The sequence below is a fragment of the Magnolia sinica genome, chromosome 15, assembly GCF_029962835.1.
Source record: "Magnolia sinica isolate HGM2019 chromosome 15, MsV1, whole genome shotgun sequence".
In the NCBI taxonomy this organism is placed as follows: Eukaryota; Viridiplantae; Streptophyta; class Magnoliopsida; order Magnoliales; family Magnoliaceae; genus Magnolia; species Magnolia sinica.
In genome coordinates, this window is record NC_080587.1 from 72,772,692 (window position 1) to 72,836,578 (window position 63,887).

The following is a 63,887-nucleotide window of genomic DNA, read 5'->3' on the forward strand; positions in this document are numbered from 1 at the left end:
ATGACCATGTAGAGCCTCAAATACAATCCACTAATGAGGAAATAGAAAACCCAATTTAGAATAATGGCCTTTAAGACGATCACATAGAGAGAGAAGATCTGCGATTCCAGACGATTACATCGTCTATCTGTAGGAGCATGACTTTGACATTGGGGCTGAAAAGGATCCCGTATCTTTTTCGCAAGTCAAACATAGTGCTAATTCTTCTCAATGGTTTGATGCCATGAAGGATGAATTGAAATCCATGAAGGACAACAAGGTCTGGGACCTTGTTGAATTGCCTAAAGGGATTAGGCCGATTGGTTGTAAGTGGGTTTTCAAAACCAAACGAGACTCTAAGGGCAATATTGAAAGGTATAAAGCCAGACTAGTAGCAAAGGGTTTCAGTCAGGGTGAGGGCATTGACTTTAAGGAAACTTTCTTACCTGTATCCAAAAGGACTCCTTTAGGATCATTATGGCTCTTGTGGCTCATATGGATTTAGAGCTACATCAAATGGACATGAAAATAGTGTTTCTCAATGGAGACTTAAGTAAGAACGTATATATGTTGCAACCATAAAGTTTCAAAGCCAAAGGCTTAGAACATTTGGTCTGTAAGCTTAAGAAGTCTATTTATGGGTTGAAACAGGCATCATGACAGTAGTATCTAAAGTTTCAAGAAATTGTTTCTTCATATGGTTTCATTGAAAACACTGCGGATGACTATCTATACATGAAAATCAGTGGGAGTAAGTTTATTATTTTAGTCTTGTATGTTGACAACATTTTGTTGTGCAGTAGTAATATTGGATTGTTGCGTGAGACTAAAAAATTTCTGTCTCAAAACTTTGAGATAAAAAATCTTGGTGATGCACCATTTGTCATCGGCATTTAGATTAGTCGGGACAGATCTCGTGGGCTGTTTGGCTTGTCGCAGAGGGCCTATATCGATAGGGTTCTCGAAAGGTTTAACATACAAGGTTGTGCTCTAGGCCAAGCACTTATTGTAAAAGGTGACAGGTTTGGCCAATTTCTGTGTCCGAAGAACGACCTAGAGAAGGACAAGATGAAAGATATTCCGTATGCGTCAGCAGTAGGGAGCATCATGTATGCTCAAGTCTGTACGCGCCCGGATATTACTTTTGTGGTTGGAATGTTGAGTAGGTACCTTAGCAATCCAAGGATGAACTATTGGATAGTTGTTAAGCAAGTATTGCGCTATCTGCAAAGGACAAAGGACTTCGCACTCACGTATAGGAGATCCGACCATTTGGCGTTGGTTGGATATACAAATGCAGATTTTGCAAGTTGTGTCGACAGCAAGAAATCCACCTTGGCCTATGTATTCATGATGGGTGGTGGAGCCGTATCATAGAAGAACGTAAAACAATCGATTACAGCATCTTCCACCATGGAAGCAGAGTATGTAGCTTGTCATGAAGCCACGAGTCAAGCGATCTGGCTTTAAAGTTTTTTCTCTGGTTTACGGATTGTGCAGATGATCCTGAAACCATTGAAAATCTATTGTGACAGTTCAGCTGTAATTAACTTCTCCAACAACAACAAGCATTCGTCGAGGTCAAAGCATATTGACATTAAGTATCTTGCTGTGAAAGGGAGAGTTCAAAATCATCAGGTGTCTGTAGAACTCATCAGCATGAGGTAGATGATAGCGGATCCTCTTACTAAAGGTCTTCCTATTATGCTCTTTAAGGAACATGTGACGTATATGGGAGTTGTAGATCCCAAGGATGTATTTCAGTAGTGGGAGTTTTTCAGTTTTTGATCCTATTATGTTCAGACATTTCAGAGATATCTTTTATATGCATTGATGATTCTGTTATTCAGTTTATATCTTGCTTCTCCTTCAGTGTGCACTTTCAGTTTTGAGTAAGCAAGAATTTAGTTTGTGTCTTGGTGACACGTTGAGATGGACCACTTGAAGATAGGCACGTGCAATCACATTAGATGTGCAATCTTCATACCACACCTCATATCTTTGATCCATGTCGTTGCAGCTATTGGTATGCGTGACCGTAATTCGTCGCACTTCGAAATGTATAAATGTTATGTTGACTACCACGATTCAATATCTGTAGTCTTGATGGACCGGATCTGACAAGCATTGCTCATGATTATCTAACGGTATTGTTTTGAAATTCAGTAGGGCGCCCATTAGGAACTTTCAAATTCAAATTTGTTTTTACAATTAACATAAAATATTTTGTTTTCTTTCAAAGATCAGTGTAGCCCAAGTGGGAGAATGTAAGAATCCTATCAGGTAGGCTACACATGATCATTAAATCTGACCATTGAATTATTCAGATTGAGCAATTCAGTGAGCCCCACTACAGTTGTGATCATTATAAATAAGTTTGGGGCAGGACACTTGAACCGCGGCCCCTATACTTGGTTATTAAGTCAGATATGGAAACCTAGGATGTGGAGACCCTAGAGGGAGAAGTGTGATGGATAAGCTTCTAGCCCTCTTTCTTATATATAGACGTCTTGGTCCCCTCACCAACACAAGCGAGAAAACCCTAGTCCCATTGAAGGTTCTCCCAAAGGTGTACGGTGCGGAAGATCAAGATTCCTATTGGCAGAATGTCTTCTCAATCAAGTACGCTTTCGGTTTATGGTTTTGAATCTCCATTGTTAATGCATAGACGATCCGTCAATTCCGCAATACAGATATATCAGACTTGCATATCTAAGTAGATCCGTAAGATATGCTGGAAGGGCCTGTATTAGAATTGGAATATGTTCCCAAATATTCCTTCGATTATGCTTCGATTGACGTGATTTTTTGTTAAGACATCATTATACAATTCTTCTCATATATGGCACGAAATTCTTTCCGGATGTTTCTTTTCCAAGCTCAAGGTCGACATCCGAAGTCAAGGTTGACATCATAATACAAGGTCGAGATCGGCATCTGGGGTCGCGGTCAGTTGATAAGCCTCATCTGAGAATCGGGTTAACTAATTCAGCTCAGTCATTTAGTTTTCTTGCTTAGCTCATCTTCTCTCGCTATAAGCATTTCGGTAGTTCAAAGAGTCTTCCCTGGTGATCTTTTTACCATGTGTCTCGTGCATTAAGTCAATTAGATTTCTACCTATAATAAAAAGTACTCGCTATATGTTAGATTCAAACTAGACTAGAGATGAACGGTTAAAGTCGATCAATCTAATATATATATATATGGTTAAATAATTAATGCTACACAGGCCCATGTACGCATCTAAAATCACGTGTCATTACACACATATTGGTACAAGTGACCCTACGATGGGCAATAATTTCTTTCAACATGCATCCAAGCCTTTTCAATAATTTTTAAATTTTACTGTAAGTGAAAATGTAAATTTCATCCAAACCTCATGTGAGCAATGTAGTTCTCCCTGTTACTTGTACCAAATTCAGTTGAACCTGATTCGAGTTTGTTTTCTGAGTCGGGACGGGATCACCCATTTGAGTGTTCTTCAAGCCCAATAAGATTGAGTTGATTTGACTGAGCAAGTCAGGACAAGTCTTTTTGTACAGTTTTTAAACTATGGTCCACAATGGAACAAGTTCAGAGACATACAGCAGCGGTCGAAAATGAAGCTACCTCGGTGGGGACCATTGAGTGGTCCGGATCTCCAATCCCTGAGGCCCAGTTCCATGGACTGATACGCCAGTACACCAGTACAACGTACTCATCTCCATCCGTCAGGAGTACCTTTCATGTTTTATTGTTTTTTTAACACACGCACACACACCGACACACACTCACGTCGTAGTGGGCTTTCACCACCACCAATGGGTACTCAAGCTCTTAACCTGGTGTTGAAACTCCTTAGAGCCTACCACGGGAGCAAGAGCAAGGACCCTTCATTTCATTTATTTACTTTTTATTTTTTTTTGGGATGCTCAAGGTAATGTTGGACCCTTTAGTTTAGGAGGACCATTCAGCCTCTGTCTTCAGCTCAGCTGGTGGAGCCCACAAATGACTACTAGTCTGCTCAAAATACACTGAATGTCTGGTGTATGCACTATAGAACTGTTGACTGGCCATTATAAAGGGGGCCAATTAGGTGAGACCCCAACCTCACCCAAGATGATGCGACTCTTACCGTGGGACCCACCTTGATGCATGTATCTTGTATCTATTATGGCCATCTTTTTTTCTTCTTTTTTTCCCATATCATTTTATGACATTATACTAATTAAGAAAGAAATGTATCTATTTATGTGGTAGACCAGACCATAGGAAGTAGTGGTGATTGAATGTACTAAAGAGGTGTACAAGAACCGAGTTAGCTTGGTTAGCTTGCTCAACTCGACTCAAAGAAGCTCGATTTGACTCAGTTTGAAGTTGACTTCGAGCTGAGTTGAGCTAAGGCTAGCTTGACTCCATTCGACTCGATGTATACCCCTAAATGTACTATCATTAAAAACTTCTTAGGACATACCTTAATGTTTCTGCTATATTTATTTTCCATCCAATTTAATGATAAGGTCACATAAGCCTAGATGAACCGAAAATACAAATATAAGCTTGCTCTATCACCACTTATTCATATGTTATGGTCTACCTAATAATTGGATATGCTTCCTTTTTTAAAATAATATCCTAAAATGATCTGGTAAAAAAATGAATGGACTGCATAAATACATGATATATACAACAAGGAGGGCCGCAATGTCAAGTCTCACCTAATCCATTGACATGTTGATCTTCTTTTTAAGGTGGAGGCATGAGTAAAGCTATTGAATTATTCTCCCGAAAAAATGAGGTGCTTGGACTAGATAATTGTAAGATATTTATTTCTTCTTTTTTTAATTAGTGTTTTCTCATCATGTGGCTTAGCTGAGACCCATTAATAAAATTAAAAATTCTATTACTATTTTGTCTTTTTAATATAAGTTTCATGTTTCAAGCTGGCATGAATACAATTTTTTTTTTTTCATTCATGATATATTATTACTTCAAATTTTTCATGCTTCCCATGAAAATTAAAAATAATAATAAATAAATAAATAAAACTCCAGAGTGATACATTGGGTCTATATCTTTTAAACATAATGATCTTCCAATGATCCAAACCATTTATACAAATGTCACCATAACCCATGCATAATTAAAAGGTTTAAATATTCAGTATAAGAGTTTTTCTTCTTTGTTTTTTACTGAATCTCTTATACAAGTGAAGTGCTATCAAATAAACAGTTAAAGTCCTTTAAAAATCCCAAATCCAACTGCTGGTGTCCTGATGTATCTTGTTACAATTAATTGGCATGCATTCAAGCAAACGTCGTGGTGAAGGTTGCCCAGTGGAGTTTTATTTCAGATGGTGTGATTAGACACAAGCATCTCTACACACGTGCCAATATCTTGTGTGGAAAATACGGAAACGGATTGGCTACTCCCCCGCCACCAGCCCCGTGGCTGCTGGTCGTTGCTCTGTGGGCCCCATCATGATGTATTTGTTTCATCCATTTTTAAAGATCATTTTATGTATGACCCCAAAAATGAGAGGGATATAAATCTCAGGTGGACCACACCACAGGAAAACAATAGTGATTGGATATCCACCATTAAAATCCTCCTAAGGCCCACTGTACTGTTTATTTGACATCCAATCTGTTGATTTGGTAATACAGATCCAGATGAAGGGAAAAAGCAAAGATAAGCTTGATCCAAAACTTTTATGGCAACCAAAAAGTTTTTAATGGTTGACTTTCATTCAACACTGTTTCCTGTCACGTGGGCCACTTGAGATTGGGATATAACTCATTTTTTGTCTCTTAACATAAAATGATCTATAAAAATAGATGGACGGCATGGATGAAACACAGACATTATGTTGGGGCCCACAGAGCACCGACCATCAGCCATTGGCTGGTGGCAGGGAGAGTAGCCTATCCGTTTCCGGGAAATACCAGAGGTGTCAGATGGAATAATCCAAGACAATATAATCGCTGGCAATATCTGTCAGGAAAGGTTTCATTCGTTTTAGAAATGGTGGACCACTTCATCTGTACTCTGGAATAGTTTCCCTTGAGCTCTTCATCTGTACTCCGTGCAACTTTAGACGGCGATCTAGGCCATTCAAGTATCTCATGGAGCATAACCCAAAAATGGACTGATTGGATTTTAGTAATCATCTGATTTTTCCCTTTGGAATTTTGGACCACTCACTTTTTACTTTTAACCGTCCATTGATAGCCATGATCAATTGGAAGGCTAGTATTGCTTGAAGAATGTGATTTTAGACACATGCTCCATCAACGATGTGCCCCACAATCTCGACAACATGGATCGCCGTACTTGAGTACTCATTGTGAATATGATAATGGTGAAGTTTCAAATGAATCTATCCCAAGATATTTTAGTTCGTTTGGGTGCACAAAATCTGACGCGGGGATGAACGTGATGAGGATAACTACTCCCAATCCACGGAGCTTCTCTGGACTCTTCATAGAGACTTCTCGAATCCACGAGGAAAAAAAAGCAAAAAATAGAAATAAATTTTAAAAAATTCGAAATTAATGAATTAATGAATAAAAACGAGTTCACAACCCTTTAAATAGGAGTACTAAGCAATGGGAAAGAAATCAGAATCAAACTACAACTCAAACTCCTAGAATCCGCGACTTACTATAAATAGTAAACTTACTATTTATAAACGGTCGTGATGTCTAATAGTGCGCAAGGTTTTCAGCCAAAAATAGTAAGTGTCCTATTTGACTTCACCAAACCGTTCTCCTAATTATTCTAAGCTCTTTTCACATTGAGCGCAACTCCTAAAGCCCGACGGATGAAGAGTTATATTCAAACTAAAACTTACTATTTATAGTAAAAATGAAATTAAAACAGGAAAACGACCGTCAATCCAGGAATTTTTCGTATTTCAAGCTGCGCAACTCGGCATAGCCGGGTTGGTTGGCTAAAGTAGCTCGTTATACCTCAAAATCATATATTTTACGTTAAGTAACTCATTCTGGATTGCGAGATACGCTTGATCTACGGTCCGACGGTCCGGATCACTTCTGTCGTCGACCGGGCCTTTTTTGATCCATCTTGGCCATGAAACTGTCCGCGACCCGCTCTACATCAAAATCTAACATGTTTCAATATTATTTATGTTGGGATCTCTAATTCAAATTGCAATGAGGTTACTTTGAAATTGAACCTATTAAGGCCTGTTTAGAATGTGAGATTAGATGGCACTGAATTCCGTTTGGTGGATGTGAACGCCCTGCGCCAGGGGACACACTTGGCTAACCGTGACTTCCTCCTATTTTTTACTTTCAGCGATGGTTTATGAATTATGATCGCTTTATTTTCTTAGTCGTGCATTGGTAGGGTATGTTTTGAATTTGGATAATTTGACTGGAGTTGACACTAGCTAAATATATTCTAGAATCTACGATCAACTAGAAATTATAGAATTACTCGTGAATCAGAGATCCTTGTATAGTATAAGTTATGTGTTCTCACATACCCTATGACTGAAAAGTATGGGGTGTTACACATAGCCACCAACACCACGACACATGCTTAATTTCACCTCGCATTTGTCATAATCCTTGTATAAATAAGTGGTCATACAAGTACCACACATGATCATGTAGTTGGGTGCCCACCAATGCCACTAATCTCATATGGTTAAGTGGCCTCATACTCATCTTACGATCATATAGGGGAAATGACCTTATGAGCATTTGGGCTACTCTATGAACGATTTGGATTGCATATAAACATCATCATGGAGCCTAGAAAGATTTGAATGGTAGGCAACCCATTTCCACAGTTTCCAGTCGTGTAGTCCACTTGAGTTTCATATCCGTCTAAAATTTGATCTCATATCTTAACATGATCTTCCAAAACGAATGGATGGAGTGGATTTCCCACAAACATCATGATGGGCCCAACATAACTTCCAATGGCAGCAACTTATAAAAAGGCTTTTACTCGAAACCTGTGTAAGGTGATGGGACGTGACATGACCTAGCTAGAGACAAATCGTCATGTGGAGCCCACTATGATGTATATATTTTATCCACATCGTCCATCCATTTTGAAAGATCATTTTAGGGCATGAGCCTAAAAATAAGACATATCAAAGGCTTAAGTAGACCACACTACATAAAGCAGTGAGATTGAAAACCTACCATTAAAAACTTCTTGGGGGCCATATAATTTTTTGATGTAATTCATTCTTTGGCACATGATGTTAAATTAAATTCTGAATCCAATGGACGAAGTAGATTCAACACATCCCACAATGGGCCTCACAACCCTTAACACATGACAATTTCGACCCTTGAGTCATGACAAGCATGACCCATACCATTAACACATAACAATCTCAACCCTTAATACATGACAACCACAAGCCAGACTTTTAACACATTACAAGATATTTTTATTATCTTCTACAGCAATACATTATAAAATCTAAATTTTACATCATTTATTGTCTTCTACTTTATAACCACAATTATCCATTTCCATTTCAAATCCCTTCCAACAATCAGTTATTTGCATGATAACAACTACGACCATCCCTCTCTATCCATAATATAAAAACAAAATAGCTTATATCTCTAAGAAAATGATATTTTACAATAAAAATAAAATAAAAAATTCATTCTAGATATCTTTCACCTATGAGCGGCATTCATCTCTAAAAAATGTGGTGGTTTTAAAAAAAAAACAACACTCATTTTTAAAGCCGTATAAGTTGTTGGTGGTGCCCATACATCGTAGAAGTCAATGATGGTGACCATATGTCGGAAAATGCGGTCAGGAGTAGTCATGTGGCTCCCAGAAGACATGATTGAAAAGAAAGAAAAAAAAAGTCCGGTAAAAACGACAAAGGAAGAAAAAGGTCGGTAGAGGCACTAGGCTCTTAATCAAGAGCAATTTTGTCTTAAATTTAAAAAAATATATATATATCAAGTAACATCTTTAAATATCCTAATTTTTGGAGCGTTTGGCTATAACAAGAGGTTACTTTGGTTAAATTCTCTCACTAAGGCAAAATGAATGCATGGTGTATAAAAATCATACATCGTGGTGGCACTTAGAGTCGTTGCCTGTGCGGAGCGGGCATAAATTGGTCTATCCATGCCGTCCATCCATTTTTCCATCTAATTTAAGGGGTTGAGCCCAAAATCAAAGCATATCCAAAGATCGAGTGGATCGTAACACAAGAAACTGTGGGGATAATGATTTCTACCGTTGAAACCTTGCTAGGCCCCACAGTGATGTTTATTTTTCATCCAACATGTTCATAATTTCATATAGACATGGATGAACAGAAAACAAAAATATAAGCTTGATCCAAAACTTCTTTGGCCTCCAAGAATTTTTCAATAGTATAAGTTCAATTCAACTGTCTCATATGGTGTGGTCCATTTGAGCACTATATATGCTTTATTTTTTTTTTGCTCAAGCCCTAATTGAAGCATATCCAAAGATCAAGTGGATCATAAAACAAGAAACAGTGGGGATAATGATTTCCACAGTTGAAACCTTGCTGGCCCCACAGTGATGTTTATTTGTCATCCTAACCTGTTCATAATATCATACAAACATGGATGAAGCGAAAACAAAAATATAAGCTTTTTCCAAAACTCATGCGGCCAAGAATTTTTCAACGGCAGACTATTTCCTATGGAGTTGACCGTGAAATGCATTGAATTGACCATGAAGTAAAGGGAATTGACCGTGAATTGCATGGAATTGACCGTGAAGTGAAGGGGAATCGTCGGAATTGTTCGTGAAATGCATGGAATTGACCGTGAAATGAAGGGAATTGACCGTGAAATGCATTGAATTGATCGTGAAGTAAAGGGAATTGACCGTGAAATGCATGGAATTGACCGTGAAGTGAAGGGGAATCGCCGGAATTGACCGTGAAATGCATGGAATTGACCGTGAAGTAAAGGGAATTGACCGTGAAATGCATGGAATTGACCGTGAAGTGAAAGGGAATCGCCAGAATTGACCGTGAAATGCTTGGAATTGACCGTGAAATGAAGGGAATTGACCGTGAAATCCATTGAATTGACCGTGAAGTAAAGGGAATTGACCGTGAAATGCATGGAATTGACTGTGAAGTTAAGGGAAATCGCTGTAATAGACCATGAAATGCATGGAATTGACCGTGAAATGAAGGGAATTGACCGTGAAATGCACGGAATTGACTGTGAAGTGAAGGGAATTGACCGTGAAATGCATGGAATTGACCGTGAAGTGAAGGGGAATCGTCGGGATTGATCGTGAAATACATGGAAACGATCACGAAGTAAATGAAATGAATGAAATTGACCGCGAACTGATTGAAATTGATCGCGAAGTGAATGAAATGGATTTTCGACCATCAACCTGATGGAATCTTTAAAAATAACTAGGTTGGTTATCTAAAGTAGCTTCTCCTACCCCAAAATCATATATGGTACGTCAAGTTACTAATTTTGGTTTATAAGATATTCTTGTTAAATGAATAAAGAACGAAATGAAAAAAAAAAAATTTATATGCTTATATATACATATTTATATAAATATATATTAAAGAAAAATGTAAGTAGAATAAAATTCTCCATGTAAAAAAAAAATGCACAGACTGCAACGGACTATAGTTGTGGCTACGGTTATAATCCGTAGCTATAGGGAAAAATACCTTCGATACATATTGAATACTCTTCGATATGTATCAAAAATTGCAGGATTTTTGAGGTAAACTTGCTGGACAGTTCTGGACTTTTTTTTATTATATCGAAAGACTTTCGATACATATCAAAGGAAATGTTGAAAAAGCAGGGGCTGTTTCTATGGCTACGGTTATAATCCGTAGCCATAGAAAATCCCGTAGCTATAGATTCCTAGCTCTTTTTTTTTTGCTGTTGTAATCCCCACTGCTTTTTGTGAGTCCTATTACGAGGTATGTGTTATATCCAAACTGTCCATCTATTTGACAAACTCATATTAAGGCTTGAGACAAAAAATAAGACAGATCTAGCTATCAAGTGGACCACATTGTAAAAGGCAGCGGAGGATTGAATGTCTACCATTGAAACCCTTTTAGGGGTCCCAGAAGTTTTGGATCATTATGAAATTGGTTTTTCCTCTTCATCCAGGTCTTTGTGACCTTATGAATAGATTGGATAGAAAATAAATGTTATGGTGGGCCCTACAAAATTTTTAACGATGAAAATCAAATTTCCTGCTGCTCTTTGTGGTGTGGTCCAGTTGATCTTTGTATATGGTTTTTTTCTTTTTTTTGATAATGCTCCGAAATGTTCTCGAAATATGAATGAACGTTGTGGTATAATAAATACATAACTGTAGAGCACATGTAACTTTAATCTCTTTTGAACCATTCGTACAACTCGGAGTTCGAGGAGCGCCCGCGCTCGTCTTCGAGCACCAGGCGATCCGCCTCCGAAGGAAAGCGGGGGCATTTTCGACCTGAGAAATGGGGCCGTACAGCTGGGCTTCTTCTTGGAAGGTAAAAGGCAAGTGGGCTTAAAGAGATTGGTGGGCCATGTATAGGTCGTACAGTTGGAAATCACCTTTTTTTTTTTCCCTCAACCCTCGAAATTATCGGAAAAATGTAGACCTCGCAGTGTCTACTCAGTACAGTAAGTGCAATGAGGGAAGCGGTTTTATGTACTGAGTAACACCTATGGGGCCTATCGTGATTGATGCATTTTATCCACTCTGTTCATCTATTTTAACAAATAACTTTATTGCATGATCTCAAAATTGAAACATATAAAAACTTAAAGTAGACCACATCATAGGAAATAGTATGAATTGAACATCTACCATTGAAAAAATCTTAAAGGCCAAAGAAGTTTTGGATCAAGCTGATATCATCCATGTCTTTTTTTATCTTATGAACAGATTGGATCACCTTAGGCCATATATAGGAAGGTTTCAAAGGTGAAAATCATTATTCCCACTGTTTCTCGTGATATAGTTCACTTGAGATTTGGACATGCTTCAATTTTGGGTTACTAAAATGATTTGGAAAAACTGATGGGAGGCGCGGATAAATCAAATGCATTCATGGTGGGCCCAACTGAGTTTACTCGGTGAGATAAGAGCGTGCCGAGTAACTCAATGCGCAAACCGACTTTCCCGATGAGTTACGGACGCCGATTTCCTGCTAAAGCCTTTTGCACCAAGTTCCTGCGCAAGGATGCTGGGTGAGGCACACAGAGATGTTTATGATAAATCCACCCTGTCCATCCATTTTGAGTGCTCATTTTAGTAAATTTGACTAAAAATGATGTGTATCCAAAACTCAAGTGGGTCACACGAGAGGGAAAATTGGGGAAAGAAATTCCTACTGTTGAAACCTTCTTGGGCTCCACCTTGTTGTTTATATTCCATCCAAACCGTTTATAAGGTCATTAATACCATGATTAAGTCAAAATACCAAAAAAAATTCTTGACACAAAAATTTTATGGCCCCAAAAATGTTTCAACTATTCACACTGAATTCCCACTGTTTCCTCTCGTGTGACCCATATAAGTTTTAGATACACATCATTTTTGGTCACATGTCCTAAAATAAGCTCTCAGAACAGATGAATGGGGTGGATATCTCAGAAATATATCCTTGCCCCACCCATCATCCTTACGCAAGAACTTTATGCGAAAGGCTTCCGTAGGAAATCCGCGTCCGTGAATTACTGGAAACGGATTGGCTACTCCCCCTGCCACCAGCCCCGTGGCTGATAGTCGGTGCTCTATGGGCCCTGATGTATGTGTTTCATCCATTCCGTTCCTCCATTTTTACAGATTATTTTATAGTTTTATGCAAAAAATTAGAGGGATATACATCTTAGGTGGACCACACCACAGGAAAACAATGGCGATTGGATATCCACAATTAAAATCCTCCTAAGGCCCACTGTACTGTTTATTTGACATCTAATCTGTTAATTAGGTCATACAGGACTAGATGAAGGGAAAAACCAAAAATCAGCTTGATCCAAAACTTTTATTGTCCCCAAAAGGTTTTTAATGGTCCACGCTCATTCAACATTGTTTCCTGTAATGTGGTCCATTTGAGATTGGGATATACCTCATTTTTGGTCTTCTACCATAAAATTATCTGGAAAAATAGATGGACAGAATGGATGAAACACGTACATCATGGTGGGGTCCATAGAGCACCGACCATCAGCCATTGGCTGGTGGCAATGTGAGTAGCCAATCCGTTTCCTGAATTACTACGCAATCCGCTTCTATTGGGTATTACCCCACTGAGACCTAGAAAGATGGCCCTAAGTAGAGGTGTACACGAACCGAGCTAGCCCGGTTAGCTTACTCGACTTGGTTCGAAACAGAGTTTGAGCCGAGTCAAGTTGATTTTTTTAGTTCGAAAATGAGTTCAAGCCGAGTTTGAAATTGCCCCGGCTCGACTCGACTCGGATCGAACCCAGCTCGAATCCAACTTGGATCAAACCACTTTGGTGACTTGGTTACTTCGATGTTGATGTTGCTCACCAAGTGTTTGATGAAATGACTCAACGAAGTGTGGTGGGTGGCAAGGAAGGAATGTATATGAAACCATCACTCTTTTTTTCTTGATTATTATGTTGCTGAGAAGGTGTTTGATAAAATACCTGTAAAACCATTGTTGCTGTCCCAAATACAATAAGATTTTGAAAGTGTAGTCCAAATGTCCGTGAAAATGTTGCAAGGGCAAACTCAACTCAATCTTGGCTCGAACTAGCCTAAGCAGCTGACTGAACTGAGCCTAGCTAACCAATCAGACTCCGAGCTGAGTTTAAGCTGATGTCAGCAAGTGGCTGAGCCAAGTCGAGCTGAGGCCAGCCCGACTGGGTTCGACTCAATGTACACCCCTGGTCCTAAGAGAGACTCTATATGGCCTACCCTAATGTATATGTTGTATCCACGCCGTACATCAATTTTGAAAAGAAAAATCATTGTAGGATGTGAACTCGAGGAGGCAGATTGAAGGCCAAAGTGGACCACACCTCAGGAAGTAGTTGGGATTGAAAGCTGATGGTTGAAAGCTTATTGGGGACACAAAAGTTCTGGATCAAGCTGATATTTATGATTCCCTTCGTACAGGTCTATGTGACCTCATGAACAGGTTGGATGGTAAATAAACATCACGCTGGGCCTTAGAAAGTTTTCAACGGTGGGAATTCAATCCCCACTGCTTCGTGGTGTGGTCCACTTGAACCTTAATTCTGCCATATTTTTTGCTTCATGCCATAAAATGATCTTTCAAAATCGATGTACGGTGTGGATAAAAACATATAAATCACACTGGGCCCCACGGATCCCCTAACAGGACCGGTCCCTCCCTAGGTTGGTATTGGTGGGGGAGGCGGATTGCGTCCTACCCCCGCCGGTCACTGGCCCCGAATGGGCAGTTCTGTGGGCGGTACCACCGTGATGTATCTGTTTATCCAAGCCGTCTATCTCTTTTCTCGTATCATTTTTAAGTCATTAGCACAAAAATGAGGCAGATCCAAAGCTCAAATGGATCACACCAAAGATGAGTCTTTGATTTAATGCAACTTGGTTTGTGCATTTAATGCAACCAAGCTTATTAGTTGGTGTGGTTCACTTGAGCGTTGGATCTAACTCATTTTCGCGTTTTGCCTTAAAATAATCTGAAAAAAGGGATGGACGGCTTAGATAAACAGATACATCACGGTGGGCCCGCCCACAGCACTGCCCGTTCGGGGCTACAGAGGGGGTAGTTCCCAATTCGCGCGGCCGTGCGGAGCTGCGAAAAGGCACCGCCTCTCTCTCAGAAGATACTCGATACCAGTCCATTCAAATGAGAATTGGGTATTTGATTTTGGTGGTTTGAAGTGAGACTCGATCCTTGAATCCAACATCTGATTCTCTGTTTCAGACATGGCCACCAGTAAAAAACCCACTGTGTCAGACCCGAAGAAACGTGCTTTTGAGGCCTTGGAACGAAGATTTGCTGCTGCAAAAGCGGACCTCCACCAACAGCAACAAAAGAACAAGAAGCGAACTCATGGAGAAGAAGAAGAAGCTCCAAACAAGCACTCATCTTCAATTTCTTCTCCCAAACCTAACATCTCCTCTCCAATGCCCTCCTCCAACAAAGGTCTCTTTTTCAACACACACACACACACACACACACACACACACACACACACACACACTTCTTATTCACACAAACCCTTGTTTGTACAGTGAAACCTATTGATATTGGTGATTTGACAAGGTCGTATGTGGCTCTAGACCATGATGTAGATTTAGATGAGCATGCTTTCTGTTGCATTTAGTCTATTTTTATTTTTATTTTTATGTTATTATCCTGAAAAAGGAGCCTTGTTAATTCAATCTTCTTGCCAATTTTCAGGACATTTTGCATCCCAAGATCGCATATCATCACAGAAAGCTTCTGGAGTCGCAGGTAACTTTACTTGGATGTGCTTGTGTTGTGTACATGAGAAGACAATTTGGTGATTTGTGATATCTTAATCTTACACAGACGTGGAAGCATCCAGTCCTGCATATTTTCTGCTGTCTCAACCTGTACATGATAATCTGCTAATGACTGGCACAGAGGTACTTGTTTGTTATCAAAAGGTGTGTTTGGACACTTAGTTGAACTGAATTGCCATTATTTGATCAAATATGAAGAAAATGACTGAGGTGATCAAATAATTTTAAATCATGGTGATGACAAACTCCTAATTGCATTTCCTTGCATTTCAAGTTTGCCTTGAAACAACTGAATTGCTATTTGGGTTTTGGCGTGATGTTTTAAAAACCAAACTGGATGCCCTACCTTCAAGCCAAACTGGTTCAGTCAGATTAGCATTAAGTGGGTCAGCCAGACCAGTTCAGCAATTTCCTGGAGTCCATCTTAATTTAATTAACATATGGTTGAGGAGTCAATGCATGATGTGTGCAATTTGCTACCGTTTTGTACATGGTATGTACTGTTGATTGGCGCACATTGCATTCTATCCGCACCGTCCAATAAGCCAGCCAAATATGGGATGAATAATAGTAATAAAAGATGCCAATTGGAAGTTCATAATTATGTAAGCCATCATCCTTTTAAGGATTGTCTGTATGGTAGGCTTGGTAGCCCCACTTAGAATGGGCTATGACCAAAAACTTAAAATAAAATTAAAAAATCCCACTCTTCCAGCCATTCTATCCAATCAACGGTCTACTTTTTATGAATGAAGACCACCGAAAATCTTTTTCTCTGTGTCACACTGCCATATGCATTTTTTATCTTTTAAAGTGTAAGTAAAATTTGATATAACTAAAGTAAGCGTGACAATTATTATAAAAGCAGCAGTAAGGCTTTAATGACTACTACCTTGTTTATTTTGAGGTTTGACTAAGTATTGTGTCACATGGAGATCAAAAGTTTGCATAATGATGATTGTGAACTGCCAGATTCCAGGAATCCAGATGGAATGAGAAGTATTTATCAGAACCGGTCGATTTGATGGGTTCATTAACAAAAGGCCATAGAAACAGCTCGGTGGGTATTATGGACCATGTTTACTGCCAGTCCTGGCCCAACCTGGTCAAACTGGGCTGCTCATTCTGGTTTTTAAAACATTGGCTTTTGGGACTAGTCCCGCATTATGACTGTGATGGAGCCAGTTTCACTTTGGGCATTTTCTCTTTATAGAGTTTAATGTTGCAATTCAATTCAATTGAGCATCCAAATTCCAAACGGCCTTAATTCCACCTGCCACTGTGTTTGTTTGTGCTAATGCATCCTTAGCTTTTTTCCTCTCTCTCTCTCTCTCTCTCTCTCTCTCTCTCTCTCTCTCTCTCTCTCTCTCTTTTCCCCTTCGGGATGCAAATGCAATTGTGCAGCTTTCAAGGAGAAGAGGGAGCATAGGTGACAAAATGGTCCACGAGCTTCTCCAAAAAGGTGACTCTGCTCAGAAGTATATGCAGGGATCAAGAGGCATGAAAATTGACAATTGGCTTCTTCTCGATAGTTTTGTGCAAGGGCGTGGTGCATCAATGGGTGCTTGTTTGAGATCTATAAATAGTCGCTCAAAACGCTCTAAAAGACACATGTCCATGCAACAACATCGAAAATGTGGCTCATTAGATTTGCCTCACGAATTCCATAAGTAAGTTATTTGGTCTTCTAGGCATTACAATGTTACAATCTGTTTTCCTCTAGGCTTGCACTGTTTATCATCACAGTCTGTTATCCACACCCACACACACACACATAATGCATCTATAATTATTTGCTAGTTACTTGTATACATTTATATTGGTCTCAGTAACCCGTTACTTTTCAAAATGATTTCTTTTCTATGCCTTGTCAAGGGATCTATTTCTTATGGTAAAAATAACATTCTATTCATTTTCTATTCTCAACATATTGCACTTCCATCTTTTGTAGACTTTTTAGATTTTACGCTTAGTTGCATGACTAATGAAATCTAGATTCTCCATCTGGTGGGCCTACAAAGGATGGCCCACTGTTGGTGAAGCACATCAATTGGAAAATCATAGCTATCAATTAGTAAAATCTTCCCCTTTGAATGTAGATTGTTCCCATTTTTTATTGACACTTGCAGGCCATAAGTTTAACGGCTATAGGGCATATTTTGTGCTTTTGTACCATGGAAACTATGATAGGCTGATAGGATACACCGTGGAGGAGTGCATTTGAACATATAATGCTCCCCCAAGGGTTGTCATATTTCGGTTGGCTTGTTGGGAGGAACAAAGCCCTTGGCATCAGTAATCTAGGGAACAGAAAGATGGATTTTACTGTGTATTGTGTAAATTTTGGGATGTTGAATTGGTGGATCATTCATTTGTGCACCTAGACTTTGTGCAAGACATTTGGGTGAGGTTTGTCAAGCTACTCCATTCTTGTTGGGTTATGACTTTATTAATTGGTTCTTTTCTAGTAGGGGTGAAATGGGCGAAGCTAGGACTTGGCCGAAGTTGGTCCTGGCCCGACCCTAGAGCCCTAAGCCTTGGCCCGGCCCAGTCCAAGCCTTAACGAGCTAAAGAGGTTGTAGCCCTAGCCCTTTCCATTGCCCTTGCCCTAGAGGGATAAGCCAAGGCTAGGATAGGGCCAGCCGGATCAGGGTCAGGCCAAGGCCAGCCCTACAAGTTAGAGATAATTTTTACATATATGCTACTTGTACGACTGGATTTGGTTTACAATTGGCGTGTGTGCATTCATGAATCATCATGCTCGTCTAAAGTATCGAAGTTTTCCTCTGCCACACCTATGTCAAATAAGATCATTCATCAACCAAGCGTATGCCCTACCCAATTATGCACCATGTGCATGGACTTAAATGAATGCATCACGTACTATCCACTAATCAAAATTGAGGTCCACAATTTAGACAATTTATAAGTGCTTGCGTAATCATCCACCATACTCTACCTCAGTACCAAAGTTCTTTATATATAATTATATATACACTAGTGTACAACTCTAAAGCCTACATTACTAATACCGTACCATAGAGTATACGGCAGGGCAACATGCCAAGCTGAGGGTCTGGGCTATTCATCATTGGCCCTGGCCTAGCCTGGCCCAAACACCGGTTCTAGATTTCAAGCCCAAGCCCAGCCCTCAGGCCAAGTTTAGTGGCCCAAGCCTTAGCCCTTTAGGGCCGCATCACCTGAGCTGAGCTGGGCAGCCCAGCCCATTGCCACCCCTACTTTTTGGTCTTGCATGAGGATGTTGTAAAGCCAAGAGGGTTTGTGTTATCCAAGGTATTCCATAATGGTAACGAACTTCCACCACCATTACCATTACGATACAGGTGATAATGGTCGTTACGGCCTTTTTTGTTTTCAAATGGAATTGTTATGCATCATTTTTGCTATAATGGCCGTTTCAGCCCCTTAATGTGCAACAGCTACCACTATTAACCGTTTTGCATACCATGGTGGCATGTTTTGCATTTGCCGGGTTTATGGTCTTATGGGTAGAGCGAAATAACAGAAAATTTTTGCAATCGCTCAAGCAGCCCCAAAGAGGTGTTTAGGAGAGCAAAATTGAGTATGGTTGCATGGGATAAATCCTTCAACTCCTTTGATTTTAATTATTTGTAGTTTCGTACTTCTTTATGCTACAATAGCTTAGCCATTTGTATTGGGGCGATGATCCCTCATCATCGCTCATTCTTTTTTCTCCATCTTTCTTTCCTGGTAAATTTATTGTTCACTAAAAAAATAAAAGCAAGTGCACATTTTCTTTTTTTTTTTTAAATGGCTTCATCAAGCAGGTGTATGAAAGTCATTTTAAAAACCAAGTTTAGTTGATTTACTCAAACATATATAGATGCATAATAATAAAAATCAAATTAATGAAGATGTACAATTGTAGTTTTCCCATTTTATAAACGAAGGGAAAAAAAGGTACAAAAGAACTGCAAGCGGACAAAAAGGCCATTCTGTGGTGCTTGTTCACCACAATTTAGAAGAACAGGCTAAACTTTGCACATGCTGCTCACCCCATCTACTCAATTGTGGCAAGTCATGCACCATGCATGTTGCACACATGCAAATCAATCTGGACCATTCAAATCGGGGTATTCAATAATGGAACGGTAGCCATAATAGCCACCGCCATTACTGTTACAATATGGACCGTAACGGCTGTTACGCCCTTTCTTTTTGTTTGAAAAAAAGAAAACATTTATCGGCCCCGTAAGGCATTACAGTTCTTGTAACTGTTTTTAAAACCTCGATTCAAATTTTGTGCCACATTTTGGATTATTCATAACCCAAAAGTAAATTGATACCTTTACCGTCTGATTTTGACCCTTGTATTCTGACTACTCACGATCTTCTTTTTATCCATCCATTGTGTTCTCCAATTGCACGTTCAGGATCATCTACTCAGTCCAGTTTGAGCATTTGCTATCAGTAAGGCCCCTGTTTGATGCTCTCAACTGAGATATATCTATGCCACGTCTGTGCTGGATAGTGAGCTCATGATACACTTTTGTCACTTTTGTAAATCGCTGTCCCATAAGTTTGTTTCCATGTATGATGTTTAGAGTTTATAGTATGTATCTCTGCATGAGTTTTAATATCTTGTGCTGGAAGATTTTGTTGTAGATATACAAATTTTCTCCCTTAATAGCTATCGGTGCCTTGAAACTATTAAAGAGGACAATATTTAAGTCATATCTTTGTGGTGGTTTGTGCAGCTTCAATCTGTTCAAGCCAATGCACGAAATGTGGAAAGACTATACGATCCAACTTCTTAAAAACAATGGGTAAAGATTCTCATGCCTCCACTGAGAATTAATGTGGAAAGGCATTTCAGTGTGTTTTCTTTCTTGATTCAGCCATCTTGACATCATTGATACTTGGAGCATGCATCTGTTATCCATTTTCATCATCTATAACATTTTTCTGTGTATGCTGCTCTTTGAATCCTTCCATCCGGATCTAATATTCCAGGAAAGGCCAATTAGCTCAATGTCTTCTCAATGCAGATTTACATGGTGCAATTCTTCAAGGTGATCCAATTTGCATATGGTATATTATTTTATATAGATTTCCTTTTTGGAGGTTTTTTTTAATGCACAAGAAAAAAAGAATTCTTTCCTAATCATTCTGTAGTGGATAACAGCTTCTATTCTTGTATTGGCAGTTGTTGAATGTAAAATGCCTGCCTTCACTGGAGTTAGCGGCATTATGATTCGAGAAACTACAGAAACATTTGGAATAATCATGCAAGATAATAAATTTCAAGGTAGTACATCAAAATGTCGACTTGATCTAATTCTCCGTATATTTATGAAAGTCAGAAAATCACATTAAATCACACACTCACCTCTGCAAGCAGCCACATGACACATGTATGAGACATCCAAGCCATGTATCAGGGAGACTCACTATGTAGACCATTCAGCCAAAAAGTTGAGCTGTTGAACTCTCAAATGGACTGTAGGCCACACATGTATCAAAAACAGTGACAGTCTATTAGGTCCTTTGTTGCTTCAGAACATATGTTGCCTACCTGATGGTTGAACAGCCTAATTTTTGGCCCTGGTGGGTCCCACCTATTACATGACCTCGCCTTCTACAGACTTGCCATGTTGGAACATTTGACTATTCATGTGGAGGGGTGCATGTTAGGCTAGCATTCCTCACATGGTAATTCATATTCACACCCACCCTGATTGATTTGCTGTACCCATTTCCGTGTTTGGAACTGAAAAGTGCATTATTTCAATTCAAGAAATGGAGACTAGGTCAATGCATGTAAATCAGGATGAGAGTAAATATCAGTTCCTTTTTTTTCTCTCTCCTTGACAGCATCTTGCATCTTCATTCCCATCTTTTCACTGATCTCATGAAAATCAGGCTCATGAACTGTATATGTGTGCGTGCGCGCATGTTTTGGATTTCCCAGTCACATCTAATCCATAGATCATGCCTCATTACTAGCTCATAATTTTCTTAATCCATGGATTTGACTTCGTTTCTTATGTCCAAGGTTTTTTTGCATCTTTGTATGTATCGCACCCCTTGGATATGGAAACACGTGTCAATATTGTCTATAATATCATGGATACTAGGAAATGTATCCCTATCTGAGAGAAACATTGGGGAAACATTAGGAAAATAGTGGAATGTTTCAATGATACTTCAAGAGATTTTAGAACTCAACATATTATATATATATATATATATATATATATATATATATATATATATATATATGCATAGCTGCGCAAAACATGCATTGTCAAACAACCAATGCAATGATATCCAAAATGAGTTCATATTATTCAAATATCATGCAATATGTTAATGAATGTGATATGGGCCTCCTACATAGGGCCACTGAGAATCTGAGATGGGTTATTTTGGTCTAGGAAATGCAAGGACTGTTCCAATGCCGGCCCCCATTTGTTTCAATTGTCCTACAATCATGAAAAGAACAAATAAATAAATAAACAAAGGAGAGTGATATGATGCAACTCTAACCATAGGAGGATGTAGGCTGGCCCTGATTGGTTGGAAGTGTCTAATGGATGTGCTTTTCAAGCACTCAATGGTTCTAGACCAATGAAGATGCGGTTACCGGAGTAATAATTTGTATCTGGGGGCCTATCATGTGAATGTCCGAATTGACAAGCAAACTTTCCAGACATTCAATACTTGGGCTTGACATCACAGCATCATGCACCCTACTATTTTGTGGCCAACTACTTAAGCATGTCCATTCCACTTTTGACCTAATGGTGGTACATTTGTATACCTCAACATTTAAAAAAAGGTTTGAAGATAAGGTTTTGGGAGGACATATGGGTGGGGGAGCAGAAATTGGGTGAGGTATTCCCTCATCTAGCAGGGCTCTCGGTAGAGGCAATGTTCTGGTTGCAAGCTGCTTCAGTATGCAAGGGGAGGAGATTATTTGGGCCCCGTCATATAGAAGAAATTTAGATGACTCTGAGGTTGAGGAATTGGTCAATTTGTTGAAGCTTCTCTCCAAGGTGAATCTTGTGCTATCAGAATCGGATTCGTTGCTTTGGCTTTCAGAGAAATCTAGGAAATTCTTAGCTAAATCTTTTATCAAGATTCTTAGTGGCAAAGGGTACAGTGTCGGGATCAATTAGTCTATTACTTATGTTTGGCATTGTAGTGCTCCTCATAAGGTTACTGATTTTTCTTGGCTCGTGGGTTGCAATAAGGTGTTAATGGTCGATAATAATCACAAGAGGAAGGTGATTCTTCCGAATGTTTGTTTTATGTGTTATCAGGATTCAGGATGAGGAATCGGTGGACCATCTATTTATTAATTGTTGGTTCACAAGAAGGATGTAGGAATGTTTCTTCAAATTGTTCCAAATTACATCAGTTTGGCCGAGATTCATTGGACATATCTTTATATATTTTTTTTTTTAAGAACTATATTTTTCTGAAGAGACACTAACTTCAATAATGAGACCCCCCTGTACAAGGAAGCCTCTTTAGTCCATCTACCTCCTGCCCCAACTCCGTATTTTCTACCCACTACTTCTCGCCACAAGCTTCCTTTACACTGAATCTCCAAACCCACTTTCCCAACAATGCTTTGTTCATTAACTCAAGATTATGCACACCAGCACCACCCCAAGACATTGGTTTGCAGAGTTCTTCCCAATTTAGCAAATGGAATTTACGATTATCTTCGGTTTCTTTCCATAAAAAATTCTGCCTAATCTTGTCAAGTCTAGCCAACACTGATTTTGGACACTTAAATGTGGACATAATATAAACTGGAAGATTGGTCATTGTCGAGTTAATTAGTGCAAGCCCACCCCCCGAGGAGAGATGTCTGCCCCTCCAAGATGAAAGTTTTTGAACAAATCTTTCAATAATTGAGCCCCACATGTGCTTGGCCGACTTGCCAATGCATAAGGGAAGCCCCGGATATGAAGGTGGGAAGGAACTAGACCTACAACCAAACCGAAATGTAAATCCATTAATCTCCTCCATTGAGATACCCACCCCCAACATTTCGCTTTTGGCAAAATTGTCTTTTAATCCTGAAACAGCCTCAAAGCAGTGAATTATTTTCCGTAGGTTATCTCCTTTTCTTGTCCGCCTCACATAAGAGTAGTGTATCATCCACATATTGCAAGTGAGAGATTTGGAAATCTGTGTTATCCACCCGGAAGCCTTCCACTAAACCCGCTAACTCCCTTTGGTCTACCATTCTCCCAAGAGCCTCCATCACCACTACAAATAAGTAGGAGATAAGGGATCGCCTTGTCACGGACCTCTAGAAGATGAAAAATAACCTTTCGGAGCTCCATTAACTAGAATCTAGAATTTTACCGATCAAATACATACTTGCACCCACTTCAAATACATACTTGCACCCACTTCCTCCATTTGTCACCGCACCCCATCCGCATTAACATATAGTCAAAAAACTCCCAATCCACATTATCATACGCCTTCTCTATGTCCAACTTGCAAATGATGCCATTCTTTACTTTCCTCTTGCAGGATTTGATACATTCATGAGCTATAAGAGCACTATCCGATATTTGTCTACCTTTCACAAACACCTCTTGAGCCTTGGAAATTACTTAGCTTAAAACCAAACTGAATCTGGAAGGCAAGATCTTATACGGACCCCCAAGAAGACTAATAGGCCGATAATCCTTTAATGTTTCTGCCCCTTCTTTTTTAGGAATTAGAACGATAAAAGTCACCCCAAATTCTGTAGATAAATGGCCCATTTTGAAGAATTTGTGGATAAAGTTGCCCAAATCATGTTTGATCGTGCTCCAAAACATATGAAAGAATGCAATTGGAAAACCATCCTTACCTATCTCTGAAAGTGCTTTTTTTTATTTCATCCTCCGAAATTGGGCCTTCCAACAAATCCTCCAACTCCGAAGATATAGAGGGGAGAGGAAGATTGTCCAAGGAGGGTATGACCCATGCTTCCTTTGAAAGCAACTCTTTATAAAAGTTGACAACGGCTGCACATGTTTTTTTTCCTTACCTTCAACTCCTCTCCCCTTCCACCACTAGGCTAGATATTTTGTTAACCGGAGCCCGAGCACTTGCCATAGCATGAAAAAATTCCGTTTTCTTATCACCCTCTTTCAACCACACTGCCCGAGAGTGTTGCCTCCATTTGATTTCCTCCTCTCTAAGCCTCATATTATATTTCGCCTTGCATATCTCCGTCCAACCGCACTTCTTCTTTGACAGTTCCCCCACCTCTTCCTTAGAATCAAGGGCCTGGATATCCCGAAGAAATTTCACAGTTTCCTCCTCGCGAAGCTTCCATACTTCTTCCACTCCAATAATTTCTTTTTCAATAGTTTTAGCTTGTGGAAAAACCAGAATCCTGCATACCTTCCACATGGAAAGAAGACCACCATTCTCTAACGTACTCCGCAAAACCTTCAATTGATAACCATGCGAGCTCAAACCTGAACGGGCGAGGGCCCCAATCCTCCTCTTCCACTTCTAACATAATAGGACAAATGGTCGGATACCAGTTTCGGCAAACCTCTTTGGTGGGCAAGAGGGTATTTTTCTATCCAATTGGGAGATACAAGGAATCTATCCATTTTTTGATTTGGAGGCATTAATCTGGCCATTTGACCATGTGAATTTCATCCCACCCATCAGTAAATCCACCATTTCATTCCTAGCTACCAATTCTGAGAAGTCTTTCATGCTACGAGTAATTCAGGCCGCATTAGATTTTTCATGCAAGAGTCTAACCACATTGAAGTCACCTCCCACACACCACGGTAGACTCCACTTATTCTGGCAAACTTCCAGCTCATCCCATAGAAGTGACCTATTCCTCGGGGTCAATGGACCATAAACGGACATAAACACCCACCAACAATGTTACAGAACTTCAAAACGTTGTGTTATTTCCTTATACTAATGGTCGCCCATTCATTAACTGTTTTTGTCAGATGGTATGAAGCATTTCTTATTGCAGATGAGATTTTCCTTCTCTGTATTCGTGTTCTGATTTACATTTACCATAAATCACTCATTAGCTTGTGTTTGGTGGAATCCATATACCCAGATGTGGAACACCTTTATTGACTGTGTGTGTGTACTGAATTTTGTAGTTGTGCCCAAAAAGGGTTCCGTCTTTATATTTCAAGCCGGGTGTTGGAAGATTACTCTCCATGGTGACAAACTTTCTTTGAGAAATGCGGGCCCTTGATCTGATTTGAGTGCACCACCCTTGGTAATTATTCATTCGTTATGATTTGGTTTTGAACGTCTTTTCTACCTCTATAAAATCGTCCATGTGACATTACAAATTTACAAACATGTCAGCGTGCTCAGCTTGCTTGGGTTGCAATGGCTGACGAGGATGACTGTGATGCATTTTTGAGAGTTGGAAACTGGCCTGGAGTTCTCTTATGCTGGCCAATAGCCAGGGGCCCCACCCGATTGACCCAAGGAACAACCGGCATGTATGGAACACACATGGCGGCAGGTCCATATGATCCAAGCACTCCATCTCACGGGAACTATCATGGATGACTGAACATTTTTGTCCATGAATGTTCCAAGCACTCAATTGGTTGAATGTCTGCCAGTCGGATGTGATTGGCATGACTTTTGGATAGCCCCAGTGCCACCAGATGGACAGTTCGGGTCATCCATGCATGCATCCTCGTGATCCCTGGCGACCAATGTAATATCTTCTGCTAGTATGGAGGTTCAACGATTTAATAAGCACCAAACCTGCTATGGGTTCATATTGGCCATTGCTCATAACTTCCAAACCAATCCTCTCTCCTTTCTCTCTTCTTTTTCTTGGTACGTATGCTGAGATCGATGTTATCTGACATTAGGGAGGCTATTTGCATTTACAGTGAAACCTGGAAATGCTGTCATCAAGTTTCTTAAACCAATGACAGATGGCATTGCAGCAACAGTCTTACCAAGGCTTCTGACAGATCGGTCTGAATGTACCATTACAACCAATCAAATCATACTAGCCATGTGCTTGCATTTCAATGGTTGGGTTTCTTCAGATGTGGACTTAGCAAAGTGACGAAGGTGGATATGATATGGTTGTTTGTTCAGGAAAGTGCAAGGGTTGTTTTGATACTGTTTTAGGAGGCCCAGTTTCTTCAAGAGGGAACATCCCTGTTGTGCATTGAGTTTGTACATGTGAGACGGGTGGTTGGTTTATCCAAGCCCTAATCCGATGGCCCCCATCATCGATGTGCCATGCCCGAAAACCCCCCAAATTGTAAGATCCTAAACATCAAATCTTTTCTCCATTGGATGTGGACAGTTAGTGCATTTCTTCGTAACCATGTATTTACATTGCAACAATGGAAATGTTAAGAGTTGACCAATTGAAGAGATTTTTTGGTCATGTTCATTGATGTGGACCATCAAATCAATGACCATGTATTTACATTGCAACAATGGAAATGTTAAGAGTTGACCAATTGAAGAGATTTTTTGGTCATGTTCATTGATGTGGACCATCAAATCAATGGCTTGGATAAATCGTGGGCCCAACCTGTCCAACGCGGAAGTTCCATGTTCATCACCGACAGGGAACTCAGACCTGATTTTATGTATTTATTTTTACACACGCACTCACACCATAGTGGTTTATGTCGTCTATTCAACTGATTTAGTTAGGCTGCTTTATATCATCTATTCAACTGATTTTAATGGGCATTTTAGATGCTCTCTCTTTTTGCAGTTTTTAGGACCGAAGTCTGTGTGTGTGTGGAAAAGTAGATCGGTTGCCGCTTTTCAAATGTGGATGAGCTACAATCACTGGCCTAGGCTTTTCACACCATCTTGGGTTTGTAGATATTAACGGCTGATCTGTTCTTGCTTCTGGCTTATCAATGGCCCAAAAATCTGCTCAATATGACAATCCTAACCTTTTCTATTTGTAGCCAACAAATAAACAGTTAGGAAGAGGAATAGAGAAACTGTCCACATTCAACTGAAAAGAGTCCCAAGATTAGTGGTTAGGATTGTCAAATCTAGTTGATTTCTGATGGAAAAATAGAAAATGGTCTAGCCGTCTAGGGTTACCAAACCATAGGCCCCATGCAAAGAATCCCCAGTAAACTATGTGATGTCATGAATTACTGATGCAGCACATCCAATTTGCACAAGGTACACACGATCCATACTATCCAATTTGTGGGTCCCATTACGAATGGGGCATAGTTCTAAGATCACACAGACAGGATTTCCTGCATTGAATTATGACCATTGAAATTGATAGTGCAGATTGGATCATCAGAGGAACGGTCTGCATCATGGGAAAACCCATTGAAGTGAGGCTTTTGGCAAGGGCAAATCCCAAAGGGATTGCATTGATTCCATGTAGAAATACACCTAATGAATTCTCAATTTTCATCTTCTTTGGCAATGATAGATTTAACTTTGGTGCTTGCTTCATCACTGCAAATTTTTTTACCATCATTTATCCAGCAATCAATCAGACAGGTGCGTTAATGGGTGTGATCTTTATGTGGTAGGCCATCCATCATATGGCTCATAACACCTACCCTGGCAAGGCCCTCACATTGATAAGGCATGCATTTGATCTTTAAAAGATAAAATCGAGGACCCCACAAAAATCAGACCAACCAAACTAATTGGCAACATGGGCTTAAATCTTGCAACCTGTTCCAAAAATCAGCCCAGATACCCATCAGGTGAGCCAGTGTTCAAAAAAATGGACAGCTAAAGGAAACATTGCCAAGCTAAAGAAAACATAAACAAGTTTCTTTTGGGCTTGTTCGAATTCATGGAAAAGAATTAGAGAAAAATGGTGTTTTTCAATAAAGTACATTTTTGTTTTTTTGATAAATGTCATTTTTAGAAAACAATGAGAAATGAATTGATGTTTCCCTCTTGTTTTTAACAAAATGCTTTTGTAAAAAGAAAAATAAAAAATTCTTCATTTCCAACTTTATTGTTTCCAGTGGGATGAAAATTTTTCTTGAAGATAGAAGTTGGACATTTGCATATGTTGAAGATGGATTATGTCGCATGTTTTCACATCAAACACATTGACTTATGTGACTTATATGAGACGCGCTTGCAAGATGCTTGCAAGATGGATGGTGACACGTGCACATTTGAAGTGCTTCAAAATGGATGGAGGCACATGTAGTACATTTGCACCTGAGATGCTTGAAAATGAGGCTGGTACATGTTGCACATGCAACACATGGGAACTTGTGGCACATTGACAAACTTTTATGATTGGTTGTTATACATGTCGAACATGTGGTAAATTGGTGAATGTATGTTGAACTAAGATGAATTACGTGCACATTGGCACACGTGGGGCACTTGAAGGTGGTTGGCATATACAATATATGTGAAGTGGTTAAAGATGGATGGCAGTCATATCTCATAAGTGGTTCAATAGCACATGTGGCATATGCCAAGCATTTGAGGATGAGGGTGGTACATGTTGCACATGACATATTAGGGGTGTGGCACATGGAAATATCAGCCATTAAGCCAATGTCACATGTTGCACATATGGCATAATAGCATAAGTATAGCATTTTAAAATGGATGTTGACAGGTTCACATGTGAAGCACTTTATGGATAATTACGTGTGAGGAACTTAAAAGATTGGTGGTGGCACATGTAACTCACCAAATAAAAAGGCAGGTCATTTCCTCTCCTTCTGCTCAATTTCTTGAAAATCATGTTTATCAAGTTAGAGCGAGAAAAAAAAATAAAATTTACTGCAGGCGTGATGAGCTTGGAGATGGGTGGTGACACATGTAACTCACCAAAAAGGAGGTCATTTCCTTTTACTTTTCTCAATTTTTTGAAAGCCATATTTCTCATGCTCAAACGAGAAAACAAAAAAGGACAGGTCATTTCCATCAATTTTTTGGAAATAATGTTTTTTAAGTTTAGACCAGGAATAGAAAAGAATGCATCTTTAAAACAACAAAGGAATGCGAAAATAATCAAAAGTTTTTCAAGAATTAACAACAAAAATACCTTTCTCATCAAAATGACATTTTCTAAATTTATATTTCAATGAATATAGTCTAGTGAGATGAAGATGGGCTGTCAAAAACATAGAGGAGGTAAGATGGATAGTTGGTCAAATCTAATATGGATCATACATGGACGATAGTTGGAGTCGGTGACTCTCCAAGGGTTCCCTCTGTTGCCTCTCATTTTCAAATTAGGTCATGTGAGATATGCGCAAGCATGTCAAAACTGATTGTGCGGCTTGATTCCAACCAAACAACTTTGACCCCAAGTGCTAAGATAGGCAAATAAGTTAAACTTGACTGTATATGACTGAGACCTTAGGAGATCGGCCGCTTATTCAGTAAGTTGTTTAAGATGATCAGGTGATTATTGAATGGTAGGATTCGGCCTTTGAAAATGGGCTGTACATTGCCTTTTGTACCAAAAGACTTTCAAATATAAAAGCAAATAAAAAGGAAACACTTATAGTCGACGACAAGGAGTAATTGCAAAGCATCTTTTTAAAAGAAAGGCTTGTATTACAATAGAAATCATCTAGCATATGATTGTTGACTTCAATTACTGCTAAGGATTACAACTACTTAGATTACCATTATTCCTAATGTAGAATTAGGCTACTACTTACATTAAGAAACATGAAAGACATTATGCTAAGGAACATAAAGGTTATGCTAGGATAATTGAAAAATAGATTTGATGTGTTTGTTTGGGTTGGTATGAGACATTTTACCTTATGAACTCCTCTGTTATTTATAGACTTCCTTAGAGAAAACCATTTAGAAGCATTTGCCTAATGTCTAATTAATGGTTAGATCAACCGCTTCAGCACCACTTCAACCTTCCAAACTCTTATTTGAAACATGTTCCAGTAACCGCTTATCGCTAGATCACATTCTGTCTTGAACTACTCGACCGTGTTTCGCTTTCGGATGACGTGTTTTATCTAACCATTGTAAGTTAATTTCGCAACATGCACTCTAAATATACATGTGCTCTTCCAGAAATGGTTTTTTTTTTTTTTTTTTTTTTTTAAAAAGGGTATAACACCCTCATATGGGATCCCTGGGGAAGAAGATCAAGTTGGCCCTTGTATGCACTATCCACCTTTAACTGTTTGAGCGAAATATAGCAAAAAGAAGAAAAATTCATGTATGGACCTCATCATCTCCACCTCATAGGAACTATGAGATCACCCCAAGTACACCTCGAAGGGCCTGTTTGGAACGCCAGATTAGATGGTATGCAATTACATTAGATGGAATTAAGGCCATTATTGCACAATGATTGCATGTCCAGAAATACAATAGTATTTTGATTGTCCAATCCCTCCTTGGATCAAATTCTTCATATGGGAAAAACACTATATTAAGTGAAACTTGTGTTTGGTGGATCGTGGAATTGCAATCAACAGGCCAGGTTTTTTACAATTGATGCTCGTCACATGTATACATGTGCAACTCAAATGTCACATGTAAAGGGCACACATAGATGGACAACGTGGATAAAACACATGCATCAACATGGGGCCTACAAATACAATGGATTTCAAAATAGGACCGGATGATACGATACCTAAATTAATCAACATGGGGCCTACAAATATAATGTCATTTTCCAAATGCTAGATGGAATTTACATGGGACCAGCAAATCCATACCACCTAATCCCACCCAAACCCATGTTCCAAACAGGCCCAAGCTCCTGATTTGTTGAGAGGCTCAATTTCTAATTTCCTGGACACCATGAAGGCTCCATCATATGAATGCCCCCGATGGTCAGTTAAGACCATGAAAACATGTTCTGGATTCCACATGCAGTAGCATGTTCCTTCTACAAATGGCAGGGCCCGAACAAAGCTCATCAGTGCACTTTGCCCGGAAGCTCCAGAGGAACCAAATACTTTCTTATACTCCCACAAGATATAAACTGTTCATTTAGTGGACCACAATGATGGAAAGGAAAGGCGACTGCCCCAGTGCATTCTTTGAATATGGGCTCTTGATCAATGTTTTAACCATCCATTTACAGAATCCTCACCTGATATGTAGGAGGGAGATTACATAGTAGCACTAGTTTTGAGCCATAATAAGAATACATGTATAGGCTCATATGGACGCACTTACTCAAAAGGGGTATCCAGAAATGGGGTTTGAAGCATTCCTTTCAGTCCAGTCGGCTAAAAACAAAAAGATTTGCTTTTATTGAGTCAGCATTTTAACACCCATTTTGTCAAAGCTGCAGATGAGATAGGGTTTTGCAAAGTGCATCCAGACACTGTCAACAACTGTTTGGATCAAAACAGTTTTTCAGTCACAGCCCTTGGGATGGTGCATCCCATACATAACCCAAGCAATGTGGCATTTAAAAACATTTCTCAAATTAAAAATAATAATAATAATAATAAATCCGAAAGTGCTTTCAAAATGCCGCATGACATCACTCATTAGGGCTCTACCTTACTAGAGTAGCATTTCTCTAATTAGGATTGTAACAGCTCTTCAATCAAAGTGAATCTCAGGGCACTGGCCCCTCCATAATAGGCCAGCCAATTGAACAGCCAGGATCTCACATACATGCCACATGGACAGAATCAGTCATATAGGGAGAAAATGAATTAAATGTGTGCATCTCACATAGTTCCCATGCAGTCAACTGTAGTTCCCCATTTCCTTTATTACCAACAATCATTCCACCTAAGCTTCAAAACAGAACATCACAAAGAGATACTCTTAATGAAAGTACACTAGCCAGAATGGCAATTCCATATCTGTTTGAACATGGATTTGCATCATGTGTTGGATTCCTCACTGTAAAGAAACCCAAATGAAACATGAAACTCAAAATTCTCTCCCCCCAGTATGCAGACAACCCAAATTACAAAAGGAAACAATTCACTTTATTGAAGAAAAACAGAACGATCCAAAAAGGATAGAACTAAAAATACTGCAGAGCATTTCCATCCTTGAGTTAAAGATCAAATGGCCTGATCAATAGCCCCAGTAGTCATTCCGGATTTCATCATCAAATTTCTTCTTGAGCTCAGGATGCTTCTCAAAGTACTCATTTGCTGTCATGGTACTTATCTTTCTCTGTTTAAGATTGAACAAGTGCTTGTAACAAAACTCAACACACGAACTTGAAGGAAATAACAGATGGCACTTTTTCACGCATGGAGCCCTCCTAGCTGTTTGGGATGGTTGGAAATGAAATCGATTTCCACGGACATGGTGTTCTCCACCGTTATATTATAATAAATAGTAGATGTGGAAAAAGATTGTCATTATTCCGCTTTTCCTCAGAAAATGAATGAATTGATGTCTCCCAAAAATAATAATAATCCATTAGCATTTAGCATTTCCTCTAGGGACACCAACCCATGGTCAAAGGCTCTTTTTGGTTTTCCACACTAAAAAGATCAACTACCCAAACACCAGCAAAGGAAACACAAATCAATTTCCGTGGAAATTTTAGTTGCAAAACAAATGGTGAACTGGGTGGGTATTCTTTACCATGGTTTTCCACCTTTTTTGTTTTTCTATGGAGGATTTCCATGTCTGCATTTTGGAATCTTGCCATCTAAACAGGGATATGCCCATGCAGAGAATCTAGAATCCTCTTGGTGGCACACATGCACGACAGCACAAGATACATCTCGCCCCCTTCATAAGATGGCCCACATGATGAACGTGCCTTGGCTGACAAACCAGATCAGTTCACTCATCAAGCAGGTCACATAGTACAATAAAAGGTGGACAGTTAAAATCACAGTGATTGAAGGTCCACAGACGGTGTACATACACATGGCCAGACTGATGAGTGGAAAGGCCTGAGTTTTGGGGCCAGGGCATGTTCACAGTGGGAGCCAGCCAATGAATGTGACACGCTTGCACGTGTGCGCCACAAAGATGATTTTCAATCCCTATGCCTAAACATCATTAGGATTCCCCTTTTCTCTGACCTTCATCTCTTGAACCTCAGCAATTTCCTTTTCCAGCCTCTCAGACTCCTTGAGAGATTTCTCTTCTGCTTCTTTCAGTTCCACCAACTGCAAGACGTTCAATGAAATATTAAAAATAGGTGTACACTACCAAGGCATGAGTTCTCCATAGCACACAAGAACTAAATTCAAACCCCACCCCCTTTTTAGAGGAAATAAAAGGGCATTTTGACAGAAAAATAAATTCATGATGCAATATAAAGCAATTTTCAGTTCCGTGGCAGCAGCAGCAACGGTACATTGGCAATATCATATCAGTGTCTGTTCTCACCAGTGCCTCGAACTTCGGCTTATATTCAGGCGTGACGGTGTCCACATACTTGGGGACCTGTATGCCTGCAGAATAGACGGTTAAAATGTAAAAGAAGATACAAAGAAAATACGTAAAGTACAACACAAGAAAATGCAGGTAAAGAGAGAGGGAATACAGACAGCCATGGTGCTTGAAACCAGTAGTGATACATACTACTAGCAAAAACGGGCATTCGCACCCACCCAACCATCAGTTTGCCCTTGTTATAGCTTACGAAATCAGATAGGAACTGTTGCCTCAGCCTTTGAGGTTAAAATCAATGTTTATCTAGATTGAAGAATTTTTAGTTTCATCAAGCAGTACTTTTCCCTATCTACCAAATCTTTATAGCTCCGGACGTCATCACTACACCAGCTTAGTAAAGTTTTTGAATGGTCTAAAGTACATCATACAGTTATTGTTTCAATGCCAATCTCTTTTGAGACTGCAAACTTCTGGAATAGGACTGGAATGAAAGGGCAACCTGGACGAATGTTACCTAGATCGTCATTCGTCATCACGAAATCCAGATCATGGATCGTTTGTGATCCTGATTTCTATTTCTACCAACCCAAGTTATGATTCTTTTTATTCTTAATTGTTCATCCTGGTTAACGTGTGTAAAGGATCCAGCCAATATTTACAGTAATAATATTCATCACTTCATATAAACTACAACATCAGTTTGTATATATTGGCAGCATCCTCTTAAAATGTTTGTAGAAAAAGCTTTTTCTACCACTCTTATTCACCTACATCAGGTTACATGTAAATGTTGTTCAGCTATGTGTGGGAAACACCATGTTGTGTACCTGCACATCGAGTCCCACCATGATGGGATGACCCAACAATCACGTATACGCAATCATTAGGTGGACCACACCATAGAAAATAATTAACATCCACCGTCCAAATTCATGTGGGGGGCCCACATGATGGTTGCATCAGCCTTATTGTTGGGACATCCCATTTTCTTGGTGGAGGGCAACACTTCTCAATCATTGGATTCTGAACAAAAATCATAGTGGGCCTCACAAGCATTGTTTTAGAATAAGCTTTTTCTACAAAATTTGTACAGGATCCATCCTCTTATTTATTTATTTATTTATGTGTGTGTGTGTGTGTGTGGCATTCGGAGCGACCTCGACTCCAACGGCAACCTTCTCTCTTCAGAGTTTGATGATTGATCAAGCATCCTGGCACCAAGGAACAAAAATCTCATGGGCCGCACAACAGCCCGCCAACTTGGAGCAATATTATTGTAGCAATTATTGTAGCTAAGTGTTGATTAGTGTAAGTGATTACTGTTGTAACCCTGTACTGTAGAAAAGTACTATTGTGTCGGCAACACTGAAACAAATAGTACAACTATATGTCATTATAGCAGTTTGTCTTTTATGTATTACTATAGTGTCAGTAGAACACTGGAGCGGAATCAAAAGATTGTGAAATCCGGATCCTTATCCACTAGCTACTGTAGCGAACCCGAAACGATGTAAAATCCAGATTCGTCGGTCTATAAAAGGGAGAACCCTCTCATTAACCCGGCAGAGTAAGTCCTAGCCAAGAGTCTTGTAGCCCCTTGTTTGTTTCAGTATTGTAGTAATAACTCCTTGTATGAAGAAAATATTTGAATGAAGGTTTGAAATCGTTGTGTCCCGGCTGTATAATGGCTCTTGCTAGTCTAGTATTTTTCTTCATCATTTTCTTGTGCATTATTGGTATCAAAGTTCTGATACCAATAATGCACAATAAAAGGATGAAGAAAAGAAGGGATTGGGTTGAGGTCTTGATCAACTGTGGGAAGGGAGGACATGACAGGGTTGGAAAAAGCATTGGATTCTTTAATGAGGAATGCAGGGGGAGGAGACTTTGGAGTTGATGGTTTGAGTGTTTTAGAAAGGCTTTTAAAGCAGGTAGATTTGGAAGTTGAAGGTAATGAGGCTTCCTGTTGCTGCAGGTAGGTTTGGAAGGCTGAAGGGATTTGGTCTTTGACATGATTCGAGGTTGCAGGTGGTACATGAAGAAGTTGAGGTTGATAATGCGGAACATAGGGTAATGAAGTAGGGGTTAAAAGGGGAAGTCTTGGAGATAGTTTGGTTGTGGGTGAGATGAGGGGGCCATCATCGAGTCGAGCCGATTTTGGAGTGATTTCTTTTCAGCTTCCTTTTGTGCAAGCAATGAGCTAGCAATGTTCCAGTTCGTAACAGTTGCGGCGATCTGCATGAGCTCAGTGTGGAGCTGCCCAAGTTTAGCTTGTAGCATGTTAATAAGAATGGTATGATTTTGTGCTTCTTAGCTCAACAAATGTTTCTTAGTTGCTAAGAGCTGTTGGAGAGCTTGATTTTGCTTGAGACTGTTTTCTGCTAGCCAATTTAGAGCTGCTTTAGTAGCAGAGATCTGTTTGCCAGCTGGGGTTTTGATTTTCCAAGTATGAGCTTCTCGTGCTAGCGGATATTCAAAATCTTCAGGAGGCGGAAAAGAAACAGACACAGGTGAAGGTTCCATCATGCAGACTTCAGGTATTTGAGGAGTAGAGGGAATGGTAGGGTGTGAAGAACCAGGGGATTTGGCAGTGAGAAGGGAAAGTGCCTTTTGGTAGTATGGAGCTAGTGTAGGTTTTGGAGGTGGTGCCTTTAGTGGTGGAATGGGTGATTTACATGGCGAAGGTAGAGAAGTGGGGGATGACTTGTCCTTAGGATAAAGCACATAGAAATCAAACTTTCAGATGGTTCACCTAGGAGACCAACCTCAGGGTCCCCTGCTTTTTGTATCATTGCTTAAGTCGTTGCTGAAAAGAGGGTTGTTTCTTTTTAGAACCATGGGAATCATCGTCATCAAGCTGATCTTCCCAGCATTCATCACAATCACACATCCCATGAGATGTGTTTGCCTTGCTACCTGAGGAGATTTGTATAATAAAGGCTTATGGGAACCAGACCAAGTGCTTCGATCAAATTTTGTTCTAGCAAGGCAGTAGGGAAGACTTGTGCTTTAGTTGTGGGATGAAAATATGGCTTCACCAGTACTATCTTGTCCTTGAACGAAAGTGGGTTCAGTATTATGCAGTACCTAGGAGGTAGACTGATGTTGTTCATAGGCAGTGATCCATCTAGATGGCAATATGGATTTGAGCTGATCATTAGAAAGCTACTTAGCCACAAATGTACAATGAGGGACTCCTGTCTCTTCCTCTTTGAGAAGAGAGGCATCCTGGGACTGACTGATGCCATTGATGGGTAAGTTAATGGCATGATTTTGAAGTCGAAAGGCCATCTAATAATGTAAAGTAGCTGCAACTGCTCCTTGCATGTCGGCTCCAAGGATTTGGACTTGAGCCTTGAGTGCATCAAAAAGGCGAGGATCATGCAAAGAAATGATATAATTTGGGAAGAGGGTGAAGAAGATAGTGCTTGCATTAAGCATAATCTGAAGAGTGCCAATGACAGCTTGATTGTACCTGAGAAACCGAGTGTCAAGGAGGGCCAGATTGCTTGCTATTTCCATATCTTGGCGGCCGTGGAAGGTGAGTGCGATTTTGATGGCTCCCGAACGGAGATGAGTAAAGCCATCAGCAAGCCACTGGAAATGGAGATGGATAGACAAATCTAAGGAAATAAAAGATTCCTTTGGTCCAGCAATGATCAGATGTTGATCAAATTTTGATGACATGACATATTCTTTTAACATGCAAGAGGACTTTGAAGAAACAAGTTTTTTTATGGTTTTCTTGGCCAGAGAATCTTTAGGACTCGCATAAACATTGTAGGGATTGACAACTGTATAGTCAGTGGCATGGATTTTAGACTTAGGAGACTGATATTCTATTTCATACAAGTATTCTTGTTTATAAGAAGAGTAGAGTAGAGAGAAGAAGAAAAATGCCGAGATGGTTCGGGAATATCTAGAAGAGATGAAGCAATGATAATGCAAGGGCATTTTCACACCGGGCTCAAGTGGGGTGGCCTGTGGGATGTAGGGGCACGCTCGGGGTGGGCGGCCCGTGTGAGGCGGGCCCCACCATGTGAAGCGGGTGACTCGTGTGAAGTGGAACCCATGTGAAGTGGGGGCCACGAGGGAGGTTCGGCCGAGGTCCTAACCCATAGGATGTAGGGCCTGGGCTATGAGATAAAGGGATTCATTCGCCATGCTCTATCAGTTCGAGCTTTTAGAGCAAGTGGTTAATTATCCTGCATCACATGAGGTTGGCAATGAATAGAATCAGGTGTCAATGACTAGATAAGGGAATTGATGCTGAGAGGGTATTGATTTTAAAATCTGTATTGTGATTTGGCTCATAAGAGTTGGACAACCATACACTGGAAATAAATCTAGTAGGGCAACCTTATGTCACTCCAAAATAAGAAGGCAAATTAAATGATCAGAATTACTGGAAAACTGTAACCAGACGGACTATGAAAGGCTTCACGCCAAGAGTCCAAACATACAATTAAATAAGTTGATCATTTAAATCAACTGTAAACTATGTGTTCAGCTTAGTCAGCCAAACCCAGTTTTCTGATACAAAAGATCTCACGAAAGGAAAATATAGAGCATACTTATCAGGGTACATGAATAAAGCTTACTAATCTTAGAAACAGTAGGTGAAACATGAGCCATAATAACAAGACAGAAATAAAAGTAATATCATCCCGCAGCAATAATCACCTTATTTATCCATGGTACAAGAAACTTACTCAGAAATGCAGAAGTAACACATGTCTATGATACCAATAATATATATATATATATATATATATATATATATATTTGTATCATGCGTTGGAGGGACTTGCATGACCCCACCTCTAGCATACCAAGTATTGGAAAAAGTAGGGTGCCGCATACCCATTCCTGTACGACCACATGCTAGAGCAACTCATGATCCAAGTAACCTTGACCTAGAAGTGAGTGTCCAGTGCACTACCACAGGCATTACTTAGAAAGCATGGTGGTGGATTATGATCCCCAATCATTTAAGGGCCTACCTTGATGTGTTTCACATATGGTTGCTTGGTTACGAACTTGGTAGGGGCCCCCTAGTTAAAATAGTCATCGTTGTGCGTGTCTCACCTCTTTCATTTATACATAGAGAAAAACAATGTACAGCTGTTAACATGGAAGAAAGAATGGGAGGATTAATTACTATGATGTGCCTATTTCATGGAGTTCAAAAAAGCAAAACTTGTTCAAAATTCCCTATTGTGATGGCCAAGAAGCTGGAGAAGATTCAGAGGGACTTCCTACGGGAAGGGAAGTGCAAGAAGAATAAATTCCACCAAGATGATAGGATGGAAACCCAGGACTCTGAAAAGGAGAGCGCCATCAGTAAAGCACAGTTGAGGGAGAACAATGGGTCTCCTAAGCAAGTGGTGGTGGACGTTCAATAGAAAGAAGAATGCTCTCTTGCAGAAAGTAGTTTAAGAAAAGTAGGGGAAGTAAGGGTGTTCTAATAGAGATTGGGTCCATGTATTGGCATGCATGCCAGCTTACATGCAGGTGAACGGCACCACACACATGTAGACTTAACAAACCTCTTCATTCCACCCATCTTTATAATAAATAATAACTTTGTGCGTGTTATCTTTGACCCTTGAAGAAACGTTCCTGCCATGGCTTCGCATGAATCTTTAAACCCAACTGGACAAGAAAAGGGCTGATTTTACATCAATGGAGGTTTTCTGGGCCAGTTAGAATTATTGACCATGGTCATGTTGATTTAAGAGAGGTAAAAAAAATTTTAAAAAAACACTATGGCCATGTTCTATAGTGTCTTCTCCTCCTTTTAATGAGCACAGAGCTGGGCAAAAAATGGCGTTGGCCATGACCTCCTTAAGGAAATGGTAGTGAAGAATATACTCTTGCAATTAAAAGTTACAAGCACAAGTTGATGAGCTAAACATTTGAGGAGTATTTCTTTTATGAGACTACTAGGGGTAGGGCACATGCGATGCACATGGAGCAATGGGATAGAGATGGAAAAGGGACAGAGATCTGAGGGGGGAGAAAAAAGAAGAGAGAAGCGGAGAAAAGGTGGCAGCTACACACAAAAAAAGAAAATAGAAGGGAACGGTGGGTGATCCATCCTCACTGTTTCTTTTGTTGTGGCCAACTCGAGTCCCCAATCCGCCTAATTTTTAGGTTGACGTCCTAAAAATGAGACGGCGTAACAAATGTGTAGAATGGATGTCACGCAGTCATTAGGGTAGGCCCCACGGATCCTTTATTTCACAATCTCCATAATGAGATGTTGGGCAGGTTTACAAGTGTGAAGAAGAGGAGAGCTTGGTGTGGGCTACACGAATTTAAAGTGAAAGGAAACAGGTGAAATCCAAGCTGATTTTGTTCAGTAAAATCTCAATCGTTCCCTGGCGGTGCATTTTTAATATGATTTTATACTCTCTTAACCAATGTTGTGAATACTAATTGCAAGAGCAAAAAATTACAGAGTTATTGGCATTATTTATAGTAGAGAATGGCGGTACGTGGCGTAGTCTGAGACTGGAGAGAGATTGCTCTCTTGTTAAATGTCTTTCAGCACTTCTTCATATGCCAGTCGCTTTCTGCATAGATAATGGGACCATTGTCAAATTTTGGCAGCATAAGAGTGCAAACTCAATGCGCATTTGGAAGAGTAAAGGATGCTAATTCTTAAGGTTGGGTCACACAAGAAAACCAGGAGCTTCAAGCCTGGAGGAGTAGATGGAGCTTAGGTTACAAAGGATCTCTCAGTGTGCCAAGGAGATCTTATTAAAGTTTTACTCAAAAAAACTGTAAGTATTGAAAGCAAGATGAAACTAGAATATAATTAAAAATACATGAAAGTCAAAAACCAAATAGATATTCGTTTCAAATAATAAATAAAAATAGACATGGTAGATTGTAAATTTGTAACCAAGTGCTTTCTCAAATGGCAATTGCACATTAGAAACAGTAGGTCAGAGCACATACTCTCGTAAGCCTCTTTATACATATCAACTAAGCGAGAACCAATTCCTTTTCTATAATACTCCCAGTCTATCGGTTCAGGTTCCTGCATCAAAGAAATAAAAGTATATTAAAAAAAAAGTGGTTAACAGGGTTCTCAATAGTGCCAACAGTAAACCAGGCAAAAAAATCAAAATTTTGAACAGACCAGCCACTAAGTTCAAAATCCAGGCTGAAACCGGCCTGTGCCGAGCCAATTGAAAGCCCTATTTCTCATCTGACAGAGAACATAAGCAAAGAAACTCCACAATACAAGGTGCAAGTTTACCAACAATCTCAGCCATGATTCTATTTCTTAACGACGAATCTCCCTATTTTAGGCACATGTAATAAGTTAAGCTTAAAGTATTCATACTCGAAAATCAATACTACCAAGATACCTTGGAATTTATAAATATTGTACAAGTGATTTATATGAGCCACCCAAATGATCTACAAATTTTATTTTATTTTTAAAGATAATGGGATTATATAAAAGAAATAGGAAATACAAAGAAAGACTGCTGGGATAGCAGTAAGAGCTAGGAAACTAAAAACAAAAGATCATAATCCTTAAGGTAATTAACTAAGACTGCCCATTCGACCACCAGTCTTTTGGCCTTATCCCAAACAACTTCAGCCGAAGAGATCTTGTCATTAAAACATCCGTTATTTCTTTCCTCCCAGACTGACCACCAGGTAGCGAGAAGCGCCATTCTCCAAATCTGAGATCTGCATTTACCCAGCTTAAAACCGTGCCAATATGCCAACATATTGGGGGAGGAGTTCGGAAGACAAATATTGATATTAAACCTTTTGAATAATTCCGCCAAAATCTGAGATATGAACGGGCAATGGATGAGGTGGTGGTCGACAGTTTCTTCATCTTGCATGCAGCAGAGGCATATGTTCACAATTTGCATGCCTCTTTTCCTTAGATTAACAACTGTGAGGATCCGTTTTCTTCGAACCAACCAGACGAAACAGGTGAATTTTGGGGGGGCTGGGTATTTCCAGATAAAGGGGGCCGTAGGGCCAGCTGGGTTGGCCAAAGAGGTAAGGAGAGAATAGAGAGATTTCACCGAAAACGTGCTGGATTTATCCTTGGCCCAGATCGGTCTGTCAGGAGCAATAGGGTCAGGACTCACCTGAGACATGAAATCAAGCAGCCCCACAAATTCATCAACTTCCCGATTGTGAAGATTCCTTGTGCACTTGATGACCCAAACGATGCTGGAATTAGAGAATTCGTAACAGCTCGCAACCGGAATATTCTTCTTGGGGCTCAAGTTATAGATGTTCGGAAATCTGATCATAAGGGGCTCCTCACCCACCCAAATATAATGATCTACAAATTTTATGCTAGTAAGAGTAGTAATTAGAAGCGAAAATTAAGCAAGCTTTCAGCACATTGAAAACTCATTGGGAAATGAAGCCATTTTTTAAGGGTAACCAAAATCATCCAATCATTACAAAGAGGAAGATTTCCCACTAGCTATCCTGAACAACCTCCAGCGAGCTCTCAACAAAGGCGTTAGTGGCTCTTGCCCACTACCTATCTGATCACTTAGCCTTATTAGTGAGATTGCCTACCATATGCATGAGTTGATCTACCCACTCTATAAGTACGTGGATCAATTGAATTAGTTACACAACTCTCATTTAAAAAGAGGAAAATTTCCCACTAGCTTTCCTGAAAAACCTCCACCGAGCTCTCAACAAAGGCGTTAGTGGCTCTTGCCCACTACATAACTGATCACTTAGCCTTATTAGTGAGATTGCCTACCATATGCATGAGTTGATCTACCAACTCTATAAGTATGTGGATCAATTGAATTAGTTACACAAACTCTCAATATATCATCCCCTTCAAAGCCATTAGGAGATTATGTAGAGCCAACAGTTCCCCAACAATCACTCGCTCTAATACCAAAATGGTGTAACCTGGTTATCGAGTCAATGTAATCTCAACACACAAATTGCAAAGAAATGGACAAGAATACACTCACGGGAATATTTGATTGCTGAGATTGCCTACTGTATGCATGAGTTGATCTATTGACTATGCAAGTACATGGATCAATGGAATTAGTTACACAAACTATTATTATGTGACTCCCTTCAAAGCCATTAGGAAATTATGTAGAGTCAATGGTTAGCCAATGATCACTCGCTCTGATACCAAAATGGTGCAACCTGGTTATCGAGTCAACGTAATCTCAACACCTAAATTGCAAAGATATGGACAAGAATACACTCACAAGAATATTTGATTAGTGAGATTGAAAACCGTATGCATGAGTTGATCTACCGACTCTGTAAGTACATGGATCAATGGAATTAGTTACACAAACTCTTATTATGTCACTCGCTTCAAAGCCATTAGGAGATTGTGTAGAGCCAACAGTTCCCCAATGATCACTCACTCTAATACCAAAATGGTGCAACCTTGTTATTGAGTCAATGAAATCTCAACACTCAAATTGCAAAGAAATGGACAAGAGTACACCCACAAGAATATTTGAGTAAAGAGGAAGAAATTATTGTATTGATATAAGCTTTTTCTTACAATACTGAGAAGAACTCAGACTTGGAAAATTTTGGAATGCCTACCTCCTACACCGTCCCCCTTTATAGGCCATAAAGGAATCTTTAATAAGAAACCCCCAACTAAGAGACTGATTTCGAATCAATCACATACCTAAGATGGTAAAAGCCTAATAATAATAAAATCAAATCTAAAAAATAATCCTCCAAATCTTCAATCTTATCTTTAAACCAGCCCTTACATCTTCAATCACATCTCCCCATATCTTCAATCACGTCTTTAAATCAGCCCTCGTAGTTACAGCAAATAGTAAATTGCAAATCTTAATATTTAGGCCCGAAATTTATAAATAAATAATCCAAAATCAGCACATGTTGGGCCCTATGGTGGGTCATGGGCCTAGGTGGGGCACAGGTCTACATCAGGCATGGAGGAGAGGAGATGGCATAGGTAAAGTAGTCTAGAGGCTTCTGTTGCTAGTGGTTTTGTGGTCCTTGTGGGGGAAGAGGAACAATAGGATCTTTCGAAACATTCATGCACTGGAGGTCAAGGTCTTTAAGAGGGCCAAGTTCTCAGTGTTGGAGTGGGCTGATTGTATCTTTGCTTCTTCCAATAAGGAGTGGGTTGTAAAATCGGGTTGTTGTTGTAAAGATCTCACCTTTTGGCCATTTTAATAAAAGGTGTATTACCTTTCGAAAAAACGATAGCAACAAACAATTCCTATAATTATAAACTGCTGAACCATTTTGATTTTGCCAAAAATCGAGTGTTTCTGCTGAATGTGCCCCTACTAAAACATGATGAGGTGGAAATATATCCACATTCTTATTGTGGTAAATGGTGAATCCAAATGCAATGTGAAGGCTAAATCATGCCTTGTACTGTTTGGAATTTGGATGAACCTCAATCATGACTCACAGATGATTTCACAACCACATTGAAATGATATCTATCCATTCTTCCAATCATTTGGCATGGCGCACAATACCAGTACCTCAATTACACAGGATACAAATTTACTGCCTTCACCGCCCCAAATCAATATTTGATGCATTTTCAGATATGATACGTAGATAACTGTAATCTCAGGGAAATAAGACAACGTTAACATGAATAATCCGAACCCAATACACTAATCTCAAAAAACCACTTCAGATCCAGTATCCCAACCAAAATGACACTTCGGCAATCCTCACAACACCAAAACCCTAACTCCAAACTCCTCATCAACATCAAACGCTAATTTCAAAACCCTACCCCCAAAACATCATCAGCTCAACACAAACCCCAACCAAAATCACCCTGCAATCCAAAACCCTAATCTCAAGATCCCCAAACAAGCCAAACCCTGATTTAAATCACTGTAAAACCCAAACTCCAAAACATCAACACCAATTTGAGATCAATAAAAAGAGGCTAAAACAAATGGTAAAAATGGCAGAACCAGAATGCAGTAAATCCCTCTCCCCGCTGTCCATAAGCCAGCCAGATACACAAATCAGAACCGTCCATCCACCGACCCCTGCCACGATCACTAAACACTTCAAACCCCACGCAGCCAAAAAAAGCAAACAGGGGCTACAATCATCCAACATGTTTGTTTTTCCATTCAATCCATGACAGCCCTTGCTAGAAGAACACCCCCGATCAATCCACCTCCCGCCACGCACACAGTAGATGAAGAGGCGGCGGAATTGGAATGTAGTAAATCCCTCTCCACACTGTCTACAAGACAGCCGGATACACAGATCGGAACCGACCATCCAGCGACCCCGCGCAGATCGGAGGATCCCATCCACTAAATCAAAAATGCAAACGAAAGCCGGGATCATCAAACTATCATTTCTTTTTCATTCAATCCTCGATCCCCGATGCGCCCCGCCAAACGAACGTCCCCGATCGATCCACATCCCGCCACACACGCAATAGACAAAGACAGGGTAATGCCAAACTCCAGTTCTACCGTATCTACCATACCATTATAAAATAAAATAAAAAGAGAAACCCTAGTTTTCAGGGCTGTAGAAGATGGGGAAAAAAGAAACGATGGAAGCCGGGAGAACGAACCTGGCTGAACTTGGTCTGGAGCTGGGTATTGACTTCGTTGAAGGCGCGTCGGAGAGAAGTGAATTCCTTGCGAGCTTCTTCGGAGACGAGAAGCTTCGCCATTCCTTCCCAATCTATGCCCTTCGACGCCTTCGTCGCCAGCTCTGCTACCTTCTTCCCGTTTCCGCTCATCCTCTCTCTCTCTCTCTCTCTCTCTCTCTCTCTGTCTTTCTCTGATGTCTGAGGCTTTGGAAATGTGGTTTTGGGAGGAGAGGGATTATATGGTGCGTATATATTGGGATGCGCGGCCCATGGATGGGGTGCTCGGGTTTTTCAGTTTGTGCATGTGGCGGCACGGATTAGTGATCGGGACCGTTGGGGTGATGGGGCCTGTCGCAGATGAAAGGAGGCTTAAGAATCTCATCGGTTGGGATTTGGAGGCAGTGAGTGTACTTGCTTGTGTGATAGACGATGGATGCGGTGGAATTTGCATCCACACGTGCGCGGGGTTTGCACCGTTGGATTCAGCCGGGTGGATGCGACCCTGACGGTGGGGCCCACTTCGATGTATGTGTTGTATATCCACGCCGTCCATCAGTCTTGTCAGCTTATTTTAGGGCATGGTCCTTGAAATGAAGGAGATACAAATCTTACGTATACCACACGGTGAGGATTGAATTCTCACCGTTAAAAGCTTCTTAGGGTCACAAAAGTTTTCGATCAAGGGCTATTTGTGATGCCCTTCATCCAAAGGTTGGCTGGCAAATAAACATTAGGGTAGACCTCAGGAAGTTTTCAATGGTGGGTGTTTAATGACCATTGTGTATGTTGTGGTCTACTTGCATTCTGATTCTGCTTCATTTTTTGGTCCATGCCAAAGCTAGCAAAATAGATGACCAGTGTGGATAAGCAAGGCACGCATTGAGGTGGGCCGCGGTTAGGGTCGCACCCACCTGGTTCGATCCCAATTGCAACTAATCCGCATCCACCTACTGAGTGCATAAAAGAGTAACACTTAAAGACTTGTTTGGGTTTATGAAAAAACAAAAGAAAACATCATTTATCAAAAACCTTCTGTCAATAAAAAGATGAAAAAAAAAAAATTTGTTTTTTTACGTGTGTTTTAAAAGAAGAATTTTTAAGAAAATTTGAAATCTGTTTTGAAATGTTTGGCTTGGCGTGTGTGTGTATGGGAAATAGTTATATGCGGTCTAGTTAATGGGAACTTCTCATGAGGTCGAGCAGTTTGGGCCCCACCATGATGCGTGTCGAACATCTACTCCGTTAATCAGATGCACCATTCCATGGTGGGCCTCGGATTTAAAAATCAAGTCAATCCATAACTTGTATGGGCCACACCACATACAAAAGTTGAAAGGGGTTATCCTCCAATTAAAATATTCATAATTGTTTTTTGGGCCCACCGAGATGTGGTTCACAAATCCAGCCCATCCATTATGTGTGTCCCACTTGGATGAGGGGTCCGACCAAGTTCCAAATGCATCCAAATGTAAGGTGGGCCCCACCCAATGCTTTTATATGTTTTAGGCATGTCTTTGTATGCTTTTAGATGGTATAGCCCACCTAAGTTACGTGTACGGCTGACTTTTGGGGTATCCCATAATTTAAAAGGGACTCATCAAATGGACGGTGTTGATGTTCAACATACATTATGGTGGAGCCCACGCAGCTAAACCTCATGGAAAGTTCCCATGAGCTCCACCCTAAAGAACCATTTCATATGTGTGTGTGTGTGTGTGTGGAGTAATGCTCACTTGCGCACTTACGCACGTGCACGCCTTTGCACTGGTGTCATGGGCATCTAATCCAAACTGTCCACGTGATGCGGAATCCCATGAAATGCCAGGGTGCAAATTTTCACCCTGATCTACAATTCTAGTGGGCCATAGAAAAGAGAAATGAAAATCAAGGGAGGAAGCTGTTTTCATTTTTCATGGCCCACTAGAGTTTTAAATCAAAGCAAAAAAAAATCAGGCCCAGGGTGTTTCACGAGGTGCTGCTTCACATGGACCGTTCAGATTTTGGAGTCAAATCACATATGATGGGTCTCAAAAAAGTTTGCGCTTGTTCCATGTGAACTGGTGCGCAAGTGAGCATTATATATACATACACACACACACACTAGCATGTGTCAAATTAACATATGACATGTGTGGGATGCTTTAAGATGAACCATAGCATGTGTCAAATTAGCACTAGCGGTTGTTCTGTAGTCACTCAGCTGAGGATATGTCGTTACCTTCTAGCCCGATCTCTTGAACTGTGTTGCTTATTATACCTTATTGTTTGTGTGACACTTTGTCCATGTAGAGTTATTCGGTCGTCCGCTTCGGATTAGTGTGCATTCTCCTGAATTACGTGTAGAAGCATGTTGATAGATTGTTTGACCGATGTTCGATGGTGTCTTCACGGCGGGCCGAATCCCGTAGGGGTTTGGTTGGGATGGCTCCTATAAATCGTATATAGTTGATGGTTTTATTGTCTCATCCGGTAAAGTAGTTATTTTGATGTTGAGCAAGATGATGTTGATTGGGGTCGTCATCGGGAATGGATTTCGGTCGACACTCATGATTTTTTTTTCCAGGAAACTTGAGGAGGCTTTTATTTATACTTTCCTATACTAAGTTCCTAAACACAATACATTTATTAGTAACATGCATCCCGGTATCATGCCATTTACAATAAACACTCCTTTTGAGCTATTCAGCTAAGAGAATTTTCTAATGGCAGGGCAGTTCGATGATTTTAATATTGATCAGAGTATTGAATATCTCATCGGCCTTTAAGATGTCAAGAGTGTACTGCCTGGGGGCATGGTCAGTCCCTTTCTTAGATTTACCACGACCGGGGCTATGTATTCGACATTTTTTAAGCCTGAGCATTTGCACGGCTGCATACCGGTTATCTGGGCACCGCTACCTCATAATATGCGTCATAATCTTTGTTCAATTGTGCGGATACTATTTCCATAACGACAAACTCATAATTCAGGTCACAGTAAAAGTGTCACTGGCCATGTTCATCTGTTGTTGTCCGGAAAATTCACTCGAAGTTGGTAGCCCTGGTTGATAACTCAAACAAGTTTCCAAAGTGCACACATTCGAATTTATTGCAAAGCTCGAAACCCATACATTATAAAGGCAACCTGGTGAACTCAAACTCACATATAATCATCAGGCAACGATTTATGGCACCCTTGAATCGGGCAATAAATTAACTGGTTGACTCCTCAATCAATTGCCTTATCCTGCAAAGGTCAATCATATATACTTTTAGCTCATTTTTTATGAAATTGCATATGAAATTTATCTTTTATCTCAATCCAGGTCTAAACCGAGATGATTGGTAGGTTTATGTACCATTTGAAAACAATCCTTGTCAAAGAGTTTCCGAACAATCTGAGCTTCAGGAATTCATTATGAGACGCCTCACTGTATTTGCATGATGAAGCGGAGGATGTGTTCAATTGTGGAGGTCTCGTTGTCGCCTAAGAACAGTGTGAACTTGGGGAACTTGAAACCTTTATGGAACTCATGATTTCGGTCGACCCACTTAGGGTAAGGCTTTCTATAAATCGGCCGAGCAACTTGGCAGCTATTCAACTAAACTCTGTATTCCTGGATGAGCCTTATAACATCACCCCATCCAAGCGGACATAATAGATCTTCCTGACCGAGATATCTGGCTGGTTAGCTAGGGTTTGGGCCTTATGCCATGTGAGGAACGATTGTTGGGCAAGATGAGATCGAAAGTTACCCACCAAGCACCTCTACTCGTTGATAGTTGTTATGGTCATAAGGTGCGGCCAGATGTTACCCACTAAATGCCTCTGTCTTGTGATGCCCTGGTATAATAAAGGTGAGACCAAGGTCCTGTCAACCACCCTCCCTCGGGTGCCTCTGTTTTGTAGTGTCCCAGGTAGACGGATGATAATGCTTGGGGTTGCCCTCTTTGGTACTCGGCCATATGGAACCCCTTATGGCAAACAATGCTTACTAGAGATCGCCCTCTGAGTGGTTCGACCATGTTGCCATAAGGTAACGGCTGGGTAGCCAGCCACCTTCTCGAGTTGCTTACACCGACCGAACATTGGCTCCTGAGTGGGTAATAACTCTGTCAGTCGGGATATTTTGTCTGGCTGTACGACCGATCATCTCGATCGTTTCTCATTGTAGGTGGAGTCGGTGAATGTCAACCTTATGATTCAATGTGGCTAGCTCTGGTTGGAAGCCTGGTGGGTCATTTTATCTCTTGCACACTGAGGTGATCGAGGGCATAACACATCTCGATGACATCGAATCCGTGAAGAAGGCTCTCGGTCATATATCTCTAATTGTGACTTTGATACTTCGGTGACATGCTGTATATACCTATCGAATCGTTCGAGGAGTGTAGTAAAATCATAGGAGATCAGCTGGGGAGATGATCTTACTTCAGCATTGACAATAGGCTGTCCCAAATCCTATTGTTATTCCGCAGCGTCAACAACAAAACTAGTATTTCTTAATTCAGGAGGCATCATATTTTGTTAAGAAGTATAAAGTTAAGTTTTATTGAGTCCCATTAGACGTGCTAGAACATATTACGTTAATTCAATTAAACATGAGGGCACACATGTGATCGAGGGCCTATATTCAGGTTTTGTGTGCGATTATGATGTGCGGTCGTGCCAGAGTCTACTTAACTCAATGTTTGATTGAACCACTGGTATCTCCCACATTAAGTTAGACTAATTAGAGATTGAACGTAGGATCCAACTATCCTTTCAACTACTTGTTATAATCAACGATCAGATGAATTTTGAAATGGTGGGGGTTAGTCCTTCCGAATGGATTATTTTTGCCTTGTGTATAATGACACGTTCTTTCACTAGTACAATCGCAATATACTTCTAAAAAGAATAAATATGAGCAAACAAGTAAAAATAGTTGGAGAGTGTTGATTTCATTGATTGAATATATGATTAACTACAATCGACAGAGTATTAAAAAATAACATAGAGAAAAAAATAAAAAGATAAATACATGATCCATCTATCAAAATAGACGATCAAGGTGAATAGTCAACAAGATGTGACCAAATAGGTCTGATCACTGAAGTAAAAACTTAATTGGTCGGGATCCAGCAACTTGGGGTTGTGAACATTTAATATAATCATACGGTAATGTAACGGTGGATGATGGATCGTAAAAATCTATGATAAAGCTAAGTTGTGCTATGTTAAGATAAAAGATAATAAATGGAGGATAAATTGAAAAGTAGATAAATGTGTTTGATGCGGGCCTACGAGCTCTTCATCGATTGCTCATTTAATAGCTTGTCGAGGTGACTAAACCCTTGTTGGGTTTCCTTACTGATCCCGGATCCTTCGCGTTTATGTCATACCTTCCGAATAGATACGGAACCGTTGACTTCTCGAATATTCTTTTATAGCTGATCCCTTCATAAGAGATGTATGAGGCCTACTAATCATATTTGGGGTAAAAATGAATATTTGTTGTTGATCCCGAACATTAAATCGATCATGACCACTCGTTTGATGGCCCTCTATGTCCTCTCGATCGTGGTGTTAGATGAGCTGAATCCACATGATATCGATCTATTATCAGATGGCTCAGATCATATATTTGATTGCGCTCTCACTTCCTCTTGATTTTGACTGATGTACGGCTTGGGACCCGATAAATCTGATGTTCGCTTTCTCCTGATCTAGGACCAAAACATAGTTGGATTTGTCCAATCTTTGGATATTTGAAACCCTCTCAAACGCTGCAAACTCTCCGAACATCTCTGGGGATATCTCTCATTTTCGAAAGGACTGTGAGAGGGGGCCTCATCGAGTGTGTTATAGGTAGATACATTCTCCCAGTGTGTCTTTTATGGACGTGCCGAGCACGTTGCCTTATTAATTGGCCCGTTTATCGTGGCAACGTAGCATGTGACAATCCGCTTCCCTAAAGGCATGCGTAAGGGTTCGTGCCTCTGCATTAATAATGAAATGCATATCATCGAAGCAAATATCAATCAAAGTATCTTCGAGTGCAAGTGGGATTTCTATGAGTGTCAAGCTCGTAGTGCCACCATGTGGCTACTTTCCATTGGTCTACATTAGGGCGCCAAAAATGGGTGTAAACACACATTACCTAGCGTCAAATCTTTAAGAATAATGAATGCAACATATGTCAACATGTACATATGTCAAACTATAACATCCTGGTTCCCGAAACCTGAGTACGATACTCATTTTCCAAAAATCCAAGTGTTAACCTTCAAAGATAGCCCAATTTCAAATATATTTTTAATATATCAGAGATAACAATTTAGCGGAATAGAAACAAATCAAGTATAAGATGGAGTCCAAATATTCGAGTGGCTACCCGAAAACTTATACAAACCAATGTTTTAAGTTTTTACAATACATGACAGTACAACTTAAATATAAATGAAACTAATAATAGGGAACCGCAAGATCATCTAACTCCTCCCATCCACATGAGCACCAGCATGCGTATCATCTGCATTTCTTGCATACTGAATATGATTTGATAGCGTCACTGACTATCGCAATGAGATATAAACCCCAATATTAATCGTATCATCAAGATAATTAAGCATAGTTATCAAGAACAGTATACAATGAATGTTTCACAATGATCATCATAATAATAAGACAATGTTCATCAGATACGCGTATATTAAATAAATTCCACCAAGATATCCTTGTTTAAATGCATGGATGCATGCACATGCTCACAGACCTGAGGATGCACATCCAGCAGGCAAAAGGTCGCCCAAGGAGAATTAGTCACCTGAAAAATTACTCAAAAGTGCGCCCTAAAGAGAACTAGCTACCCGAAAAAGACCATGCAACAAGGACACCTAAGGTGAACTAGTCTATCGAAAAAGTACTTAAAGGTACGCTTTAAAGATGACTAGACACCCGAAAAAATCCATGCAACAAAGACAACTCATAACAGTTCGAACGCATGTAATAACAACTTAGTATCACCCGGCAAAATACTCTATGGTACAATGCATAGTGATCTAAGAAACCCTCGTGTCTTATATCGACCACCTGGTAAAGTCCGTACACCGTGAAAATGTATGATTAGCCTAATCATTATTATTTCAATTTTAAACAATCATTTTAAGGAAGCTCAAACCACTGCCTAGGGTACCTTCGAGTCCAGCGGGCTTCGACCAGTCGAAGGGTACCTTCGACTAGTCGAGCCAGCCCCTCGACTGGTCGAGCAGCGTGGTGAAACCAGATTTAAGATATCTGTTTTACAACAATCTCCACCATGTCTTCAATCTTTAACCATGTAGCTCCTTGACCTCTTCTCTTATCTCTGTATCACATAATGGCTTCTCGTGCACACTCCGTCCTTCTTTTTTACCATCGCCAAGCCTAGAGAAGTTGCACAGGACCTGAACTTATCTACAGGAACGTTCTAGGTGAGCATGTCTGCCGGATCAGAATTCACGTGCCCAACCACTTTTGCTCCTGTCTTTTCAAAAGGAAAGATGTAGTCTTCTTACCATCTCACCGCTACCCAATATTGCTTGTCGGGGTATTTGCTCACAACACCGATAGCCCGTGAAATAATCGGTCTAATATAGACCATGGCATGCACTGCCAATCGCATTTGAATAAGGCTCGTGAGATATATCCCACATTTTCTCATTTGTTTTAGGACATGTCCTAAGGAAAACTTGAGGAGAGACGCATAGGGAATGCTCTCCGGCTTTGCCCGGTCCATCACATCCGTGATCAATACCTACCCAAGGTATCCTACTTGAGATAACCAAAGCATACTCCTCTTTCAGTCTCAATACCAAGAACCATCTTTGCAACCCCTCGATCCTTCATCTTGAATGTCCCACTTAACCGAGTCTACAGTACATTGATTTCAGACATGTCATAATTGGCAATCCACATGTCATCAACATACAATTCTGACTCACCACAAAGGAATCAAACCACTGCCTAGGGGGACAGGTCGTGTAACGACCTCCTGCAAACTTTTCCTCTCGGCTCCTTTAACTTCGAACTACTCTGGTTGCTTCATGTAGATCCGTTCTTCCAATTTTTCGTGCAAAAGTGCATACTCTACATCCATCCTTTCCAGCTCAAGATCGCATTGGCCAACCAACATCAATCAAAGATCTAATAGACACCTGTTATACTGTCAGTGTGAATATCTCCGAGGAGTCGATCCCTTCTCTCTGAACGTAACCATTCACTACCAACCTCGCTATGCATCTATGTTGTATCCTTTTGAAGATCTACTTGCATCCAATCACTTTTCGATCCACTGGAAGCTCCACCAACTCCCATGTGCCGATCTGGTACAACGAGTCCATCACATTGCCCATAGTCACCTTCCACTTCTCAACACCAGGCTCACCTAGAGCCATTCGAATAGAACACGAATCTCCTATGATATTCGAGTCGTCCATGTACCTCGCCGATATCCTGCGATTATGCCGTGTGATTTTTCTCACAGGTGGCTGCTCCACCTGCTCCGTATCCTTGGCCGCACGTCTCAGCCTTCATGCCCTGCCGGCTCATGTGGCCATGCCCAACATGCCACACACGTGCAGAGGTGAAATCTGCTACAGCCACTGCAACTCCATTTGTTGAAGTGCTCCCAATCAACCTGTAAATATTATCGAGTCGTTGCGCTTTCAGATTACCCGTGACCCCTTAGATACTTTAAGGATATCATCAATACCTGTGAACCTACATCTTATAGCTTCGAGTGCACTGAGATAAATCAGGCTCTTTTTCATTTTAGGAACGGGCCTCACCCCAGTTATGGTACGCGGTCCCATCAAACATCTTGACAAGCACCGTACCAACAACCACAACATTACATGCATTGTCATTGCCTATAAATACTTATCCACCATTGCACTCCCTGTAGCTGGTGAACTAACTCCGATGAAGATTCCTATGAAAGGATGCCCCTGTGTCTAGAATCCACTCACCATTACGATCATCATATCAGCGTTTGATCGTAGACACAGACAAAACATCACCATCCCATCCACTCGATTCATCTGACGTGACAGCATTGGCCTCTCTGTACGAAGCCTCAGATTCTTCTCTTAAATTTAAGATTTGTAAAATCCTTTCTCACATGTCATTCCATCCCACAGTTACAGCACTTTACCTTTCCTTTGTCCTTGCCCTTGGATTTGGATCTAGAACTTGTACCTTGTTCATAATTTCTACCCCTTGTAAACAATGCATCAGAAGATATCCTCATGTCGACGTTAAGCTTTCTTATAGCCTTCCCTTGAAGGGCTGAGATAGCGGTATCGACACTCAAGGTTTTATTCGTGGTGCACATCGTGTCCTTGAATGACTCATACGATGCCAGAAGAGAATTCAGCAGCATACATGTTTGTTCCTCATATTTCATCACTTCCTCCATATCCAGCAATTTGCAAACCAATTTATTAAAGTTACTGATGTGAGCCTCCATATCTCCACCCTCTGCCATCTTGAAGTTATACCACTCTCACTTCAAGTGTAAGCGATTTTCAGAGGATTTTTTCTCATAGACATCCTCTAACTTCATACATAACTTAGTTGTAGTTTTCTCCCTCATGACATTACAGAGAACCTCATCCATAAGACATAAACGGATTGAAGATAAAGCCTTCTTGTCAAGAGTATTCCAATCATCATCAGTCATAGTAGACTTTCGCTCCTTAAGAGCACCATCTTCGCCTTGTTTGATTAAGGAACTAATCATCTTGATCTTCCATAACTCAAAATTATTTTTTCTCGAGTACTTCTCAATATCATACCTAGTGCTTACCATTATTGCTAATCCTACAGATTCAGATTTGTGCGTCAACAATTGCTTTGATACCACTTATTGAGGATTTGGTCTGCGGAATCACACGGATATGGATCTAGGATGGCAATCCAATGGCACCAAGCAAACGCAAGAGAACATAAAGATTTAACGTGGAAAACCCTTGCGGGAAAAAATCACGCCACAAAGCAACAGAATTCCACTATGAAAATACAAATTACAAAGAGAGAGGACTGACCTGATTCGAACAACCTCGAATCTCACCCTTGCTACACCCTTTAGAAACCCTAAAACCCTTTTAGGAACACTTGGAACCCCTTTAGAAAGCCTTAACATTACTTAGAAAGGCCTTAGGGACCCCTATTTATTGTTTAAGAAAGTTTACTTCCGCACCTCTTTGAATTCGCCTCAAATTTACGCAGTCCGCGCAGAATTCGCGCAATATCTGCGTAATCTTCGACTGGTCAAAGGGCACCTTTGACTGGTCGAAGACCTCGGGATTTTCAGAAAACATTGTCGCTAGACTTCAAGTCAAGCGAGCTTCGACCAGTCGAAGGGCACCTTCGACTAGTCGAGCCAGCCCCTCGACTGGTCGAGCAGCGAGATGAAACCAGATTTAAGACATCTGTTTTACAACAACATCAACAGTCATATGTTGCTGACTTCATGCGATGACCGTCTCACAACCATTTGGTATTTGCACGACGATTTCGCTAGCACAAGCTACCATATGTATTTTATATTTATCTTTATTTAGTTTTATTTCAATTCGTTGATTATTCTACTCTAAATTTTTAAACAATAAAATAAGTGATCTAATCTTAATTTTAAGTATGTTTGATCATTCTTGCTCTACTAAGAAACCTGATACGTTAACACTATTGAAAGAAAAGTCCTTAGTTCCAAGGCAAAGAGATCCTATTCTGAATGACTGACCCCCCTTTTAAAATTATATGGTCACATAACAATTAGTGGTTGAATAACCATGTCAATTTTACAAATCTAATCCCAATCCAGTTAGTTGGTGCTTGGGGTCAAAAGCGTTTAATCGATTTGAGTCGAATACAATTTTGTCACGCCCGACACTATAGGCTGGCTTATTGGCTTTGCTTAGACAGGAAGATGGGATTTCTCAAATGTTGTTGTACCATGCACAACAGGAAGGATGTTGCTGGCTTCAGCCAATTAGAGAGAAAGAGAGAAGCTGCTGCTGGAATTTTTTCTCTTGTTATTTTTCATTACTATAATTGCATATAGGGAAGCCAATTTATAGGCATTTAGAGTCCTTGTGAAATTACCAAAATATCATATCTAAATGCATCTAGCATTCATTAGGTACATGTAACGGAGCTTGGGAATTCAAGAGCTTGAAACGGTGGAGCCTAGAAGATTCAGCTGAAACGTTCGTCTGTTTGGGTTTGCTGTTTCCAACACTCCCCTTCAAACCAAAACAGGCTTCATTCCGTACATCGATCTAAATTTCTTGAATGTATCAGTCGGCAATGCTTTGGTGAAGATATCTGCCACTTGTTCAGTAGTATGATAGTACTCTAGCATTACTGATTTATGCTTTACTTGATCTCTCAGGAAATGATACCTTGTATCAATGTGCTTTCTCCTTCCATGTTGTACCGGATTTTTGGCAAGTTTGATTGCTAACTTGTTATCAACGTATATAATGGTGGATTCCTCCTGTGGATGTTTCAGCTCCTTTAGCATGTTCTTCAACCATATTGCTTCATAGACTCTGGACGATGCTGCCACATACTCTGCTTCACATGTGGACAAAGCAACTACATTTTACTTCTTTGAGTTCCATGTGAAGGCAGTTGACCCGAGATAGAATACATATCTAGTAGTGATTTTCCTTTTATCTTGGTCACCTCCCCAATCACTATCGGAGTATCCATACAGAATAGCCTCATCACTGTATGGAAAAAAGAGACTGAATTCCATGGTTCCTTTGACATACCTGAGAATTCTTTTTGCAGCAAGCCATATGACTCTTTTGGTGCTTCCATGTACCTACTTAGAAGTCCAACACTGTAGACGATATCCGGCCTTGTGATTGTAAGATATCTTAGGCTTCCAATCAAACTCTTGAACAGAGTTGAGTCCACGCTTCTTCCTTCTCCTTCTTTTGTCAGCTTAAGGCCTATTGTTACGGGCGTGTTTACAGCATTGCAATTACCCATCTTGAACTTTTCAAGCAATTTCTTGGCATACTTCTTCTGAGAGATATATAGATGCCACAATGTTGTTGTTTCACTTCAATGCCCATAGAAAGGACATCAGACCCTCGTCGGTCATCTCATACTCCGTAAACATGGCTTTCTTGAATTCATCAAACATCTGTCGGCTGTTTCCTGTAAACAACAAATCATCAACATACAGGCATGCTATAAGCATATCGCCATGAGCATTCTTTTTTATGTAAACTGCATACTCATATGGACATTGGGCGAAGCCGTTCTCTTGAAGATAGTTGTCGATGCGTGCATTCCAAGCACGTGGAGCTTGCTTCAACCCATAGAGGGCTTTCTTCAGTCGATATACCTTGTGTTCTTCCCCTTGCATAACAAAGCCTTCAGGCTTGTTAACATAGATCTCTTCTTCTAGAATTCCATTTAGGAATGCAGATTTCACATCCAGTTGGTAGATCATCCAACTGTGATGCTGCAAAGGAGATAATCATCCTCACAGTGTTAAAGCGAGCAACAAGAGCGAAGAGTTCTTCATAGTCCACCCCATACTTTTGTTTGTAGCCCTTTACTACGAGCCTTGCCTTGTAGCGATCGATCTCACCATCAGCATTTCGCTTGATCTTGTACACTCATTTGAGACCAATGGTCATTTGGCCTTTAGGGAGTGAGATCAGCTCCCATGTGTGATTCTTCTCGATAACATGAATTTCTTCTTCAATAGCCTTTCTCCAACATTCTTCATTCACGGCCTCTTCAAATACAAGAGGCTCATGATCAGTGTACATACAGAATAAATTTACTTCCTCAATTCCTGCATATATGTCATCGAGGCTTCTCATTTTGATCGGAGCCATGGGTGAGGGAGAACTGGACGAAGACATGCTAGCTGAATTTTGATTTGATGAAGTACTTCTAGTGGATATGAAAAGTATTCCTAGACTTCTACGATCTGAAGGGGGTGATGTGGGTGTCTGCTCCTGATTCACATGCCTCTCTTCTTCATATTCTTCGGCCTCGACCTGAGTTCCTTTGACCGAATCTTCCTGGCTCCACTTCTAGGCTTCTTCCTTGTAGAACACCATATCTCCACTTACCACCACTTTGTTAGTTAGTGGGTTGTAGAGCTTGTACGCCTTCGATGCTTCACTATAGCCGATGAAGATGCACTTCTCGCCACGATCATCAAGCTTTTTCCTTCTCGCTTTTAGAACTTGAGCATAGGCGACATACTCAAAGATCTTAAGGTGTACCACGTTTGGCTTGTATCTACTCCATACTTTCTGCGGTGTTTTGAATCTAACACTCTTGGTCGGACACATATTGAGCAGATAGGCATACATGCAACTGCCTCTGCTCGAAAATTCTTCTGTAGACTTTTTTCCTTCAGCATGGTCCTTGTCATGTCGAGAATGGTATGGTTTTTCAGTTCCGCAATTTCATTTTGCTTGGCGTGTAGGCTGCAGTGTATTGTTGCTTGATCCCTTGATCCCTACAATACCCTCAAAAGGCATTTGAGGTGTACTCTCCACCTCTGTCAGATCTAAGGGTTTTGATTTTAAGACCACTTTCTTTTTCAACAAGGGCCTTAAAATTTTTAAAAATAGTAAAAACAGCAAATATCTCTTTGATTACATATACCCACAATTTTCTACTAAAATCGTCAATGAAGGTAATAAAGTATTTATTACCTCCAACAGAGATTGGCTCCAATGGTCCACAGATGTTAATGTGAACTAAGTGCAACGGTTCTCTTACTCTTCAGGATACTCCACTCGGAAATGAGTTCCTTTGCTGTTTCCAAAGTGTGCACGCCTCACACACTTATTTTGGAGCTTCAATGGTAGGCAAGCCATGCACCATGCTTGATGACGACAGAAGTTTTAAGCCACTGAAGTTTAGATGGCTAAAGCGAAGATGCCATGTCCAAGAATCATTCTTCACTTTTCCATAAAAACATTTCTCGAGCATTGTGTTTATATAGATTGGAAACATATGATTCTTCGCCATCTGGACTTTCGTAATCAAATGTCCATGCATATCTCTTATGGAAATAAAAGGATTCTCCATGTGTATAACATACCCTTTTTCGAGGAGTTGTTTGAGACTCAGTATATTACTTTTCATGTTGGGCACGTAGTACATATTGGAGATGTAGTTTGGAACACCATTATTTTGAAAGATTTTGATTTTGACTTTACCTTTCACTGGTGTCTTTGACGAGTCGCCGAATGTCACATCACCATGAACTCCTTTTGTGAGTTCTTCAAATAGGCTTTTGTTTTCGCACATGTGATTACTTGCACCCGTGTCGAGATATCATACATCTGGTCGATCACAACCTTTCTCTTGTGCAAGGAGCACTGTAGAGTCTTTCTGGTCATGACTCGATGCTTCAACATAGTTAGATCGTTCATCGTGATCCACTGGCTTGCTCCAACAATTCAAGGCATAATGACCGAATTTGTTGCAATTCCGGCATCGAATATTTCTTATATTTCCGCGACCGCGTACGGATTGACCTCTACCATTCCCTCTTCCACATAAATTGGAAATTTTCTGTTGATTTTGTGGATGGTTCAAATGATATCCACGTGCCCTTCCTCTTGCATTTGTGTTGGTGTCGCGACCTCCATGACTTGTATGACCACTACTTTGGTCATTTAGAGTCAGCTTAGACTCTAAGGCATGTTCCAACGTTGATGCGTTATTTTTTTGCATTCGTTGCTCATGCACATGTAATGATCTCATCAACTCTTCGACGAACAAGTTTTTCAAGTCCTTTGATTCTTCAAGGGCCACAACCACATGCTTAAATTTGGTTGTGAGAGATCGGATTATTTTTTCTACTACTCGAATATCTTTAAACTTTTCGCAATTTCTTTTTAAATTGTTAACTATAACAAGCAATTTTGAAAAATAGTCTGAAATGGACTCACCTTCCTTCATATGTGCAGCTTCGAACTCGACTTTAAGGGTTTGGAGTTGAACCTTCCTGACACGATCAACACCCTTGAATATGGTGTTGAGAATGTCCCATGCTTGCTTGCATGTTGTCGCTTCAGCGATCCGTTCAAAGGTGAAGTCATCCAACCCTTGATATATAAAAAATAAAGCCTTTTTATCCTTTTTCCTTTGATATTTGAGAGCAGTCTTTTGTTCGGTAGAATATGAGGCCTTTTGCTCCGTTGTGGGTTCTACATACCCATCACTGACGATATCCCATAGATCTTGGGATCCAAACAAAGCCTTCATCTGAATGCACCAGTTTTCATAGTTATCCTTAGATAACTTTGGAATTTGCGGTTGGATTGAGGACGCCATCACTTCTTCACACCACGGATCAACAACAATACTTTTTTCTTGACGTAGCAGTGGCAACACCTTGATCACACGATCTGCACCTTCAAACTATACTGGGTCACACGGGATCGTCTCGCTCTGACACCAGTTTGTAGGCTGGCTTATTGGCTTTGCCTAGACAGGAAGAGAGGATTTCTCAAATGCTGTTGTACCATGCACAACAGGAAGGATGTTGCTGGCTTCAACCAGTCACACGGAAAGAGAGAAGCTGCTGCTGGAATTTTTTCTCCTGTTATTTTTTCATTGCTATAATCGGATACAGAGAAGCCAATTTATAGGCATTTGGAATCCCTGTGAAATTACAAAAATATCCTCTCTAAATACATCTAGCATTCATTAGGTACATATAATAGAACGGAAATCAAGAGCTTGAAACGGTGGAGCCCATAAGATTCAGCTGAAACGTTAGTCTGTTTGGGTTTGCTGTTTCCAACAGACACTATATCCAATCACCTACATTGGACCCTGTTAATATTAGTCATAACATCCCTGACCACGTGTCCGGATTGAACAGCTGCAGTGTTGACTCAGCCCGACAGATATTACTCGTTTGGGTTGACTGACTATTCACCACCGCTGCCTAGGGTTAGGTAGCTTAGTTTGGGTGTAGGGTTGGTTCAGGCTAACTCCTCTCAACATTGTGTTGGGTTTTGGTTGACCCTCAGCTAACCTACTCAAGTTGCATTGCTACTATCGCCATCTGGTTAGGCCATAACTAAGTTCATCAAATGTTTATGTTGAGTGTGAATTTTTAGGCCAGATGTTGTTCAATCATCCATCGTTTTTGACATGAAGTGGCCCAGTGGGGGTAAATGAGATACTTGCATTAGTCAATGACACGAGTATACTCGGCATTATACCTCACTTCTTATCAAGTGGGCCACAGGTGCGCAACAGAAATGGATGCATTGGAAAGGGGGATAACTAGATGTAGATGTCCACAATGTTATATCTTTATGAGAAAATAAATTTCAAAAGGAAAGTATTGAGTTTTGACGTAAATCTCTCTTAGTTCTTCCTACACACAAAATGATCAATTTATTTTCATTATTCTCAACAACCCGTCTCAGTTTTTAAATAGATGGCTATAAAACACCATATGATTTGCTTCTATCATAGTTGACTATTTAAGATATCCCCTCTCATTTTCTATAAATGGTTATAAAAACACCCTATGATTTACTTCTGTCATAATCAACTTTTTAAGATATTGCGTAACCTTTAGATTTGACTGTTGATCATATGAAATGACACTCTTGCCCTTAATTTTGTATCGATGAGAAAATTTTATATTTTGTCACCACGGAAATAAGAAAAATGATCAATAATTCATATTGCATGCCATGTATAGCCGACCCTTGGACAATTTAAATCACTTGTCATGTTGGGGTCCACGTTGGAAGTGGTGGGATCTCATGCAAAACTACGTAAACTTTTCCAATTTGTATTGGGGCAAAATAGTAATTTTCATCATATCTACAAAGTTACAGGCAAAAGCACCGTATTAAACCTAATGTTTTTAATTCCAGGTTGGAAGCTATACGAAGCATGATGCAATTAGGAAGTAAACCAAAGTTTAGTTGGAGGTTTAATGCTATGGTATGTAAGGTTTTGGAGGTTCAAAGCTATTCTTGGCAATGTAAAGTTTTTATTTATTTATTTATTTATATAGTGATTTGTTTGGTATCAATTCCTTCCTCGCCACCAACCGGTCCTACGGAGAATACATGCACATGAAACAACACATTGTCGAGCCATTCTATCAAACGCTCAGCGAGCAACATCAATATCAAAATAACCCAGTCACTAAGCTGATTCGATTCGAGTTGATCCTAGTTAAGGTTTAATTTGAGTCAAGACGAGCTTGTACGAGCTCAACTCGGAAATTTTTTGAGCTCCAAAAACCAGCTTGACTCAGTCCAAATTCAATTTCGAGCCAAGGTGATTCGAGCTTTTCCGAGTCGGGTCGAGCAGCTGACCGAGCTAACTTGACTCGTGTACAACTCTACTGATGAGTCCAATCCTTTCACCAAATGGTCATTGTAAACAAACTAATCTCATCTCACTTAATCCGGTGTGCCAAACGGCCATTGGAGTTTTGGATCTACCTCCTTTTTTTTTAATGCTAATATACGAACCCGAGATAAAGAAGCCGATGGCACTGGTGGATTTCTCACAAACACCAGGTGGTCCTAACTGGCTTCTGACCGCAGAAACTTCACGCTACGCGGTACTGTCGCAGGAAATCCGCTGTTCCCTGCCCTTTCCGGACAAGGATTTCTTCCTAATGCCTTTCGGGAAATTAGGTGGGGCCAGTGACGTTTGTGAGAAATCCACACCATCCATCTGTTTTGCAAGATCATTTTAATACATGAGATAAAACATTAGGTAGATCCAAAACTAAATAAAGCCATACGATAGAGAAAATTGATGAAAAAAATGCCTACCGTTTAAACCTTATGGACTTCATCTTGATGTTTGTAAGTACTCTAAACCGTTTGTAAGTTCGTTCTCACTGTAATGAGCTGAAAACACAAAATTAGACCAAAACAAAATTTTCGTAGCCATACAAATGTTTTAACAGTGATCATTTAATCCCCGTCGTTTCATCTAATGTGGCCTACTTGAGCTTTGGATCCGCCTCAATTTTGGTCTTATGTCCCGAAACGAGCTCGTGTAAAACGGATGGACGGAGTGGATTTGTCAAAAATATCAGTGGGCCACACCTAAGCTTCCCGGCACAAGAACTTCTTAGGAAAGGCTTTCCCAGGAAAACCCGTCCCTAAAATTTTAAGCTCACGTCCTAAGAGCGTGCGGTGCTGATGGACGGTGTAGATTATTCCGTAACTGAAGCCCAGAAGCCCACTTACATCCGGCCCATTACTAGTTCTCTTTACCTCTCTCTCTCTCTCTCTCCGTGTTTCGAGTCGATTCTCTCCTCCAGAACTGCAAAGCTAAGGTCTCTTCTCCTACCTTCTGTCTCCGGTCAGTCGCGATTGATGGCGTGCGTGTACATACCAGTGCAGAACTCGGAAGAGGAGGTTAGGGTTTCTCTCGACCAGCTGCCCAGGGACGCCTCAGACATCCTCGACATCCTCAAGGCCGAGCAGGCCCCACTCGATC

The 63,887-nt window shown here is 40.3% G+C and overlaps 3 protein-coding genes across 15 annotated transcripts in view; 2 read left to right on the forward strand and 1 right to left on the reverse strand.

The window, feature by feature from the left end:
• Positions 1-14,770: 14,770 nt before the first annotated feature.
• On the forward strand, positions 14,771-27,927 carry LOC131226739 (ribonuclease MRP protein subunit POP4). 13 transcript variants are annotated; one of them, XR_009161995.1, is made up of 10 exons: positions 14,771-15,109; positions 15,368-15,421; positions 15,500-15,576; positions 16,858-17,123; positions 20,193-20,261; positions 20,449-20,507; positions 20,642-20,743; positions 25,599-25,720; positions 27,190-27,636; positions 27,754-27,927. XR_009161995.1 is itself a non-coding variant. In XM_058222422.1 (9 exons), exons 1-8 carry the CDS (start codon positions 14,890-14,892, stop codon positions 25,694-25,696), a joined length of 945 nt encoding a protein of 314 aa, XP_058078405.1. In that variant the 5' UTR covers positions 14,771-14,889; the 3' UTR covers positions 25,697-25,720; positions 27,190-27,927. The 13 variants fall into 13 exon arrangements, 7 of the variants coding, with proteins under 7 accessions (XP_058078405.1, XP_058078406.1, XP_058078410.1 ...); XR_009161996.1 differs by having other exon boundaries at positions 27,190-27,313; positions 27,411-27,927; XR_009161998.1 differs by having other exon boundaries at positions 27,190-27,313.
• Positions 27,928-32,213: 4,286 nt separating this feature from the next.
• On the reverse strand, positions 32,214-45,616 carry LOC131227049 (ATP synthase subunit d, mitochondrial). The gene is made up of 5 exons (XM_058222742.1): positions 45,371-45,616; positions 40,741-40,822; positions 33,769-33,833; positions 33,459-33,545; positions 32,214-32,589 (listed from the first exon to the last, which is right to left on the reverse strand). The coding sequence occupies exons 1-5, from the start codon at positions 45,539-45,541 to the stop codon at positions 32,488-32,490; spliced, it is 507 nt and encodes a 168-aa protein (XP_058078725.1). The 5' UTR covers positions 45,542-45,616; the 3' UTR covers positions 32,214-32,487.
• An 18,051-nt stretch (positions 45,617-63,667) lies between these two features.
• Positions 63,668-63,887, forward strand: part of LOC131228174 (protein CTR9 homolog) — a 22,006-nt gene continuing 21,786 nt past the window's right edge. Inside the window, exon 1 of the mRNA XM_058224024.1 lies at positions 63,668-63,887. This exon is cut by the window's right edge and continues 17 nt beyond it. Coding sequence (XP_058080007.1) covers positions 63,764-63,887 — 124 coding nt within the window. The 5' untranslated portion in view covers positions 63,668-63,763.

Excerpts from the sequence above, each read along its gene's own strand:
- LOC131226739 (XM_058222422.1), top strand. The coding sequence starts at position 14,890 with ATGGCCACCAGTAAAAAACCCACTGTGTCAGACCCGAAGAAACGTGCT. Across the intron at positions 20,262-20,448 it reads CAACTTCTTAAAAACAATGG|GAAAGGCCAATTAGCTCAAT; the intron begins GTAAAGATTCTC and ends CTAATATTCCAG. Across the intron at positions 20,744-25,598 it reads GCAAGATAATAAATTTCAAG|TTGTGCCCAAAAAGGGTTCC; the intron begins GTAGTACATCAA and ends TGAATTTTGTAG.
- LOC131227049 (XM_058222742.1), bottom strand. The coding sequence starts at position 45,541 with ATGAGCGGAAACGGGAAGAAGGTAGCAGAGCTGGCGACGAAGGCGTCG. Across the intron at positions 33,834-40,740 it reads GTATAAAGAGGCTTACGAGA|GCATACAGGTCCCCAAGTAT; the intron begins GTATGTGCTCTG and ends TCTATTCTGCAG. Across the intron at positions 32,590-33,458 it reads CTGAGGTTCAAGAGATGAAG|AGAAAGATAAGTACCATGAC; the intron begins GTCAGAGAAAAG and ends AATCTTAAACAG.